At 39.6% G+C, this 72,089-nt stretch overlaps 1 long non-coding RNA gene across 1 annotated transcript; it reads right to left on the bottom strand.

Moving 5' to 3' along the window:
- Positions 1-25,785: 25,785 nt before the first annotated feature.
- LOC112947177 lies at positions 25,786-62,034 on the bottom strand. The gene is made up of 3 exons (XR_003249358.1): positions 61,989-62,034; positions 36,641-36,756; positions 25,786-26,675 (listed from the first exon to the last, which is right to left on the bottom strand). It is a non-coding gene; the product is annotated as an uncharacterized LOC112947177 (long non-coding RNA).
- Between the last annotated feature and the right edge of the window lie 10,055 nt (positions 62,035-72,089).

Below are 72,089 nucleotides of genomic sequence, written 5' to 3'. Positions count from 1 at the left end.
AGTCTAAGACCTAAGACACCTAAGATATAGTCCACACCTGAATGATATTTAAACCACGGAAGTGCACAGGTTTATATCCTTTTACTAAACTCCTGTTCAAACTCACATGCTCAGTTGCTACTAGGTCTTAACAATGTGACTCTCGGTTAGAGTTGTGGATTTTCTCTTACTGCATCAGCAATGTTCTGCTTGAGGTAGCAGTGGACTTGATATACTGAGTACACAGTCAAATGTATTTTTTTCAGGATAATGATCAGTCTCTCTTTAATATCTGTCCCTTGTCCTCTGGTTACTGTATGGTATTAGAAGTATGTGCCAGTGCAAGAATAAAATTGAAGTTATTCTAATATAGTTAAGACACACTAAAGCTACAATATTCTGAAGAACTGATTGCTACCAATTTTCCTTTGAAAGTGTATTTTTTACTATCTTGGGACATTTTGTCATCCATATCCTACTTCACATACACTTTCACTGACATCAGTGGGATTATTCTTAAGAAACTGAGTAAGGAAGACAAGAATTGGCCCTTGAGAGACCCACATATACTACCAAAGTAACATTTTATTGAAATAAGCAATTACTTTGTCTTCCATATGGGCAGCTGTATGTTTTAACGATGACTGTATGGGTTCTCCTGTTTTGTTATTTCTGTTTTCCTTTTTTTGTTGTTTTGCCTTTTTTCCCCCCATCATTATCTCTATTTGCTTTCATTCCTTTCTTCTGATTACGAGTGTTTTAAAGAAAACATTTTCTTTAAAGCAGCATTTTGAAAACCTGACCATTTTTAAGATATATTTTCCTTTATGTCTTCCTCCATATGGGCAATTTCTCTTTCCGCTTCTTCTAGAAACTACCTGTTTTCTGTTCTTTATCTCTTTCTGGTAATTTCTTCCCCCTCAGGGAATTAACTTTTCTCTTTTTCCTTGTGACAGACCCTCAAATTATTCAGACACTAATTTTATACTTCTTTCTCAGATATTACACTGTGTAATGTCCCTGCAGTCACTCTGCACGTGCGCTTTGCCAAATAACGACCATTCCCAGGGGATTTTTACCATTTCTGTTAGTGAATGAGCACTCAAACAGCATTTTAATTGCTATCTGCTTCAGCTGCCATACTGTCTTGAGCTGCTGCTTTGTCTACATTTACCAGGCTATACCTTATGCGAAACTTCAGAGTTAGGATACTAGCTTACACATAAATTGAATATATGCTCTATCCCACTAGAAGGTCACAAGGACAAGGAGATCACCTTTGCTCTTCTGCATTTCACATCCCTCACATATTTCTCTGGTGCAGCTCTGAGTTTGGTGGGTGCATACTGGGCTGAAGCTGCTTTCAGAGATGTGGTCCCCTGGTGTCCCCTGCTGCTGTGGGGCTGAGGGCGTCCTTGGAGAGCAACTGAGCACAGCACAGGCAGTGATAGGAACACATAATCACCAACACCCCTCTAAAACAAAAGCAGCAACAGTAGGATTGAAAACAGAATCAAAAAATTGTGTCCAGGAAAGACTAATATGTATGGTAAATCTAACCATTTCAGCCCAACATTAAATACTCTGTAGTTTGCTTGAGTGCCTGTTTCACAGAAAACTTTCCAAGTACTGGCCACAGTCATGGCAATATTTTCAAAGAGAAGACTTAATGTTGGGGCTGAGTGGCTCTCACCTCCCTGTAGGAACCAGCTGGTGAATCTCATCCATCAGCGCAGGCACGACGGCAATGCTTCCTTCCTCCCATGCCTAATTCCCTCTGGGATAGACCTGCATTTTCTCAGTGATTTGAGGAGACGAGCAGACTGACATATAATTTCCTCTTCTTTTTAAAGCTTCTCTCTGCCTTAATCAGAGATTATATATCTGAGCTTTTTAATTTTAAATTAATTTTAAAGTTTCACATGGAAAAGTTAGGCTCAAAAGACTAGAACATATTCTTTCTCCCACAGCTCTGAGCAATACTCAGTAATTTGCAGCAATGCAAGATGGATTAATTCCCAGTGCTTACTCTTCAGAGGAACTGAACCCTTCCAAAAAAGTTGTTGGCCTTAAAAAGAAAATCAAAGAATGAGCAAAATCAAGAACTAGCAATGATTGTAAGGTTAATATTAGATCTGTTTAGGAACAGATCCTCAGCATAGCTGTCCACGAGAGAGAGACGTTCCCAGCAGCTTAGTCATATGTTTGTAGAGGGTCCATGGCAAAGGACCTGCCCAGGCCGAGGCACTAGTTTGAAGTCTCTGCTATTAGTGACTTTTCCTGGTGCTAATTCTGCATTTCTCACCTTGTGCCTCCTCAGTTCAGGCAATCACTAAGTACAAACTATTCTGCTCAAATCCTCACATCCCTACTAAAATTCCTATCCTCAAGAAGGATTCGATCCAGACTTTATTTCTAATGTGGCTGGCTGAGACTCAGAATATAATTAGCTCTATTTTTCACTCACAGTGGCAGTTACCAGATCTTTCATGCTGCAGAAGCTGTTAAAGAACCAGCTTAGGAGGGACTAGTAAGTTGAAATGTTTCATTCAAAATGCCTCTCTGGTCAAAATCTTCCCAAACCACTCATAAGGACTTCAGATTCTAAAATGATACGTCCATTAAACAGAAGAATAAGCTAATAATTATATTCAGCAGATGACCAGCTCTTTCCTCTCATTCCAATGATACAGATAACTGGGAAAGTGATAAAGGCATATTTGCAGCAGACAAGTATTTATTGTCTGCATTTTAGTCTCTGCTTTTTAAATATTGCTACTTCATCCAGATAGTTTTATGTGCGTTGGAATTTAGGCATGGTAACAAAAACTGAATAAGTCCACATGATGAACAATTTTACGCTTATTTTCCAAGACGTTCATTATGGTGTACTCTTGGTGAGAACGCAGCATGCAAACAAATACATTCTGTCATTTAGGTTGACTTTCTTTTCTATCCAAACAGCAGAATTATTCTGAAGACTGCTTTCATGGCTCCTATAAGGAATTATCATGCAAAACAAATTTTCAGGAAAAAACCTCTATTTCTATGGAGATAGCCCCTGTGAAAATTCAGTGTTTTGTTGTATGAATTTAACAGCAAGGAAAGAAAAAAGGAAACAAAAACAAAGAGAAAGACAGGGCTATTTCCTATAAATATCAAGATGAATTGTACTAATAATCTTAGGGTCATATTCAAATTTTTCTTAGATATTTTGTGTCATTTTATGTATTTTACCAATTTTTGATAAGCAGGGAAGCTAGGATGGCAGAGAGATAGGTAAGTTACCTCTACAAATTACCACATGGCATGTCCCTGCATGGCACAAGATCTTGCTTATAGTCAATGGAAGTAAAGAGAGGAATTCAGGAAAGCTCGCTGCCTGGGTCAAAACTATGGTTGGGAGAAAAAAACACATGATTATCTGAAAGAAATCAATGTTTCAAAGACAGATTGTAACCGCTGTAGTTTTGATTTGGGCTGTGGAGAACATCCATTCTCTCAACAGGATATTGAGAAACAAGTTGTTCCTTTCTTCTCATTTCTATTCACACTAAACAGGGTCCCATGCTGTGGACCAGGACTTGCCGTGAATGGGGAACGACTCCTTTTGTTCTCCTCTGGCACCAGGGTTCCTTTCATGTGCTGGTGTAAAATAACTACGGAGTTACTTCCTCCTGGTATCTTCCCTGCCACTTTCTCAAATATGTCCCGTGAGAGCCTATCTGGAGGAGAAGTATGTGACCTCTCACGTACAGGCACTGTGACTGTTCTGACATGCAGAGTGAAGCTGAATGGAAAGAAATGTCTTTTCCCCCTTGGTTTCTCTTTCATTACTTCATTCATTATTATCAATGGTGAACTTTGGGTATATTTTAGCTCATGGAGAACTAAAGATAAAATATACTTGCTGGCATCCTAAAGGCAGCATCCCTTTCCAAAACCTTAGTTTTTATTTACAGCTCCTCCTGACAGAACTTGACTATTTTTGTGGTATTCTGACTTCTAACCTCCACTGTTTTTCTACTGGCATTGGTTATGAACAACAACAGAAATTTAATCAAAGGCTAGACGAGATGAAAGCACACGTAATCCTAAATTATCAGATAACAGGACAAAATTGCCAGCATCCTTACAGCAGCTCAATCTGGCAGAGCAAAAGGAAGCTTTTGAGAAGCAGACAGCTTGGACACAGGAGACTAATAATCAAATCTTCTGTAAAAATATTCCCAGAAGGTTTCAAAAATAACTCCACACTAAAAGTGAGAAAAAATAAAGACAAACTAGACAACTTCTAGATAAATAAAGACAACTTCCAGGTTCAGATCCCAGACTCCTGCAAGTCAGTGTAGCTGCACAACAAAAGAATTCAAGGCTTTTTTCCAGATCCTGTATTTCTCTTTAGGAAAAGTGATTAATATAAATAGCGATAACACATCTTAGTTCTCAGGCAGGTGACAGAAAACCTCCTCAAAACATTATGAAAGCTATAGCATTTTATGAAATCAACTGAAAAGCACGCTGCAAACTCAGTCTCTCCTGCAGGAAAGGGATGTTTCACCATGGCAGAGCTACAGGTCGCTTTCTCCACTGCAGAGCGTCCTGATCCTCTGGCAGATCTCCTCACTTCAGCTGCAGAATGCCATGACCGGAGAAGAACGTTGGCTATTCTCGAAATACTTGCTCTGAATTACAGATTTTGCTTTACTGAATCTCAGACAAGATGACTAGTAATCCATATCCCCAATTCCAAGCAGGAGACTGTGTCATTTCAAAAAAGGAAACACGTAAAGAATTTCAAAATAAGATCTTGATTAAAATAATCATTTTGAAAGGGAAGTTATTCCCTTATCTAGGTCTTCTGATATAAACATTTAGAACACTTAAGAGGCCAGTCCCATCCTCCTCTTATCAGTGGTGGTCAGTGATAGGACTGGAGGAAACGGCCACAAACTGAAGCACTGGAAGTTCCACAGGAACTTAAGGAAACGCTTCTTCCCTGTGAGGGTGACAGAGCCCTGGCACAGGCTGCCCAGAGAGGTTGTGGAGTCTCCTTCTCCGGAGATCTTTAAAACCCGCTTGGACGCAGCCTTGTGCCACGTGCTCTGGGTGACCCTGTGTGAGCAGGGGGGTTGGACTAGATGATCTCTGGAGGTCCCTTCCAACCTTAAGGATCTATGATTCTAGGAAATCTTTCCTCAGTATGTAGCTTGTGGTAGGCCATAATGATCCCACATTGCTAAATACACCTAAAATGATGTCATTTTGCACACTGGCCAAAGCTTAGCATAGTTTGAATACATGGTTGTATTCCCTGCTTAGGGCTTTAAAAATGAATTTAGATACTGAATTTAGATACTCCTTGAAGGCCTAATTACTCTAAAGCACAGTTCATTCTCCATCCAGCACCATCCCATTTCTCCATACACAGGCACTAATATGTTCCTCAAAGACAGACATTCTCTGTTCCACCTGCACCCACGCCTGTGTCTGACAAGCAAGTTGTCAGGAAGGTCACCCTCATGGGAGGCCACTATGCTTGAGGTGTATTCTAGATAGATCACATACACCCAGGACAAGAGAAAATGTGCTTGCTTTTTGAAACATGGACAGATTCCAGGTCTTTCATAGTATACAACAGAGTAACTTCAGGCAGAAAGGACTGTAGGTGCAAAACGTATGAATTACAGGTAACAGGTACTGCTGATAGTGATAAATGACACAGTGGAAGCAAAACACAGCAGGGTAGCCAAGTAACCCAGAGAGGACTTCCCTTCTTTAAGGAGTCTTCCTGTTTAACCTGGTGAACTCAATTTTGAGTGAATCCCTTGTAGTTTGCCAAGTTTGGTAAACAGCACAGGATATTTAAGCTGCATGTGCAGAGCCTTCATCCCAGTGAGCATCTTACAGCACACAGGGCAATTTCACTCAGCCCTGCAGTGAACACATCTTGCTTGAGCTCAAATCTAGAGGTCGTAGTTTTATCCCTTGCCATTTTCTAGGAGCTTTTTTTTTTCTACTTATATGTGACTGCCTTACTTGTCAGGTAGGAGAAAGGCTGTGTTTGTTCTAAAACCCATCTTTCTTTACCCTCCTGCCTTCCAAAAAAGTCAATAATAGCAACAAAATAGCAAAACACTCCAAAGCTTCTGATACACAGAGCAGAACATTTGTACTTGAAACTTGATCTACAAGACATCAACAGAACTCGTTCAGACAACTTCTACTTTCAGGGAAAGTAACCTGAGAATCCATTTTCTCTCTATTTTTGAGCTAGTAGGCTATTTTAGGATTATCCAATCTATGGCTTAACGCAGGCTACGAGATAAACACAGGCCAAAACTGGAACCCCACTTCAAACATTAGCTAATGCAGGGAGCTGAAGAACAAATTTAAGATTTTTACATTAGATAAACATACCTACATACATTATGACTTCACGGTGCACATGACTAAATTCATATATATAAAAGGCACCAGGCACACTTGACAAATACAGGAATAGGGTTTTCATCACTAACATAATCTTTACTTGAGGGTATAAGGGTTTAGCTATGCTGCAGTGGCAGGCAGTCATATCCACAATAGCTTACATAGAGACCAGCAGCAGAGACTTTAGCATAGGCTGAAGAATAGGAAATACAAATATATTGTGGTTCATTACCAAATAAAAATCTTGGAAACAGACCTGAGCTTACAATGGTGATCATTCTCTTCACATGCAGTAGAATGTGTATGGTAAGATTTTCCTATACCGTGTGTAATGAGACATGACTACATAAAAGGAAGGCCATCTCCAGCCCATACAGCAGAACGGTTCCATGAGCAGATAGCTGACTGAGGCCAGAGGAAAACAAAACCACATTAGTATTTTATATATGGGCTACACACACTAAATCATTAACACTGCCACACATATACGGGTTTTGTTTCTTCATACTGATTCCTTAACTCACAGACCTGTTCACTATAATGTAATTGCTCAGTATTTTAGAGACAAAACATAAATAAAAAAGGCATACAAACCGTAATACAGGAATGATTTGGCAGCAAATAATACTAAGTTGATACTTGATTCTTCTAATAAGGTTTGTTTTAAAATAAACACTCCTTAAAATAAGGACTGCTTAAACTAATGAATCTAAAATACTAAATTAGACTGCACCCTTTCCCTAGGCAATTTTCCTGGATCTAGGAAACTTTTGCAGCAATTGCCAGCTTTATGCTAGCACGTTGTGTTGGCAATGCTAACACAAATTAACTGTTGTCCCTTGTGTGACAGGATTGAACTTGCTTTCCTTGCATCAATTTATTGATTTACGTTACCAAAGACGAATATGCAGCATTTCAGGAACTCGCATTTTACTGGTAACAGAAGAGTATGTGAGACCAAGGAAAAAAGTAACTTATTTGAAACTCTAAAACCAATTCAGTTAAAATTTCTGGTTAAATGACAGGTAGCATTTTGACCTAACTGCCAGTTACTGGGCAAAATACATAGTATACTGCACAAATCAAATTCTGCTACTTTTTTTGTGCATTCAGAGATTGCCACGGAGAGCACTGATGTGATTCTGCATCCCGAGCACCTGGGAAGGTCAAGCCCTTCTATTACAAACAAGTTAATACCAACTGCTTGCGTTCAGGTGGGCAAGTAGGAGGAGGAGGCTGCTTTACTAAACGTTACAGATTTTTCTCCTGGTTGAAAAATTCTTTTTATACAGCCCATTTCTAAAGAAAAATACAATACAGTGAGTTGGTCTATTAGTTGCACAGTGTAAGGATGGATTTCACACTGTTCCTACTAACACAATGATAGTTAAGGCTATAGTAACTTCCTTGAGAAACAGTTGCTTCTTGCAGGCTTTTTACAACTATGCTAGAAACATCTTGAATAGATTTGTTATTTTCACTGCTGTTAGAAAAACACTGCTTACTATTCTTGTTTTTTAAAAATGATTATCAATATTCTACCTATTGTAGTAGCAACAATATCCTCTGATTTACTGATATAATAATAGTGATTATACTGTAAATTACAGCAACTGTGAGTGCAGTAGGAAAATGAACTTCAGTGTTTGTTTTAACAGATTTTCAATTCTGTTGAAATAAAAACACATCTTTTGAAGTCAAGTAAAAAAAAATGTTACATGTTAAGAATCAAGCTGCTTTAGAATAATGCATATTATTATAAATATGTATAGAAGTTTATGAAACTGTTTTAGGTTGAGAACAGTTATTTCTTCAGAGATGATAACAGCCATCTACCTGGTAAGACTATATTTAGAATAACTGAAAGAAGTAGAAACAAAAATCTAATTCCCAAAACTGCTCTCATATTTCATATTTATACAGTAACTTTAAAAGAAGTCCGCTATCTGAACATGACTTCATTTTTCCCTACTCGGTCCCTATATGAAAATAAATGGAGAAAAACCATGGATTTGCAAACAACAAAGGATTAGAGAAATCAATTGTGGATTTTTTTTTTCCAAGAATTGTACAATGTCATCTTGTATTTCATCTATGTCTAAAAATACGTATATTTTTATCCAATGCTGAACCAATGCTGCAAGTTTCTTAAAAAAAAGAAGTTTTATATATATTGTCAAAAACTCCAAATAAGAAGAAGAAGAGAGAAAAGAGAAGAGAAGAGAAGAGAAGAGAAGAGAAGAGAAGAGAAGAGAAGAGAAGAGAAGAGAAGAGAAGAGAAGAGAAGAGAAGAGAAGANGAGAAGAGAAGAGAAGAGAAGAGAAGAGAAGAGAAGAGAAGAGAAGAGAAGAGAAGAGAAGAGAAGAGAAGAGAAGAGAAGAGAAGAGAAGAGAAAGTAAATCTTGGCCTGTAATTATTGACAAGTATCCTTCTTTCCTCTAAAATTCAAGTGTTTTTGAATTTATCTTTCACAAATATGACTACTTTTGTTATCTGCTGCTATTACAGATGGATTTCTTAATTGTATGAGTTACAATGCTTGAGAATGTTGGCATAAACTCTGCAAAAATTCTCTTTTCTTTTTTGATTGAAAGAAACTAACTGAGCTAATAAAATTTGGCACAAGGGAAAAATAACACCAAGCTAAGTAAGAAGCATTTTCCAAAGTGGATCTCCCACATAGTCGCCTATTTTACTCCTCCTGCTGTAGCAAAAAGTAATTTTAGTTACACAATTTATACTCAGTCACTCAATTTATGGATTGCTATAAATTTATACAGGGTTACTGCAGTGTAAAACACATACAAAAGGTATTCAGCAATTTCTAAATTATCTCCCTAATGTCACTAAGAAGCCATATTTTCCATCAATGAGAAAAAGAGAAAAATACATAAAGCAGCAGGATTTTGCTAACTGTAAATATTCTAAAAACTCTAAGTTAAAAAATTCAAAAATCGGAATCCAGTTTGTGTCAGTCATCTCTCCAAACTTCCAAATGGGCTCAATGACATCACTAGTCATCAGAAAGAAGAAAAAAAATGATGATGCGGCCGTTTGTAACAGCATGTTATATTAAATACAATAGATTTGGAACTGCATCCATTGTAAATCAAATTGCTTGCCGTAAGTTTCTGTGAATAATGTTTTTCTCTTCTGATATAATTCAAAAGTAGGAGATAGAATTAATAGTAAGTTGAAAAGCTGCATCTCATTTGTGGAGCCTGAACTGTTCACACCAGTTGCAGATCTCTAAAGACTGACAGAGCTAATCCGCTTGCTAAAAGGTGATGAGTAAAATAAAGATAAAAATAAAACATTAATGGCTGCTGCTACTAACTCAAGGCAAAGATGTTTCAGGTGCAGCACTCCCAACACAAAACAGTGCCTTTATTCCCATATTTGGCCAAAATACAATACGTCGCTTAAGCTACACCTGCAGGAAGGACCACAGGATAAAATGCACACAAGACAGCACCAAAAAACTGGGGGTGAAGCTGAAGACGAAGCTGCTTCTCAGAAGCAACTGGGAATGGAGAGGGAGGCCGGATGCCACGTGCAGGCTGAACACCAGAGACTTCCGACACAGCCGCCAGTCCCTGGGGTCACAGCCAGGGGCTGTGAGGACTAAAAATCTCCAACAGCTGAAATCAAGGGCAGCAGATGAGAAGTCACTTGAAAGAGAAGATGACATAAGAGAAAACACTAAGAGAAAGGACAGGCTGAACAAGCCTGAGGCAGGCAGATGTTTTACCCAGTAAATTACTGCATGTCCCACCAGACAAGGCCAAAATGCAATAAGTTAAATGACTCTTTTATTACACTGAGTTAGCACTGGCAAACAACTGCCTTACCAGATTTTTGTGAAAAATATGAAACCACGCATTTCAAGAACAAAAAAAAATGCAAAAAAAAAAAGACCATGTGAAACTGGAATATAGCTGTCTAAAAGCACTTATATTTAGAAAGGATGGAATTAAGATTAAAGTCGATGGGGTCGTACCGCACACCAATTAGAAGAAATCAACACAACATTCCCATTAGGGAAGCACACACTTCACAGAACAACTGCATGGGGATGGATTTGCACCTCTCCAGAGGCAGTGCTGCATACGGTTAGATATCAGATGCAAAAAGCACCATTACTTATTCTCCAATAGGGGATAATTAAGAATTTTGATAATATTTTTTTTTTCCAATTCATCACTCAACATGGGCGTTGCATCTTAGGACTAATATATAACAAGGGTAGTATTAAATCTTGAAATTAAAAGTATGTATGGAAGAAAAAACAAAAAGGAAACCAAAACAGCTAAGCAAGCCCCTTAGTTCGACTGATATTCAGAAACAACTCAGAGAAGATTTTGAAAGAAAAAGTAAATTGGCCATGGTGGGAAGTAGAATAAATTCAACATGATTTTATCAAGCATTAGAGTGCATCTCTGTTATCTTATCAAACCTCTCTGACAAATGCAATGCATCTATGCTCATTCAGCTAAATTTAAGCAAAGCTTTTGATCCAACTGCCCCATGGGAAATTATTATTTAAGGCAGAGAAGACCAGACTTTATACAAGGATTGTAAAATGCATAAGAACTAGCTAATAGCATAAGAAAAAAAGGAGAAACAACAAAAAAAGGAGTCATACTGAAAGGTATGTCACCGGGAAAGATAAAGATTGCAACAAAAATGTTCTTCAGTAAGTCTTCTTGCCATGGATCACGTTTCATCGGAGACTTTAGTACAAGAAATTGTAGCAATAACAAATTTCAGAGGCGGTATCAGGACTGAAGACGACATTACTAGGCTTTGGGAATAATCTTATGACTTTGCAGATTAAAAAAGAAGAAACGTACCCAGGCAAACTGTAATTTCAAGCACTTAAGATACAAACAGCGAGAACTCTTGTTCGAGGATTGGAGAAACGGTACCGGCTCATCCCATGATTGCGGGCGATTATTGTGACAGCAGCGAAGAGGACGAAAGTGTTTCTGCCATGTGGGATGTGATCAGTTTTCAGCAGAGACAGGGAACAAAGTGCCACCACTACGCAGCACTGAGAAAGCCTCGTGGAGAATTATTTATAGACGTCTGGGATGCCCATGCAAAAACACATCGCTTACTTAGAACAGACTGATGTGGAGGAGAGCTTGTAGGCTAGAGGAAAGGATAGCACTAGAACAGTATGCTTTGTTTATGCCAGGTAAATGGTAGTGTTAAGTTTTTCTGTCTAAATACACCAGGAAATGACATCGGTTTAGGCTAAGATCGGCAATTTCAGCTTCCACTGGTAGCTGTGATAGCAACAGCTCTATGAACGGTGCTCAGAAATCCCCCGGCGAGGTCCTTTCAGAGCAGCAGCAGCAGCATGCCAAGGTGGGCAGTCAGGCACAGGAGCTGCCGTGGGCCTGGATGCTCTGCAGGGAGGAGAGGGGCGCCCGGCTCTCTCTGCACCCGCCTCAGGGCGCACGGGGCGGGAAGCGGCCCCGGGAACCGATGACTGTAGCTCTGCGAGACACGGAGGCCGGTTCTAGATTCCGTATCAGTGCAATGATACCGCTTTCCTGACACCAGACAGAAAATCCGTATCAAACTCAGAACATGCTGCTTTCCAAAAAGATTATCTATAAAAAGCAGCTAGTAAAATAGTCCCAATCTACCACCGCGTTCTTTATTCCCCGTCTACTGTACATTTCCATTTATCACTTCCATAAAATAAAGATATATGTATAAATTACTTCATGTCAGCACCAGGGAAAGAGAAAAGAAAGTCTGAATTCTTCTCTTATGGTTGCTACAAGTTAGAGATTGACTTCAAATCTGATCACACCAGCACAAAACTATCGACTCTATAATTTTAGGATGACTCTTCATCTTTTTCCTAGAAATCCAGGTCCTGGGATCTAAGAGGGATAGACCTTTACTAACTTTCTGTATCTATCAGTTATCAATTGTGCAGGCTGCTCGCTATCATCAGCAACCATACAACCATACAAAATATACTGATCCACTCTAAATAACAAGCTGAAAAACTGTAACAAAATAGCAAAAGACTATTCAGTTTATCCTTAATAAGCTTTTAGACTCGCCTATTAAACAGGCTGATACAAAGCAAAGAAAAATGGGTTATGATATTTCCAGGCCTCTTAAAAACAGTGAAACACACAGTTAACCTTTATTCTACCCCAGCTGGTCACCCACAGCTGCTACCCAACAGTGGTCTAAACAAGAGTCTCAGCTTCTTTATCTGGGAGAGTCTATTATGCACCAGACTTAGCAAGGATAGGCTACAGCATGCATATAATTTATGTCTTTGAAGCTCAAATTATAGCCCAAGAAATCATAGGTTGCTGTCATTGTTACACGCTCACCAATGGCTGAATACATGCTGGACTTTAATTCCACTACCATCACTTACAGTATTGAGAAATATGGAATTATTTGCTATGCTGAAAGGTAGTTCTGTATTGCTTATTCTCTAATTTGCCATTTTACAAAGGCAGGAGGCGAAAAGTTTCAAAATAATTTTAATCAGCTAACGACATAGCTTTCCTTCACTCAGTCTAATCAGAATTGCCTGAGTCAAAAGGGAATTAGATTGAACATTGCATGCAGATCCCAAAGGAGAAGATCCACACTTTGATTCGGCACTGATTTTTAAATGGTTAAGGAAGAAAGAGTTACAACAGTCTGCCCAGAGAGGTAGAGAAGCATCCAAAACTGTTACCATCATTTTATCCCCTTCAATCATGATGGGAAGGCACAGACCACAGAGCATCAAATCACCGCCCGTTTCGAGCTGCGGCGGGAGGCTGAACTGACTTCTCCCAAGTGCCGGCACAGCCAAACAGGGGTTTGTGACACACACAGGGCCCCAGGGTGCGATGCTGGGGACAGGGCAAGGACTGCAAGCTCCACGGCAGCCAGCCTGCTCGCCCAGGGACAGCTCTTACCTACAGAGCCCAGTGCAGGGAAGTCCTGCTTCATTCAGAGCTCCTTCACTCTGATGCCACGTGTATCTATTCTCCTTCAACAAGGCGGTCACTGGACACCGCAGTGTTTCTGTCCATGTTTTTTTCTGGGCTTTTCTTCCTTCCCTCCTCCAGGTGATGCACACTGAGACTGCTTGATGCCTGACAGCAACAGGGATGATGAAAATCTCATGCCTGAGACTAATTTCCTACCTGTTGTTTATTAAAGTTCTAGCCTCCTTCCTCCCCGCTACTTCTATAACCCTTGGAATTTATGATTTAATTTAGAAAAGAGAGAAAATACACCCATAGTTCAATGGTCATCACCAAGATGACTGAAAAGTGACTAAAGCGCTCGTGTCCTATATAATTCCAAGCACATGTACAATAATACAACATCAATAAATATCAAGCAGTTTGCCTGATTTAAACCTATGATCAATGTTTTATTTTCTCAATTACCATTAGAAATAAGACAAAATTTCACAAGGTATCAATATTTATATTTGAAAAGAGTTAACATCTGTGTTCCTGACCAAGCTGTCTCAAATAATTTGTGATCCCAGAGTCTGTGACTCAAATCAGATTGCCAGACTTTCTCTCACCCTCCCTCCCCGCAAGTACAGAGCAGAGTTTGCAGGAACTCGTATTTTGAAGAAGTCTATTGAAACATTTCTTGTGTGTGTGTCTGTTTTTAATTGATGCCAGAATGCAATATTAGCTTTGGACTTCTCGATATTTCTAAAATTCTAGATATTCATTTGGGTGTTTATTAATATATTAGATTGCAAGTTCAAATTTACAAACTCACTCTGCAAATGCTAGTCTTTCCAAGCAGAAAAGAGCCTTCCTTTTGCATGTGACATGACAATGACAAGAGCTCAATAATGAACAGATATATTTTCGCTGTTTACTTATTCATGTAAAGATTTAAAAACTTTTAACTTTTGATTAATTCTATACAATGAGATATAAGTTGAGAATCAATTTCTGGTAATTCCTCAAATCACCTTCTAGCTATTTTTTTCAGGTACTAGATTTCCATTTTCTTTCAGCCCTTTACCTACCCTGTGTACCTTTCCCTATTTGTTCAAATTATGATATGCACGCATATGCCATTTTTCAAAAACTGTGCATCTCCACATTTCCTATTCCTAGTCCTATAGGAATATAAATGATGATTTAAAAATGGCTTTAAGTAACTCAAGACTGTTTCTATCAAGGGGTCTATGCACAGGGTTGAGTCGTTTCTCTGCAAGATAAAGATTTTCTTTTAAAGACAGTGGGCTTCAATCATCTTGGGAGTCAAATCTATTCACAGGGTAGTTACACTTTTTTCTTATTTCACAAATAACAGAGATGGAAAAACGTCCAAGCAAAAGCAAGAATTAGAAACACAATAAACACTTTGTTCACAGTCTAAATAGGAAGGAAATAAAGCAAATAATTTTATCTATTAGTACACTCATTAGCTAACAGAACTGGTAGGAAACCAGAGTGCTCATTTAAAGGGATACATTAACTAAGAACAGTTAAATAAACATAACATGACAGTGTATCAACATACTGAATATCTTCCCTAAATATTTTGAAATGCTGTAAATAATACCCACATAAAATACAGCATATTCCAGAATTAAAAGATTCACTGGTAAATTTTTGTTTTTTAATATTAAACATGAAATCCTGGACACCATTTCTCATATTTTTCTACCTATTCTAATACATACATGCATGCACCTAAATGTAATTTTTAGCTGTAAATGATTGATAGCAGGGAAGCTTACATATGCAGTTTAAAATACACTACCTCATGCTTTCTACTGGAGATAAAATGACACAATCTCATTTTTCAGTGTGTGTGAAAAGTAAATGGAAGGAAAAAAGTCAAAAGAAAAAATTAGATAAAAGAAAGAATGGGTAAGACAATTCAAGAATATTCTTTTTGTCATCAAAGCATCCTTTGTGGATAGAGCATATAGCAGCAAAGGTCAAAAACGAAAGCTCAGGAAAATACTCAGAATTCAGAAAACAATCCTTTTTTTATTATTATTATTCTTTTCTAAAGTAAGAAAAATCCAGTAATATACCTCTGCCTGAGAAAAAGCTTTCACAGCAGTATAGCTGCAAGAAAACCTCCCATACTAAAGGGGATAACGCAAGATGGGTAAGTTAAGAGCCGGCTGTCGTTTCCTAGATGATTCCCCTCCTGCATAACAACACAACCTTGAACTAATGCCCTAAGTTCTTCATATGCTTAAAAGGCTGTAAACTAGAGAACACTCTAAGCCCACTCAGGATTATTTGCAGCTATTTGCTTGCGCTGGAGTACGTTACACTGAAAGCTACCTGAAGTTCGTACAGCTCATTTGAAAAGCACGAAAGGTCTAATTAGGCTTGATAATTTACATTCTTAAGAAATGAAATCCATAAAGTGCATAGCTCTGGCAGCAATCATATCATGTACAAAGCTGAAGTGAGCACAACACAAACTTAAGGATGAGAGCAATTTGGGGTACGCTATAATTTGTCACCCCCCTGATCGGAATGAACTGGATTCTCAGAGAGATAACAATAACTTGAGACTAATTTGGGGAGTACGTAAACTAGATGGATAACTAAACAAAATACTTCAACCATTTGAGCAGTTGGAAGCCATTAATGCACTTCGTAATTATTTTATCTAATCAGGTAATTGAAAGCAAAAGTATTCTCACGCTCAGGTATTGAATAATGGCCCAGCAGACACGGGAGATACTCTCACTGGTAATCTAGTTTCCTGGCATATTTGAAACATGGACAATAACGTCTTCAGCTGCTTTCCAAGACTGGCCAATTACTGATTATTTCAAAATATCCTGAAGTTAGTGTCTCTCAAGATGTATGAAGTGTAATTTAGTTGCTTAGAGATGATTTTAGTCTCTTGGGTTATGGATTCTCTCTGAAGTAATGCATTAAGAATTACACACACATAAACTGAGCAGTCACCTCAGGGGACTGAGGTATAGTCTTCCCTTCTGCATTTCGTCCTTATCTCTGCTTTCCCCCATCTCATCTGCAGGATAGTTTAAAGCGGATGTGCAGCAGGATAGGAAAATTGGCTTTCAACAACAAAAACAAGAGACTCAAGGTCTTGAGGTCTTGAAATCCTGCTTGACTAACCCGATCGCCTTCTATGAAGGAATATCTAGCTGGATAGATGAGGGCAGAGCGGTAGATGTGGTCTATCTGGACTTGAGCAAGGCTTTTGACACCATCCCTCACAGCATCCTCCTGGGCAAGCTCCAAAGGTGTGGGATAGATGTGTGGACGGGGAGGTGGATTAGGAATTGGCTCGATGGCAGGGTGCAGAGAGTGGTTGTCAATGGTGCGGAGTCCAGCTGGAGGCCTGTACTTAGTGGTGTCCCCCAGGGGTCAGTTCTCGGTCCGGTCCTGTTCAACTTATTCATTAACGACCTGGATGAAGGGCTGGAGTGCTCCCTCAGCAAGTTTGCCGACGATACCAAACTGGGAGGAATAGCTGATAGCCCTGAGGGCTGTGCTGCCATCCAGAGGGACCTGGACAGACTGGAGGACTGGGCGGTGAGAAACCTCATGAGGTTCAACAGGGGCAAGTGCAGGGTCCTGCACTTGGGGAGGAATAACCCTGGACACCAGTACAGATTAGGGGTGGACCTGCTGGAGAGCAGCCCCGCAGAGAGGGACCTGGGTGTCATGGTGGACGACAAGTTGACCATGAGGCAGCAGTGTGCCCTGGTGGCCAAGAAGGCCAACGGGATCCTGGGGTGCATTAAGAAAAGCGTCTCCAGCAGGTCGAGAGAGGTGATCGTCCCCCTCTACTCAGCCCTGGTGAGGCCACATCTGGAGTACTGCGTCCAGTTCTGGGCTCCCCAGGACAAGAGGGATGTGGAGCTGCTGGAGAGAGTCCAGCGCAGGGCTACCAGGATGATCAGAGGCCTGGAACATCTGCCCTATGAGCAAAGGCTGAGAGAGCTGGGTCTGTTCAGCCTGGAGAAGAGGAGGCTGAGGGGGGACCTGATCAGCGTGTATAAATACCTCAAGGGAGGCAGTGAGGAGGAGGGGGGCGGCCTCTTTTCAGTGGTGGACAGTGATAGGACTAGAGGAAACGGCCACAAACTGAAGCATCGGAAGTTCCACAGGAACTTAAGGAAGCATTTCTTCACTGTGAGGGCGACAGAGCACTGGAACAGGCTGCCCAGAGAGGTTGTGGAGTCTCCTTCTTTGGAGATCTTTAAAACCTGCCTGGATGCAGCCCTGTGCCACGTGCTCTAGGTGACCCTGCGTGAGCAGGGGGGTTGGACTCGATGACCTCTGAGGTCCCTTCCAACCTTGGGCATTCTATGATTCTAAGGTAATAGATCAGTTCAATAATTTCTGCAAGGTTATCTATCACCATTGAAAACTTGTTGTCAAGTAGAAAGAATGCAAGAAAAGTTTAAAAAAATAAGGAAAAAAAAAGAATATTTAAAAGCCAGGAAGAGTTGACAAGAATCTCTGCAGTACAGAACTGCTGTCTTAATCTCATCTCTAGCCAAAAGAAACACGCTTGTGATAGCTCAGTAATGCTCTGGAAACGTTTTTGGTTTTGTTTCACACAGGTTTTGTCTAATCAAGTCTTTAAGTCTTTTACATCACTCAAAAAATCATCCATAGGGACTCTCCTGAAGGCTACAGGAGCTAAGTGTAGGAATTAAAGTGAAACATCCAAGAAAAATTGTATTGAATCTTTGGAGGGAAAAAAAATCCTGAGAATTAAGTTTTTGCTTATGATGAAGAATTTAAAGTGTTGGAATTTTTCTAGTTTTGTTTACTTGCTCATGCACTAGGCAGACAAAACTAATAAATAAAATAATGCACTGCATAAGAGATTATTTTCAATGGTAATAAGAACTAAGGTTTAGGATTTGACAAACAGAGGCAGGGAAAGAAAAGGAATATAAAATGGGAAACCAAGAGCATTTGGATTTCAAATTGCAGAAGAAAAGGCAAGGACTCTGAAAAGTATATTCGCATGAGGTTATCACAGCAGATCTTAGACAGCAGAGTTCAGGTGCTCCTATTTAAGCTATTTCAGCACCTTTTACAAATACTTGTGCAGTTAGTCAGTTAAAGTGTGTTTATGGAGCTGGGCTGAGATGCCTGAGCAAAAATGCCACGTATGGGTGGTTTCAAGAAATCACACTATCCCAACACTGAGATGACCGAATTTGGCCTTGGCTGAAACTCATCTATACCGAAACACCTGCCATGAATCACAATTGCTTCTAAAGAGCAACCAAAAGCATTGAAAACTATAAACAGGATCAATGCAACCACAAAAATTAAAAACAAAACACGTATAAACCCCACATTTGTGCAGTGAATGAAATCAGGAAATATTCTAGGTGAAGCACGGCAGACGCCAGACTATTATGATGCAGCTCACTTTTTCCTTCAGCTAAGCGATTTCTTGACCATTATTTTCACAAACAGCAACATTTCCAAACACAACAAAAGAAAAGAGTGGAATATCTTAAGAAAATAGGTTCAATTCCAATAGGAGACATTAATTCAAAGCTTTAGAACACTTAAGAGCTGCCATCTTTATTTTCTCCTCCCAACTCTTTCTTTATTACCAAATTTGCCAAGGACACGCAGGCTTCTATCCCAGTTCAGGTGATGACACTTGATATATCCATACTCTGTGACCTGAGAATCTTGTTCAGCAAACTCCATCTATTTCATTCCATCTTGCAAATGAAAAAGACATTAGAAACATCTTATTAGGCAGAGGAATATCTAATACCTTCCTCAAATGAAAGCCAAGTAACGATGGTCTCAGCAAGCACATACTTGGCAGGAATTACTATATATACACACATATATATATGTATATGCACACATGTGTGAGTATAAATATATATGTGTTTTAATTAGTTTACAATTTCTTACAGTCATTGGTGTTCTTAATGCATCTCTGCTTGCAAACAATTCAGCAGCAGCTGAGAATGTTAAGCAACAGCTAATTATACTGCATTATGGTCCGCATCTTTGTTGTTTCCTTCAGTATTTCTAAGCCAGAATTTCCTGTAATGACTACACTGCAAAATTCCTAAGATGGAAATATTCAAATTAGCTACATCATTCTCTTAATTAAAATAAATAAATAAGCAAATAAACCAATCAATGTTTGATAACACTAATGGATTATCAGGAACTTGCCATGACAGGAAATACTTGGATTCATGTTCCATTTAGTGCAAAATATATCAAAAAATATTTTGTTCTCTTATGGGTAAATCTCAGTTTTCCTATCAACTGCACATTTCTTCCTTTACTCCTTAAGATTACATTCAAGACAGTTCTTTATCTTCATAACCTCACAGTGCTGAAACACGGTGCGGTCTTGAAAAACACCATAAGCAGAAATGTATGGCAAGCCAAGCAATTCCTGAGGAGCAAACACGAGACTGCCTGGACTGGCTCAGCTGCCTAGATATAGGGCACATCTGTTTTCACTCAGGAGGCCTTGGGACATCCACAAGGGCTCCGGACTCCGGGATTCCTTGTGCCCATCTGCTAGCGCCACGTAACTATCTCAGATACTGGGAGAGGCTCTAACTGAAGCGGACCGCTCTGTGCCAGAGCAAGCCCTGTGTGGGGCTCAGCACAGCCCGCTGTCCGTAATGCAGGAAGGAGAGGAAGATGGTTAAAGTGTAAGTCAAGACTGAAACAGGAACCAAGCCGGAACCAAGTCTGCCTGGCAAGCCCGTCAACCCACCCCTGGGACAGGGCAGGGGGAGGCAGCAGGGACGGCCCAACACCACAGACAATGATCTTATTATCACCAAAGTTTGGAGCCTCCTTCGGGAGCTGTGGTCATACCAAACTAAAGTATTTAGCTTAAACCATCAGCAACTAACATGCAAAGCAGGCAAAGCATTTCTAAGTTTAAAATTATGAATCAGGACTGTCATTTTTCAAGCCATGAATTTTACAACTTATTTGGATCAAGTGTTTGTACCTGTTTTCAGAGCGTGTAATTTTATTCAACTAATCAAGCATAATTTACTATTCCAAGTTCACAGCTGATCAGTGCACTGTTAAAAAGTATGTCAGGTCAAAATTTCTTTACTTTTTTTCTGTAACGCTGATTTGGACTCGGCAGATTTACATAAGGCAGGACAGCAGCACAAATCCTAATCTGATTTTTTTGACATGGAGAAAAATGAGGAGGAAACAGTAAAAAAAAAACCAAAAGAAAACAAACCCCACCAAACAACAACAAAATCCTGTCCAGGCTTCCCTGAGTTGACAAATACCACTTCTGCTGCATTCACTCATGCTGCAGCTAATTTTAATTTTCCCTAAAAACTGATGTTTTGTAAGTGGCTAATGCACCTGAATACGAGTCAAACCGGAGTATGATGAGTCACACAGCAACCCATGAGGCTACCACCACAAGCCGTTCCCTAGTATTTATTCAGTTTATAACTGTAACCCCTAGTTTCAGCGTCTTTACAGCTGTATGCACCTGTTGTGATATGTACGAGAGAAACAGTTAAGCTCTCCTAATTTATACGGAAAAGTCACGTGATTCCTTCCCATTATTATTAAAAGAGTAAACTGTAACTTAAGCATCCCCTCACACATTTGAGAACTGCGGTACTGCGCTGCCCAGGTATAATCCACCTTATCTACTAGAAGGTAAATACAGGGTGATGGCACAGTGCCTGCCAAACGTGCTGTTTTATACACAGTATATTTTACATACGCTACATCCATACAGGCAAAGGAGCATATGGGATCAACAGTATTTTAAACAGGCTTCCTATGCAGGTGGTCTGTGAGAAGGAGAAATCATTCTGATTAATGCTAATCCCAAAACAGTCCACTTGAATATTACCCTTCCTTGCACGAATTCCTTTTTGTGAACTCTGAGCTATAAAGTACACCGTGCTACTCCCAACATTTTAGAAAAGGGTGTCACCATCTTCTTGACACTGCTTGGGTAAACTCTGCTTGTCTTTGGAAAATGAGAGCTAGAATGAGGGCCTCCTCGGTGGTTCAGGGCTAACTGAAATACATTCCTGCCTCATCTTTCAGCCTTAAGCGAAAAAGCTGAAAGATGAGACCAGGAATCTCACGGCCAGGAATGAAACCATGTAATAGGAACGTTTCTGAGTCTTTCTGTGGCTCAACAAATATCAAATCCTGTAATCAAGTATCAAGTAGCTTTCAGTTGTCATGCTTTAGGCATACATCAAGGAAGAGACAGGATTTTTTAATCATACCATCATTCTAACTCCACTGAGTTAAGCATTAAACACTTCCAAGAGCAAACGAAGCTCTTAGTCACTTCTGCGCTGCACACGGGAGCACAGATTAAATGTTATGCTAAAACCAATGCAAGCTGGTGACACACCTCACGGCAGAGCGCACGGAGGAAATACCACCTCCAATCCCTAAAGCCAAGGAAAGCTGCTTTGGCATTTCTTGGAGCTTGCTGGACCTGCCACTCATGGCTAATTAACTAAAAAGCAGCATAATATTGTTATTAACATCCAGTTACAGAGGCAGCTCGGGTCCAATGATCACAGCTCAGGGTCTCTATACGGCCTTGTGTAATACAGTATTGGTGAAGCACAAACGTGCTCTGTTACAGCAGGAGAAAATCACAGTAATGCAAAAAGACATAAAGAACAGCCACTCTATAAGTATATACAGAGAGACTGAATAATATGTATGAAGAACCATACATGGTTCAACCCCAAGATGGCACAACCCCAAGAAATAATCAGAGGAAATAAACTAAATTTACTACTAAAATAAATAGCTTCCTTACAAATCAAATGAAAACTGAAATGACTTTTTAAACATCTTGGAATAGCAGGAAAAAAACTGTACAAACAAGAATGATTTTCACAAACTTGAATGTTTTAAAGATTAGGTCTTCACTCTCTTTTTAGAAATACCTTTTTTTTTTTTTTTTTTTGAAAATAACTATGGCTCCACTACAAGTTTTCAATTGAAAAAAACTTTTTTTTTTTTTTTATGTTTAACCAATTTTAATATTGTTTTTTAATCCATTCCCTTTAATTAAACTGCACATTGCAGAAGAAAAATACAGAAGGTTTTCTGAGTATTAATTATATTTCCCTCGAAGTCTCCTAGGTCATTAAAATACGATTAGCGCCAAAGGCACTTCTTAGATGAAATGAATAATATACATCAAATATACATATCCATTTAAAAAAAGTCTATACCTATTATCGTATTGGAATGCAGCTAATGAGCAAAACCCACCTCCGTTGGTTCAGTGACATGGACAAATAATTCCATTCCCAAAGCGGAGGAGCACAATGAGCAACACCCAGACTAGTAAGTGGCGAGTCTAGAGGGTCTGCAGGCTGGGCAGAAGCTCACTAGCATTCCAGCTGAGTATATTACCTCGAGTCTCTTTTTCCTTATTTATTTTTATCAGATTACTTTAAATTAGCTCTGTGTTGCAGCTTATTAAAAAAATTAATCTTGTTTCCATGGCAATAAATTTGTTTTACCTGCTTGCAATAACTGGATGCACTGAAACATCTGCAAAAACGGATTTCCATTTCAGTCGGGATGTGGGCAAGCACCAGATAAACCCGACCAGGAAGAAATGAAACGTGCAGCACGCTGCAGTACATGTTCAGTGCTGCTGAGCTCTCCCTCGGGGGGCTTTGCAGAGCGGATCGTGACCATTCTCCGTGCTCTGCTGGGGGAACAGGCGCACACACCAAGCCACGCACGCGCTGGTGTACAGAGACACCCGAGCACCGCTGCAGTCTGCAGTCCTGCCCGGTGGCTTAGCCAGGTCACGTGCAGTTCACATAAAGAGTAAGGACAAGTCCACCCGGCGATAGGTTCTGTCCAGTGTCCCGCGGCCAAGCACACTGCAGAGACTAAGCTGCGACTCGTAAAACACCCTGAATTCAATATGCACTTCATAGATGGGCAGCTTGGAGAAATGGAGGCTCAGGGCAATTTTATTGCTGTGTATAAATATCTGAAGGGAGGGTGTAAAAGAAAATGGAGCCAGGCGCTTCTTAGTGGAGTCCAGTGATGAGAAACAATGGGCACGACTGAAATTCAGAAATTCCACTTAATCATAAAAACACAGACACCACTATAAAAAAAAAAATCCAAAAAGCAAATAGCAAAACCCCCACAAAAAAAAACGCCAAAAAACTCCTCCATTTCTTTACAGTGAGGTATCCAACAGGGGTGGATACCAGTTGTGGTGTCTCCATCCTCAGAATCAAAATCTGACTGGACACAGATCTGAGGAATCTGAATGGACCTTCAGATCCTTAGATCTGGAAGGATCCTTAGAGGTCCTTCCAATTTCACCAACTCTGACAAAATTAATCTATCCATTTCACAGACACACAACTACTACTGCAAGCCATCAAATACTTCATTCTTTTTCCATCCGATTATGGCACAATTCTGGCTTGATATTTGTGTTCTGTCACAAAAAAAGGTATTAGAATAGGCATACAATTGAAGAGCTATTATTAAGCAATTCTGTGAGTGTTTTCTGTGGAAAATCAAGCAATTCACTCTGTTGAAGCACTTTTTTTAAAAAAGCAGTATTTTTAAGGATGCAGTCAAATAACATATACAAAGCAGAAATTAACAGTCAACACTATAATTCATCTCACACCTCTGCCATAGCTGTTTTGAGCAGCTACTGAGCTCAATGAAGATCATACCCACTCGCCAACCACTGTGTCACCCTGGGTTGAACCCCGCACACACATGCACAGCACCCACACACTGCAACACGACTTAAGTTTCCAGCAATTACAGCCCGCAACGGTGTGAGCAACAGCAACTACATACAGGTAATTAAGTCTTCAACAGAGGATCATTATAAGTTATTAGCTGCCTGCCTGCAAAGCACAGGTGGTTAGTGCAGGTGTCCTGCACTGCAGAAACCAAAACGCAAACAGATCAACTGATAAAGTGGATTCAGGCATATAAACAACCACACATATATATGCACGCAAAGGAATACATATATGCAGAAATATATACATTTTTTTTCAGGTTTAAAACATGACTATGAAATCCATCTGTGCAAAAGGCCTTTCAGAACTAGCAGGTTACAAATTATGAAAATGTATCTTAATAAAATTGAAATCATTCTAGCAGCTGCAGAGAGCATCCAGTTAAGGCGTGTGGTGTTAGTTATCCTTGGCACTGATAAAAAGAAGGAATGGTAAATGATAATAGTAATACAGGAGCTACAAGAACTATAAGAACTTGGAGTATAAAGTGTGGCTTTTTGTTGTTTTTTTTTTGGTCTGAGTAGTGTATTTTATTCCAAGAGCTAAACTCGACTGCTACACAAAAAAAGCCCATAATATCAAAACAAGGATGGCAATTAGTAATGAAAGATATTTTGATTATTTTGTTTTGTTTTGTTTCCCCTCCTGAGGGGAGGGAGATAGGGGAAAGGGTGATGGAATCATCCCCTACAACTTACTATAGAAATATGCAGTCTTATAATGCAAAAGTAGGAAAAAATCCTGCTTCTTCAAGCTTCAAGACCACTTGACAACAACATGGCACATCTTTTGGGGGCTTATGAAGCACACAAAGAAGATGAAAAAAAATCCAAATGCTCTAAGACAGTTATTTTGAGCCATGATCAGATACTAGTTTTGCCCTTCTCAATTCCATTTCAAATACCAAGTGTGAGAATGGTGCAAATGCAATATACTTGCACAGGGACTTGATGTCAGAGTAAGACAGAATGCAATGAGCCAGTGAAAGCTTTCTCAGTTGAACTTGGCTGGACCCTATAGGCTTTTGTACTGATGTTTCTAAATGTCATTAAAGCCTTGGCTAACGTAACAGCCAATCACTCCTGCTGGCTTCTCTTTCTGAGAAGGCCTGTAATTTGTCTTGACGTCAGCAGCATGAGAGAAGTCGATCCAATGTCTAGACCAGACTTCGTACAGTCATAGAGCAAAGAGAAAATAAGCGCCCCACTCTAAATAATTGGCAGGAAGCATTGGGAGTCAAATAAAAGGACTGTAGCATTACAAACTGGTACGAAGAAATTCTGTGTTTTGTAGAACTGATGTACCTGGCCACCTATTTCCCCTTGGTCCAGATTTCATTCTTGGACAGGAAACTCTAAAATGAAATGGCACAATGACTTAAGACAGTGCTAGAAGGAATAATAAAAAGATCTCCCATCAGGAGGTGCGAAAAGAATATGCAGAATTGACAAAGAAGTTTAAAATATAAACAATTGTGGCCAAAGCAGAACACATCACGAATCTGAAAAGGCAGAGACTACTGTTTGTGATTTTTAGAGGTATATTCAAAGTCTCATCTTACAGGTCAAGGCAGTAGGAGAATGAAAACATAGAAGATAATTTATTAGTGTTGAAAAATAACACTGAATTTGACTTTCTTTAATATGAATGTTACATAACAAACGATATTGCTTAAACAAGAAAAAAATGTCAAAAAGATAAATATAACATAGAATAGGATTTTTTAAAGAAATGCCTCAGAGTGGTGATCATCTCTAACAATGTCCATGGAAATAGCAGTTAGTTCAATAGTAAGTTAATGTATATATATTTATATATACACTTGAATTTTACATGTAACCTGTATTCTTTTAGCTTATGTTTAAACATCTTCAAAATATACATTTAAAATAAATACAAATAAAAACACTATAAGAACAGTTCAAAAGATGCATAATGGTGTTATTTGAGCACCGTGCTACTTAATAAGGAAGGGCTCTTGCAATAGATGGAGAAGAGAGCCGTCTGACAACCAGAATTTCCTCAAATGAAAATTAGAGTTATTCACATCATCAGAGTACACAAGTAAGTACACAATAATGTTTGCAAAAGAACTAATGAGAGTGCCCGCAGACTCTGATAGAGAGAGGAAGCCAATAACTACCCAAAAGTGTCACATACGTATTATTAAGCACAGCACAAAATCACTTTGACAGAACTTAAGAGGTTGAACGATACACTAAGAGCAGTGAGTTGCTGGTAACGACAGTGCTGCTCGCAGCAGACAATCGTCGTTAAGATGTGACTGCCAATGCACCTGCAAATGTTAAGTACTGCTCTCTCACAGAGACTGCTATAATGTCTTCTTTAAATAATCTTTAGCAGTCTGCACAGCAGGTCCTTCATTTAGTTCCCAGTCTCTGCTTCATCTTAACTTTCTATTGGTGCTTCCTCTGCGTGTTCTTCTACTTAAATGTGACTTCTTCTGGAAGCAGATATTAAAAAAAAGATTTTAATTAAATAAATAAATGTACAGTCTAAAGAGAGATGCAGTTCCTGTCGGCTTGCTCACGCAATAACCAAATCAGCTACCTGGCTCCCTCAGCTTTATTAAGCGGGCTGAAAGGAGTGAGCAAGGTGCGGATGGAGGGGAGCTGCTTCAAAGGACACTGCGCGACCCCCCCATGCGGGGCTCCGCTGCAGAGCACCCCTCCAATCCAGACCTCTGCTTCTGCATCTAAATTTTGCAAAGAAACTTTAGGGGAGACACGTATTGAGATACCTAATTTGCAGTTTTTCTGCAATGCACATATAAGCCCTACTGTCTACTGGGAGTTAGTAAGATTCATATTGGTAGCAAACACACACACACATACAGATTTAGCAGTCTGCCTGTGTGCATTACGCAGCACAATTAATGCCTTGCATACCTGTATGGCCTACACCTCTAAACCTAAAAGGGAAAAGGAAGTCCATTATTTTAGAAAATTTGATCCTGAAAGTCAACATCTAAAGCAGCAACCCTACAGAATTTTCACATATCTGCAGAACATTATATTATTAAAAATGTATTTCTATGTGCATTATAATTATTATGCATTTATACAACCTATTAACTTTGTATGATCCTTAAAAGAGATTGTAAAAGGAAAACGTCCTTCCCTTGAAGATTTTAAAATCTAAATTATGCAAAGATGACTTAGAATATGAATAAAACAGACAAAGAGAGGGATGCAGAAAAGAAGATTAATACAAACTGTGAATATATTATAGACAAAATCTTATTTTTATATTTCACTGCACAGAGCAATTTAATGTTAGACAGAAGAGACAACTCGTGAGTGGAAAATCACAAAGGTAACCAAGCAGAAAGGAGTGGCTGGTAACCAAGAAAAAGGAGTCTTATATAGCATCAGTTCAATAGGAAGCAGCACAAATGCTTACAGGAAAAGATATATTCTAAAGACAGAAGTTCTATCAGAGCAACAAAAAAGCAAGTCAGATTGAAACATTCAAACAAAAAATTAAAAGGAGTTAAAGGACTCAATTTCTGATTCTTTCAGTAAGACATTAATGGTAAGAAACGCGTTTTTCCTGCTATGAAAAACTGTGGTTGGACAACTGATTTTTTTCATAGGTCTTACCACAAACCTATTCTCTCCGAAACGAGCAAATGATGCCACAAGGCTGAAAAGACCCTTCCTTGCTTCGGTGATCCCGTGCTGGGGCAGCACCTGCACTCGGATTGCTAGAGGCTGATTCAGGTTTCTGCAGAAACTCTTACGATCCCCCCCAGGCACCTGACTGCAGCCGGCCGCCTCCAGAACAACACTGGGCAAGAGAAACCTTCACCCGGGCTCTACACAGCTGTCCTTAAGCCCAGCCTGGGAAAGAAAAATGGAAGCAGCCACCCAGTATAATCAATGAAAGGAGATTTTTGAACAGGAATATTTGCTGTGGCTTCTTCGCTCCTCAGGAAAATAGAGAAGACATGAGGATTTACTTCTCTAGCATGACATCTATGAGGTGAAGATTACTCCAAAATTATCAGTCACTACTGATGCCAGGACTCAAGCATTTATTGCAGAGGCCTTAAGAGATTTCTTGATTCCTGGTGAAGTGAATTGGAGAAGCTCTGTCTGGTTTAGCATGGTTCACCATCACGCCTTGCCTACCAGGCTGCTGCTGCTCACAATGAGGATGAGGTCTCAGGTCTCAGCACAATCTCACAGCTCTGTTCCAACAAACTGCACTTTACTCCACTGCACAGGGGTGCCATAATATATCAGATGGACTCCTAGAGAGACCACGAGCAGCTGAATGACTCTCAGGCTGGCACTAACGCTTTCTAGTAGTATGACAGCCATTTCAGTTTCCTTACAATTCAGCATCTTTTAGGTGAAGATTTTTTTTTAATGTTTTTGCAAGTCCAACCAGCATGAGACACAAACATTTAACGTGTGGAAAAGAACTCAAGTGGGTGTGCATTGCCACATGCAGAGGAGCTACAGAGTATATTCCTGCAGAAGATGTGACCATGCAGAGCACTTGTAGAAGAGGCAGAGCAGGTGAGGGCTGCAAAAGACAACAGTAAAGTCGTTGTGTTGGTTCTTCTGTTTTGGTGCCAGTGAGATGGTTTGTCCCAGGCAACAATTGGCAAAATAAGACAAGAAAAATTCTACTTTCTCAAGAAAGGTTGAAGCCAAAAGTTTGGCATTTATTCATTTATATGCCAATATATTGGCATATATTTATTCATCCCTCCTCCTTGCCTTTCTCCTCCCTCATCTCATCATGTCTGTTCAGCCTGGAGAAGAGAAGGCTGAGGGGGGACCTGATCAGTGTCTATAAATACCTCAAGGGAGGCAGTGAGGAGGAGGGGGTGGCCTCTTTTCAGTGGTGGCCAGCTATAGGACTAGAGGAAACGTCCACAAACTGAAGTACCAGAAGTTTTGCAGGAACTTAAGGAAACATTTCTTGACAGTGAGGGTGACAGAGCCCTGGCACAGGCTGCCCAGAGAGGTTGTGGAGTCTCCTTTGGAGATCTTTAAAACCCGCTTGGATGCAGCCCTGGCCACGTGCTCTGGGTGACCCTGCGTGAGCAGGGGGGTTGGACCAGATGACCTCTGGGGTCCCTTCCAACCTTAAGGGTTCTATGATTCTATAACAAGAACCCAGAGCATCCTGTCCAAATCATGCGGGCAGTTCCCTTCTGAGGGGAACGGAGGGCCCAGTTTGCTGACCAGACCCTTCCCCCACGGAGATCTGTTGCCTCCCTGGGGCGTAGCTAAGGGACACCACAAAATGGCTCCCAGGTCTTGTACGGCCCCCTGAGCATTACCCGCTATTGCTCTTCCAGGCTGGCAGCAATGAAGTTGCCAAGTGAAGCCTAGGGTCCATCAAAAGGGACTTCAGGACATTGTGGAGACTGGCTGAGGAAGCAGGAGTTCAGGAGTTCAGGGAATTGGTGTTCTTGCCTTTCCCCTCAGTCAAGGAAGGACGCCGAGAGGAGGAAAACCCACCTCCTCAGTGAACTGCTAAGAAGCGGGTGGCAGTGGTCCAATTTTGTGTTTTTTGACCATGAGGCAAATTTTACAGCACCGGACCTCCAGGGGAGAGACCGCGCTCGCCTGTCTTTCGGGAGGGAAAGAATCCTTGCCCAGGAGCTGATGGTATCATCGAGAGGACTTCACACTAGGCATGAAGGGGAAGGGGTGTAGAACCAGGATCACTAGAGATGAGCCTGGGGCTGCGCGCCAGGGTTGGGGAGGCTCAGTACCAGCTGCAGTGCATCTACATCAACGCACAGAGCGTGGGCAACAAGCAGGGGGAGGCAGAGGCCACGGCGCAGCAGGCCTGCGTTGTAACAGGCACCGTGTTGAAGAGCTTACAGCTGGACTCCATGACCTTCAAGGTCTTTTCCATAGTGATTCCGTGCATCCCCATGAAGGGCCCTGGACCCATCTGTCTCATCTTTCAGCTTTCTAAACCTGACAGGTGCTAGGCAAGGTGAGCCAGGGGCATTCCCATAGCTCTGCTTTCACAACCATGGAGAAAGCCATCAACGGAAAGTGCTAAAATCATTTTGAATTCAACTTGGTACACAAAGGTCAGGGGAAAAGAAACCAACCAAATAAAAAAATCCCAAACAAATCACACACCTGTACTCAAGCGCTATCTAGTAATCTAATCAACAACTGATAAACAAGTTTTTCTGATATATCATAAAGCATGTGATTATAAGTTGGTTGCTGTTCAGGTCCAAAGGAGTAACTGGTTCATGTGAGGTGTTAGAAAAGATTACAATAAAGGCGATTAAGCCTCCACTTAGAAGATCAACTACCTTTTAACAAAGAAATTTACCATTTCAAATCATATGGAAGCTTGGTTATTCCTACTTTCCTCTAAGACATCCTCCTCCAAATTTGAACTGTGAACAATTTTTCCCCTATAAATTCATAAATACTTAAACACACAAAAATATGAAGAATTCTAAACACAGAAGACCTTTGCACTTTGAAACGCTTTACTTTCTTCTGTATTTACACGTACCTAACATATTGAACTCAAATACCACAGTGGACAGATTTCTAGTGCACTTTAATGACTATGTACTTGCCCCTATCCCTGGCTATAATCAAACACATCCTGTCACTCGTGTCTCTTCTTAAATATGCTTGGCATTTCAGGGCATTGAACATCAAAAAGTTGGCAAGTCTGAGTATAGAACAAAGTTCAACAGGTCTTGCACAATAACAAATATGCAAACAATTAATTTCCAGGGAAGCTGGACAAAATGGATTTTTCTCCTACCAGTGACTCCTAGATCATAGTGCATTCATTTCTCCCTCTAAATATATATTTATTAGCATCTCGTGAAGGTGGAATATTATGCCAAGAAGTTTATAGCTGCAAAATATAAAAAGAGGTATAATAAATTCTTACAAGCAAATGTGTTTTCAGTATATTTTTGGTGTGCTACATACTCTTACGTAGTCTTAATTACACAGAAAAACTTTTTTATAGGCAGTCCAAACCTCAAAGTTACAAAATCCAGAAACTAGGCAGAGTTGGTGGCACTACTGAAGGGAGAACCATAATGAAGAATTAAGGCAAAGAGTTTAGACACTTGATTATTGTCATTATTTAAACTGTTTGCATTAAATAGTAATAGAAAGTGGTTATTTTCTCTTTTGAATGATAAAAGTAATGTATGGCAAATGCAGATAAAAGAGAAGGCAACTTGGTTATCCGATAACGGACAACTCTCAAAGTCCAGAACAATGCAGGCACCTAACAAAGTCCCAAAATATTAACCACATTAGGTTCTGATTAATCCTGAGTAGTCTTCTGCATAGGATTAAAGAACCTGTCTCCCAAACCTCTGCAAATAGCATGTCTTTCAGCTTGCGACCTGCTTTTGTGCAGGACCTCTTCATAAACTGTGATTTTTCTCCTTTCAAATACTCTTCTGTGGTGTTATTCAGCTGATAAGTTTTGCTAATTTTTATATATATATATATATATATACACACATATATAAACTATGTATACATGATATACCTCTATACACACACAGAAATCCGCACGTCACAGTCCTGAATTGAGCCTTCCATTCACCTGAACTATGCAGTATGTCATTTGGAAAAAGGGGGTCTTTTCCTTTTTGCACACTAATGAATTATCAGAACAAGAACATCCCATATCAGTCCTAAAGGAGAATCAATAGATGATTTAGTAAATTTATTTTGAAATACATCTAACATATGAAACCAAATGAAAAATAAATCTGAGCTTTTACATTCTGCCACTGCACAGATCCTTGCTGGATGCTTAACTCCAAGATCATCCTGAACTGCACAAGTGCAGAGCAGAAACAACTGGGAAAAGGATGGGCCTTTCCACAACAGGTAGGAAAGCAAGGCGAAACAGAAAGGACCAAGTGGCAAGTCTAAAACACCGTTTTGCATGTGTTGCATTGCATTTGAGAAGCATTTCTATTAAAAAGAAAGAAGAAGTTTTAAACACGCAGTTCAAACGCCTGTCTAATTATGTCTGGGATAAAAGGTCACCCCAATCTTTGGCTTTATGGTACAAAGGCTAGAGAAAGAAGAGCAAGGCATTTAGAAGGTGCAGCTCTTGCTTTAGCATATTGATTTACAGTAGAGTAGGAGACCCCTTAGGTATTTAAGAAAGTCTCGTACGATGACAGTCTGTGCACTTCTCTCAATGTGCATTACAGCCCTTTCCCTGCCATAACACTAGGTTGTAACAGTCACCAACGTAGGAGTGTATGGCACATTATTACTTGAATTAAACTTAGTCTAGTAATTAGTTATATATCAATATTGCATGTCCTTCTAATATGAACAAACTACATTTTCTTACACAATGGTAAAGCAAAAAAGCCATTACCAAGTAGAAATGTTTAATATATTCACAGCACATTCAGAAAAAAGCATTGTCATTCACAGGTTAAGAAGATGCAGTGCTTTACATTCACTCTCTTCTCTCCAGCAAAGCAGCAAGAATTGGAAAGCATGAGGAAAAGACATCTGACAACTGACAATTTCCTCCTAGATTTGTTTCATGACACCCAGACTTAGTGGGTCTGGCTCTGGCAACATTCAAATATGTTTATTTATATACCTATTTACGTGGAAAACTACTGAAGACCACACTATCTAAAAGAAGTGTCATACAAGATGTAGGCAAAATATACATTGTCTGACGACACAAGGTTAAGAGAAACCATAATATAAAAGGCCACAGTATCATGCAGAAACACTACAATTTTGTGGCCTGGAATAACAACCATCAGTCTGAATTTAATAACTCATGTAAGAGCCGAGAAAGATTTTTTTTTTTTTTTTTTAACTATCTATGACCTACAGGATAAAGACCTGTGCATACTTGTTCACCACAAGGCAATTCAACTCAATGTTTCTAGGCAATGAAGGCAAACCTAAATTTTACTGTTTTAAGGATGAGAAGTGAGAACCAGCCCTGTGCAGGTTAATCACTTTGGTTAATCAATGCTAGTCATTAGTGTGGTTAATCCTTGCTGCCTCAAATTGTCTTCAGCAGTAGCTAAACTCTATACACATCTTGATCTCTCCTAAAGTGCAGCCTGGCTCTCCTTGGTAAAGAAGGGCAGAGAAAACAGTACAGCTGTGCCTGTTTGTTGCCCCTGTCCCAGTAAAGCACTTGCCTGCTTTGCTCATAACACAAACCAGAACCAAAATCAGTGCATCAGAGTTATGAAAAAGATGAACAATCTTACTGCGTATCTACTAAAAATTTTTTGCACAGACCTCTATCTGCTAGAAATTTATGAATGTTAGACTAAAAATCTCATCTAGAGTGCTGGGTACACTTCCGGTCACTCATGTTAATCTTTCCTAAATTTACTGACACAAAGTTGGATGAGGGCAACTAGAACAATGGAAAACTGAAAGAACTTAGCTTGATTAACCACTCAAAAGGCCAAAAAGGAAACAAAATTCTTCCCTGCAAATAAATCACAATACAAATACAAGAGAGAGTAAGAAGAAATAATTCAGCTAAGAAAACTGAGGCTGGCAAAAGAACAAGTTCTGAGTAAGTTGAGTGAACGACTGAAATAGAGCTCCTCATCACTGGTGGTGGTAAGTCCTGGAAGAGCTTCTTCGTAGGTGCTGTGAGACGCAGACCAAGCAGCACTGAGAAACCAGCTCACTGATCAAATGCATGGGAAATGGCTCCCTATTTAACCTATTTATGGAATCATCAAGTCAGGATCATTACATTCATGTAGGAAACAATAACTCAATAACTCTTACATTGTATTTTTTTTTTTTTCTCTTCTTGACTGGTCAGTGACCAAATCTTCCATATTGTTAAGTCCTGTATTATAAGGCTGACTTGGGAAAGAACGGGGACAAAATGCTAAAACTTAATTTTATCTAGTTTTATCATTTCATCCCCCTTTTTGAGAAGATTTTTTAATACAACAGTATTTCGATCTGGTCGCCACTGCACGTGCTCCCATTCCCTCAATTGATCCTCTTTTTGGCACGCAGAATGACGCCCCAGACTGAGCCCATTAGCCCTAGGACTCACTAGCAGGACCTGGTTCAAGGCAAACTTCCAAGGAGCACCAAGGAACTTCATGAATAGCAGCTTCTCCACTGGGGACCACATAAAGGAAAAAGCATAGGGAAAAGAGAGGTGTTCTTCCTTATCACAGCTATTTTAGCTAAATGGATTTTCCTGTTGTGATTATTTTGCAATGAAAAAACACCTCTCAGGAGCCTGAAATAAATGCAATCTACATAGACTTTTTCCATCCTCACTGTTATCTCTTCCTATCAGCTATGGTCCATGTAATATAATAAAACAGGTGTTTACCTCAGGAGACCAGAAGAAAGCAGAAACATAGCTTTCAATTCATATTACAAATGCTGAACAGAAAGTAACAGTGTTTTAGCCCATGTTTCCCCGTGCGCAACTTGAAAAATGGTTCTGTTTATTTTATCTTATCACATTAGCCTGCTATTACTTTTTGCTCATAACCATTCAGACATGTTTGGCATTTAACATATGCTATGTTGAAAAAGATTCTAATCTATTAAATAAGTTTTAGGCTTATCTGACAAGGCATTTTTCTTTCATACTGCTATCTGCAGATGGTGCACTGAAGGATAAAAAAAGGCTGCATCCCTCCTTTCTCTACGAGCAGCTCTTACTTCACTATCTTAGCAGTTACAAGCTAGAATATCAGAGATCTGGGATAAAGTATTTGGGCTCCAAATTGCCCATTTTCTTTTAAAGCTCTTAGATAATTTCTTTTTAGAGTTATGACAGAAGTCTATTGAGGTATCAGAAACTGAGCTGTAAATTACGGCTTTAATAACAACTTTAAAAGAGCAAGGGTTTTCCTTTAAGAATGAAGCAGAAGAGAAAAAGGGAAGGGCAAAAACCCTGGGGATACGGTGACCATCTCAGGCAGCAGGCGGCCCCACCACTTGCAGCAACTAGGCCCCTCAAAATCCCCTCTCGGCAGCCCCTGCTGCTCCAGCAACAGCCAGTGCCAGCAGGCAGCTGTGTGCCCAGAGACGGCCAACATAAACCCAGCAGAGGACAACTAGGCGGCTCTTTGTAGGAGATACGGGGAGCCAGACAGATGTACTCCTTAATAAACTTCCTCTGTGAACAGAGCGCTGCAGGGAGCCCTAGCCTTTATGTTTTTATTTGCATAATGGCCACCATACGTTCTCATTTTCCAAAAGGAAATGGACTTTCCCTGCCTGCAGCCCTCACAGTCTGCATCCATCACCCCATGAGCCATGTGGTCCAGCCTCCTTAAAAACATTTCCCTTCAAAAGACAAATGTCTTGTCAGGAGCTCAGGAGAACTCTGCAGTAGGGCAGACCAACTTGTTAGGGCTTAGCTAGGGACCTACTACTGAGGCAGGAATAAGTCTAGTGAGATTCTCCAGGAACTGGACATGAAAACATCAAAAAAACCCCTACCTAACTCCTGCCTAATAATCTAATACCTTGTTTAACTGTTACAACACATAATTATTTTGGGCAAACAGTTCCTGCCACATCAGGAACACGGGTGCAGGTGCATGGGTAGCTAGCAGCAAACTCAGACCATCAGCCGCTTCCCGGAGACTCTGAACTTGGCACAAGGGCAAGGCAGCAGATTCACTTTTTATTCACATCATGCATCTCTGTGCCCTCCAAGAAACAAGAATGCTCCCATGTAACTCAGTCCTGCATGTGCCCACGTGATGACACAGGCCCATTACTCCTTCCCATCCACACCTGAGCTTCCCTACACCATTCAGGGCACTGGGCAAAGCCATCCATGAGCTGCAGTAAAGAAACAGTTCGTGACATAAGTTTTTTCCCTCCCAAAAGTAGGCAGATCTGCAATGAAAGCAGTGACTATTTCAACATGGGTCAATGCTGGATAACAGAACATATTTTAACCTCACTATCAAATGCAAACTTATTTTATGATTTTTTTTTCCCTCAAAAGTGACTGCCAAATACATTTTCCATTTTGTTGTTTCTAACCTGCTACCTTAAGTTTTAGTAATAGTGAGCCCTCACAAGTACAATTAATTCACGTTAAGCACAGTTGTCCTTGCCAGACAAGGTACTTCAAGATACAGGGATCACACACAGCTCTGCTTAATGTTCAATCAGCAAACACAAACCAGAAAAAATTAAGCAGAATAGGCCACTTAAGTACAGTGAGGTATGAGTCTTGACAACATACTCTGAATGCAGATTTAAAGAAAAATAAGATTCTTTTTCCTCTTATGCAAAGTGCAAGTAATTAATCAGAGACACTTTCCATCCTGATGGAACTAAGGGTAGATGTACTAAAATTCACACTAACGCGAATCCAACCTCCTACAAAACCTTCCAGAATATTCATAAGGTAGGTCTGCACCTCTCCTTTGATTTCAGGATCTCTTTTTTCCAGACTGATGCCACATGATGAAGTTTGCATGCATGTCCTCCAAAGGAATGAAGAACATCATTCTTCTGAAACTAAAAGACATTCCTCTGGAAAAAAAAAAAAAAAAAAAAAGATATAGTTACTTGATGAGTCTTGCCCTTAAATGGAGAGAAAATGTATTAGCTGTGAGGAAATAAATTCACGACATTTCTATTCATGCTCCACTGAAACTTTTGAACAGAACAGGATCGACACAGAATCATGCTGAGAGCCACTACCATCATACAGCTGTAGAGCGCAACAGCGTTGTCCAGTGGAAGCATCCATCAAAGTATCTTTAATGATCACCTAAATACCTCTATGGAGCAAAGAAACCCTAGGAAGGTTTCTTGCCTGACACAGTCACATCAATACCTGCATCATTCAAAAACTAAAAGGAGATGAGTTCTGACAGGCAGAAGGGAGAAATGCTCCGTAATGAAAGTTTTTGCTCTACAGGTACCTGAGATTCCTTGTTTGTTTTTTTGCTTAGTGACCTGCGCGGTGGGACAGAGTATTCTTAAAGTGTTCTTAAAACACACTGGACAGAAAAATGCAAGCACATAGCATGCAAATGCAAAAATACTAGCCTTCTCTTTGAAGCACAGGCTTCCAATGCCTGTTTTGCACAGACATTCATAGTTAAGTCTTGTGAGTGCTGAAGTCAGTTTCCAGATGAAGACCTACAATGAAGACTTGGAAGACCATCTCAATTTGGTCTTTGGGTCTTAAATCACTTCGCAGAATTGTAATCAGGAAAGCAATGTGATCTTCCCATAAAATGATGAAAATTTTCTTAATTTAGCAGTTTTAACTTAAGTATTTTTGCCCAGGAAAATATTAGATTCTGAACAACCCACTTGATTCATCTGTTCAACTGTGACAAAGGGAATAAAGAAATTAGGATGATCACTACATTTTTTTTTCCCTTTTTACTGAAGATTATATTTGTGAAGTTAATGTCATACGCTGTTCAACATCATTATCCTATCCAGACCTCAGACCTCAACCAAGATTACATAACTGAAACAGTGCCTCTGGTACCATCTCTAATCCACTATATCACCAAAATTTAACATAAATAGACAACAAGTACATTAATTTGTGTGCTAAAAATACAGAATTTGTTTCTATATATATATATAGAAATGATTTGGAGGCTGCTCTTCTCTTTGAGGAAGGAGGAACTTTTCTGAGCAATACCCCTGAAACCGTGATTGACAGAGTCACAAGCCCAGTAAGTAGCCAGAGTTTGAAATACTTAAATCTGAATATAGTTCAAAGATTTGGGGCAGGGTAAGCACTTTTAAAGTTTTCTTGCAGAAATGCCTGCTTTCTTTTTGTTGTTTTTGATTTATTAATATACACAAATACTCACAATTGCCATTCATTACTCTGGTACGAACATAACTTACCAGGCAGGCACTAACCATGGAAGAGAGCTGCAACATGAAGAAATCTTCTCCGTTATGAACGGACCCTGACACCTACCCAAACGTACAAACCTACCCACGACAATCTACCCAAACTAATAATACACTTTTACTAGTCCCTCAGGTGCAAAATAATGAAAACATCTTCTGATTTCTTTCTCGCTTTCTTTCTGACTTTATTCTATACTTCCTGTTTTAGCTGGGTTTCTTCCAGAGAAAAATGAGAAGAAAACAATTCCAGGATTGTCAGGCACGTAACATGACCTTCCCTTTATTTCTTTTCAATAGTTCAAACACGCACCCACACGCACTAGGGAACTGGGCCAACTTAGCTCTCTTAAATCAGCATAAGTGAACTACATTGATTTAGCTTAATTTCCTAACAAGCTAAATTAAAGCACTCTAATTCAGCAGAATCAGGGTTGTACCAATTTAACAAAGTCAATTTAGAAAGAGATTTAGTAAAATAAATGCAATTTGTATATGTATGCAGAAAAAGCACATAGAAACAAGTGTGCTTACAGCATTAGGAAATGACATCAGCTATTTCCTTTCAAACACGGCACACAACACTTATTCTAGAAGTTCGAAACTTCAAAAAGGAGTATCTAGGAATTAATATGATTCTTTCCTCCTCCCATGTGAAGAATTAAAAGCATGCGGCTGTCAAATACTCCTCCCAAGATTCCAATACTACATGTCAAATATTAGGCTTTGTATGAATGAATACAGGAAAAAATAAGTGTAAATAATGAAATAACAAAAAGAACATGAAATCAGAGGCATTAAAAACTACATAAATCGGCTTCTGCAATTTGAGGGATTTTCTTTTCTTTTTTTTTTCTTTTAAATCTTAGAAGAAACCCAGGTTTGTTCTTACATATCCTAGTCACAACTGTGGTACTGATTAATGTACTTCTTTTCTTTCTCTCCTTATTTTCCATATATACAATCCTAAAAAGTAAAAAAAAAAACCAAAGAAACCAATCATAAAGAATCATAGAAACCACCTATATAACCAAAGATAAGAAAATAGTGCGTCTGATAACTGTATTCCTGCTAGTTAAATGCAGTCATTGATAAGCATTTATGCAAAGCATGATTAATAGGTACAGTGTCTGAGCTCAAGCTCTTAAGGCAGACTTAATCTTAGTCCTACACAAAAGTCTCCTACTCAATTTTAAGGAAGTTTTGTTGCATCTTAAGTATTTGTTAAAATTGCTTAAAAACCTACAAGTGTCTTTTTATTGTTTTCCACGGGTCACCCTTGAAGGGTTACGTGTTACTTTAATACTGGCAAGATCCACTCTAATTTCACTAAAGAGAAAATTCAGACGTGCATTTCTATTATTCTAAGACAGTGACTACTCATTACTTAATTTCTTCGAACATATAAAGTCAGAAATCCTCTGTAATTCTAGACCTTTCTGCTCCATAAAAATCCAAAGAAACCTCTTCCCACAGGAAAATGAACTACATGAATTCTGCTACTCCCCAGCTCAGCTGACAAGAAAGCAAATTTCAGTGTGATTCTACTCCAAATGCCCATTATATACTTTCTTTCAGAATTTTCTATTTTGGCAACAGAAATGATTGTCCAAAGCATTTTTCTCTGCAAGCTCTACAACTGTCATGAACTGTAACATGTATTGTCATGAACAGTAACAGTAACAGGTACATGTGCTAGATGATAGGCCTTCTGTTGCTCTAAGAGACAGTATTACCAGCACAATTATTATGAATCTGTGAAACAAACATAATCTTTCTTCTAGTTTTTAGCAAGTAATTTGACTTGAGAATATCTATTAAAATTAAATTTAAAATTAAATTAAAATTAATTAAAAATTAAACTACCAAAGTGACTTCTGTTCTTCAATAAAGAAGAACAGATTGCACCCTGAGCAAGTTTGCAGACGACACCAAGCTGGGTGGAGTGGCCAACACTCCGGAGGGCTGTGCTGCCATCCAGAGGGACCTGGACAAGCTGGAGAGTTGGGCAGGGAGGAACCTCGTGAGGTTCAACAAGGACAAGTGCAGGGTCCTGCACCTGGGGACGAATAACCCCAGGCATCAGTACAGATTAGGGCTCGACCTGCTGGAGAGCAGCTCCACGGAGAGGGACCTGGGAGTCCTGGTTGACACCAAGTTAACCATGAGTGAGCAGTGTGCCCTCATGGCCAAGAAGGCCAATGGGATCCTGGCCTGCATCAGGAGGAGTGTTGCCAGCAGGTCAAGGGAGGGGATCCTGCCCCTCTGGAGTACTCACGCTCTGGTGAGGCCGCACTTGGAGTACCGTGTGCAGTTCTGGGCTCCCTGGTATAAGAGGGACGTGGAGCTTCTAGAGAGGGTCCAGTGAAGAGCAACTAAGATGATTAAGGGAATGGAAAATCACTCGTATGAGGAGAGATTCGTATGTGTGAGCTGGGCCTGTTTTCTCTGGAAAAGGGAAGGCTGAGAGGGGATCTGATTAACATATATAAGCTCATGAAGGGAGAATGCAGGGAAGAAGGGGACAAGCTGTTTTTATTGCCGGCCAGTGATAGGACAAGGGATAATGAGCACAACCTGAAACACAGGCAGTTCCATGTCCAGGTGAGGAGGAACTTCTTCCCTGTGAGGGTGTTCTGGATGGGTTCAGGGCTCGGCAGTTGAAAGCACACACACTGAGAGCAAAATCCACCCCTTAGTTTATTTAGGACAATTCACACTAACATCACACTAAAGCAAGATGACTACTTAGCAACTACATGCGGAACGAGGCGCCTACGTAGCAATTACTTACGAGAGGATACTTGCCAGCAGGACAGCGAGACCGATCATTCCCCCGCCGTGGACCAGAGGTGGCTGACAGGCTCCAAGCTTGCGGGCGTCCCCATGGAGACAACGTTGGTCTCGGCTGGAAGTCTCTCTCCTCCTCTGATCCACGATTATTTTTTATATCTGGCGCATCCCGCCATGTAGGGCCACCACATGTCAGGAGGTGTACCAGAGGGCGGGCAAAGCTCCACCTTTTTCGTTATCCAATATTCCCGGGTGTGCGCATGCGCGCCCACCAGTGGGGGTCTCTGGTCTCGTTATGAGGGTCCCGCCTTCCTCATCTTCCTCTCCCTCGCCTCAGGTTTGACCTCCAAACTGGCTTAGAGGTCAGCTGTGTTTTGGTTGGCCCCATGCCTCCTGGCATGGCTGCCTCCAAATTCCTCAGTTGCTCCTCACCACCAGATAAGGCCCCTGTTTTCGCAGCTGCAGAGCCGCCTTCAAACTCCCTACAACCAGATAACGGGTTAGTTCTCAGCTTCACAGTAGTCTCAAGGCCTCTACAGATCATAAACAGGCTGTGAATCTTTCCTCCTCTTATACAGAGGGTGCCAGAGCCCTGGCACAGGCTGCCCAGGGAGGTTATGGAGTCTCCTTCTCTGGAGATCTTCCAAACCCACCTGGATGCCGCCCTGTGCCCCGTGCTCTGGGTGTCCCTGCTGGAGTGGGAAGGTTGCACTAGATGATCTCTAGAGGTCCCTTCCAACTTTGAATATTCTGTGAATATAAAAATGGTGACTTTAGCTTAAAAACTATTAAAAACTATAAACCTAGTTTAACTAAACAAACAACACCATGGCTTTTCAGACCATATATTTTTTTAAAACAGATGTAATGCATTGCTTTGATATTGTTTCACACCCAGAGGTTCTAGACTCTGAAGCACACGTATAATACCAAGCACTGCTATATATTCTGTATAGTACAGAATATTTTCTGTACTATATCGGACTTTATTTTACTTCAGAAAGTCAATTTTAAGCAATACATTGCTAGTGCCAGAAGACCGGCTTTGTATTGGTGATGTTTTTAATCAATTTCCACTTACACTGCTGGACAAACATATTTGAGCAGGCACTTATTAATCAATCTACAGATTGTCCACCTCTCAAGACATTTTCAGAAGTTTAGAGGAAAGACTTAAATAAAGTTGTTTAAATTCTTAACATTTAAAAATATCTACGTTCCCATGTTAACATCCATCTCCAAGTTATTCAGCTTCCTATCAAGACAAAGGATAACATTTTTCATCACAGAAAATCAAAACTGCATGACAGACCACATGCCCCAGATAGCTGTGAGATTTTTGTGAAATTACTGACTTGCTGAGTACTAAAAACACACGTAAGCATTTTGCTGGACTGGGATATGCAGCCAATCACACTAATCGCATTAAACTTGCATAAAGCCTCTAAAAGGGTTGGATTTATCATGACACTTCTGTGATTAAGAGTCTTAAAACGAAAGAAGAAATAACTCGGATGTGCTCTATATTCTGCCAAAATATTTCAGAGAAAGTATTCCCTTATAGTATTTATACAATGGTCTCTGAGTGTATTGTGAACTCTAGAGTTTTCATGTTCTCCTATGCTTAAAATATAAAATAATAAAAAAAACAAGTCTGTTTTCTAAAGTAAGACCCTTCAATTGAATATGCCTTGACATATAATTGACTTGCTACAACCAGACACTTCACTTTATGTTGCCATACACAATCCTGCTCCAAAGTACTCCCTGTTTGCTCTAATATTAACTCAATAAATGGGTTATCTGTATTGCAAAGGTGCCCCTGCACAGATGGAACCTTCTCCTGAGAGGAGGGAGACTTTTCCACAGCAATGATGTTATGCTTGAGGTTTTCTCTTGGAAAGTTAAAAACAAAAATCTTAAAATTTATGTTTATTGTACCATAACTGTGCTTTTACAACTCTGCAATTTCTTGTATGTGCTCAAATATCAGTGGATGAAAGGACATCAAATAAAGCTCAAATGCATTTTTTAATGCTTTCTGCTGCCCAACATGAATTGTTTAAAAGTCTTTGAAGATATTGTCTTTTTCTTCCTGTTTTTTTTCCTCTCTCTCTCTCTCCCCTGCTTTTTTTTCTTTTTAATGAAAACAACATTTTCCCTTCTTGAAAAATACAACTATGATTTGGAAAAAATTCTTTGTACGTCACATGTTTTGCTCAGCTTTAGCCATGTGCAAAGCAAAGTAACAAGATACATTGACAGCATCTTCCAGGTCACCCTGACCCTGTGCTCTGACACTCAGAAGCTGCACACCCTCCCACACCATACAGCAGAATGCAGAAATGCCAAGGAAAATTTGGCAGCTCTTTATATAAACTGCTAATTATACACACGATTATTTGATTTCTGTGCCCAAACACAGGGTCTTGCAGGCACGGAACCATTTTTTTCAAGCATAATAGTTTTATCACCAGCTGAAATAATGTCTGTTTCCTTAGTATGTTCTTTTCATTCACACAGAGCATGCCACTTAAAAAATGAGGTGGCCCAGTGAAGGAAAGCATTTATCATAAAATCAGTACATACGCTTTTCCATTCAGCATTTACTCAATAGTTTATTTTGAAAGAGTATGCAGGAACTTAAGAGCTTTTTAAAAGTCTTTATAAAATAACTTGCTTTCAGCATAAAAGTACTTTCTATTTCTATCTCAAAGAATATTATTTCTCTCATCTATAAAAAGAATTTTACAGATGAAAAATATTCTGTAGGAAGCAATCAGGTCAAGTTGTGACTTTGTGTTATGCTACATCAGTCCTTCCTTGGTGACCCTTACCAAGGTTTGCCAAATACAAGCCTTTATTAAAAGAATAGTAATTACCTTAGTTAGCTCTCTCACGGAAGGAGCTATAACACGCTCTGGATATGACCTCATACCATCTTGTTTTTGTCAGTTTACAAAGGGCACCCTGACAGGAGATACAAACTTGCCCCATCTCAGCAGATCGCCAGCTAACCTGGCAGCAGCTACTACCACCACAGTCATGTTGGGAAACACTGGCCACCAGCCCCCCTTCAGCTTTTCCTCTTATTTAAGAGCACAGTACAGAAATAACCATTTTTTTTTTTTCTTAGGAACAAATGCACCACTCCAAGCAACAGGAGCGGGTGGTCTGGTTCTGCAGAATTCCTCAGGAGACCATTCAGCTGCGTACAGGAGCTAAAAGACTACACACAGCTCAAGGGTTTGGCTTGGTATTTTTAATGGAAGCTGGCAGGCAAGTTTGAGAAACGGGAGTTTTTAGTATCTCTCCTGCATTGTTTCACTGCAGCAAATAAACAGCTCAAAAAATAACCGTATTAAAAGATGATGGTTTTAGTCAGAAGGCAGTAATGCAACAACATGAAAAAATAAAAGCTTGCCTTGCAAAATATCTCAAGGCTGACTATCACCTTATTCGCTATATTGCCTTTGATGCTAATATTTGATACTATTCTTAAGTATCAAAAAGAGGTTATTGCAAAGGGATCTTCAGGTATGGAAAAATATCTTTTGCCAAAATTCTATTGGTAAATCAAAGCAAGACGTAGCCAAGAGAACAACCGAAGGATAAAAGAATATGTCTTTAAGTATTTAAGGAGTCTAATCTATTCACTACGTCAGAGGCTAAAGGGTAATTTGCAAACGAGTGGGAAACATCCTCAAGGAACCCTGAGTCTTACAGCAGAGAATTAATACAGCAGAGTCATAATAAGACCCAACAGTTGAAAGGGAAAACTAGACAAGCCCCTTTAAACAAAAGAAAAAACAAACAAAAAACAACAACAACAACAACAACAACAAAAGCAGACAATTTTGATACTAAAAAATATGACAAGTACTCGAACCTCAGCTAATAGTTCCCACTCAGGAGGAGGACATATTCAAGCTCCTGAGAGTGCTCGCTGGGCAGCCCGCAGGTGCAGAACGACCAGGGCACGTGACGGGCACGTCTGCTGCGGTGATCTGCAGCTACGCCGCGCTCCAGCACTACCACACCTCTCCGCAGTGACATTTAGGCAACCATCCTGTTGCGCATTTAGGGACAGCATTGCTGTTAAAAAGCATAATGCATTTGGTTAAAGATAGGTTACCTGCCACTAGGTAGACACTATGACTCGGTCAGTAAAAGGAGAGGGAGGCCAGAAACATTACTTCCATAAAAAAATAAAAACAATAGGAATTCTCATATCACAACAGTATCTCTGTTTTTTTTTATTTGTTTGTTTTTAATGCAAATTTTAAAGGGAATTTAGGAAAGTAAAGCACTATGTCAAACTGAAAATGTCAAACAATATGCAGATGTATACATATATACAGTTACATATACGTGGGTCTGTAAGAGCACAGTAATTGTTAGAAGTCATTGAAAAGATTGTCTTCCCCCCTCCCCCCTTTCCTTCCCTCCGCTTTTAATTAAGGGAAAGACATTTCTTCTTGAAAAAATGATTGTGCTTTACAAAGGTACTGGCACATCACGTGCTTTGCTCCGCACCAGCAGTGCTGAGAGCAACGCAGCAGCACATAGTCTGACAGCGTCTTCTAGGTCACCCTGACCTAGAACTAGTAACTTCAAACCACAGAATTCCCAAAACTGGACTCTGAAACCTGGACCCACATAAAGGGCAGCTTCCAGATCAAGGTGTACAAAAACTAAGCACTGTCCCAGTCAAAAGTGTCCTCTAATTTTGGTAGACCAGAGCCCTGGCACAGGCTGCCCAGAGAGGGAGTGGAGTTGCCTTCCTTAGAGATCTTCCAAACCTGTCTGGATGCCGCCCTGTGCCACATGCTCTAGGTGCTCCTGCTGGAACAGGGGGTTGGACTAGGTGATCTCCAAAGGGCCCTTCCAAACTTAGTCAATCTGCTGTGGTTATTCAGATAGCCTCAGAAATGACTTGCAAATGGGTTTCACAGAAACAGTGCAATAAAATACTGTGTTACATACCACTGTGGAGAAAATTCAATTACTCACAGTGGATCTGGGAGCTCTGCATGAACAGATCATTCAAGATGTGCCAGAAGCACAAAATCCAAAAGCAGGTAGAGTCTTCTCTTCCAATCAAGGCAGGTTCAGCTCAGCTCCAACTGACCTCATCAAATTTTTGCTTTGAAGCAAAAAGCTTTCTGATTCAATAAGCCACGGCTAGCAGATACAGTTTTCAGTTTCAACTCTTCCAAATGCCTATTTTCATGCTGAAAGATGTCAGTGCTGGATGGGATTTGTACCCAGCTGGCTACATCCGTGCCAATGTCTGGCCACCTGCACGTAACTCTAATGTCTCCTTACAATGTTTTTCACCACTTCCCTGGCTATTAAATGAAAGCATTTAATGGGCTAAATTAAAACGTTATCTTCCCTGCGCTTCCCAAATAACATCCCATATAATCAAAAGAATAGCCCATAGAAGAAATTATCACCTACTCTTTCAAATGCCTTTGTGAGGACAGAGAATTTTAATCCCTCCATAATTAACATTTTATTTGGGTCATTTGAATCCAGGGATTTTGCTTTAGCTTTCATCCTTTACATGAAGCTATATGCCACAGTGTTTCTTCACAGTTATACTTTATATAGCAATGCAGTAATTATACCCACTCACCTTCAGATAATCTAGTTCAAATACAAAATACAGTGCAAATTTTGCAGTACATTTAGTCCTTGAAGTGGGCCAAAGTACTGGGATTAATAGTGATCTCAAGTTTCTCAAGTAGCTTGTTTCAGGAAATCAAATAAATTAACTGTTTGCTTCCAACTTTTTATGGGAAATTTTTGCTATGCGGATGCCACTAACATCAGTAAGCCCGGTTCAATGGCTAATGCTCCTGTTCTCACCAGACAGAAATCAACAGTTTTCCAAGATGGGAAGCAAAGTGTGCAATATCCATGAGCGAACAAGACACTACTGAGGAAGAGAAAACTGGTTTAAAAGACACCTTGAATACTCAGCAGGAATCGAAACAATTGTATGAAGTAAAATATTCTCTCCAAAAATCATGACAGTTCCCCCAAACCTGGCTGATTTACAACACAGGCCTAACTGAAAGAGTAAAAAACTGGAAATCAAAATAACCGTATAACTACAACACAAACCACAGGTACATTAGAAGCACAGAAGACTTCTGACACTCTTTTAAAAGCTCCAAGCTTCACTGTCAGTCTTCTGAAACTGAGTTCTTAAGAGTGAAAACAAAAAATCAACTCTGAAACTAGAGTAAATGGTGTAAAAGAGAAAAAACACTTTTAGATTTAGTAGAAAATATTTCCTACTTCTGCTTATGATGGGAAGATTACATCTTCAGTAAAAAATGAATCAACACATAGCTACACCCTGGAAAGTACTTAAGTTATAAACTGGAATGAGAAGTTCACATACAACCATAAACCTTTTAAGGACTTAAATATTTCAGGGGGAAAAAAAAATCAACCGCAAATAACTGGCTACAGCGTGTTCACGCTGTACTGGCACAGCGGTTTTCCCCGCACTGGGCCGAATGTGCCGCAGTGCCCGTGCGTGCAGGTCCGAGGCACGAAACCCGCAGCTCGGCGCAGCCCGACCAGGTCGGCTGCTACCACCTCCAGCGGAGCTTCCAGGAGCTGCCTCTGTCGTTCCCTGTTCCGCAGGCGCCGGGCAGGGTCGGGGCCGCGCGGCAGCCGCCCCAGGCCCTGCAGCTCCCTGAGGGCGGCCAGCGCTGCACGACGCTGCTCCCAGGTGATCACCGGCCCCGAGGAGCCGGGATGGACAAGACGGAGCTCGGACACCACGAGCTACTGGGAAGGCAGCCGAGTCAAGGGCTGCTTCAACAAGGTCTCAAAATACAGAGACAGAAACACTTACCCTCCACTAATAAAAATACATGTCTACGCATAAAATTAATGAAGCTGATGAAACAAATGAAATGGTTTCCATCTCTAACAACCTTTTGCTATAAACAAAGAGAAAGCTGGATATACGTACAGAAGACACAGAAGCTTCACAGTCAGGTATAATTTTCTCTATGCACTCAAAACCTTGCAGAAAACAAGAGAGAAATCTGGTTTGAACAATTACTTCGGATTTTTCACTGTTAAGATTTTAAGTATTTTAGCGCTAATAGCATAAGGTACAACTAATATCCTAGTTGCTATTACTTTTTCTCCCCCCAGACAATTTAATGCATTTTTTCCCCAGAAGTCAAATCTTTATTTGATCCGGAAAAATCATAGCCATGTAGGAGGATTAAGTCAAATTATTTATGAAGCAAAGAAAGTATGAAAACAAATGGATTTACAATACAGACCCAGAATAACGAATGTTGAAGGAGCTCCTCATCCCCAACAACGACAGAAAAAAAGATAAGTGATAATAATTTATCATTATGATCTCAGAAGCATATCCCCTTGATGTTGCCCATTCAAGTCTGTTAGTATAAATGTAACAGGTGAAGTTCTCCATTTTCTACTATTCATCATCTGGAGATAAATTTATTTTTAAAAATGTCTTTTCTGGAAGCAGAATTTGGCACAGTATGAACCCATATATCCCCCGGGGCTCACAACATCAAAAATACAATATTCTTTTGTGTGGTTTCAAGGATGAGCTCTGTTCAGCTCTTGAACACAGCCTTTACTTTACACTGAAAGATTTTTCCTATGTCTGCTCCATCATTCTCTCCTCTGTAAAAGGAGAGTGAAAGTAGACTATTTCTCAGCATCATTTTCTTCTTTGGGAGTGATAAGGGGAGAGAAAACAGTGAAGAGATGATGAGTAATCAGAGGAAGGATAAAATTAGTATTTAGGTAGAGGGAAGCCGCTAAAAGAAGAGCCATGATAAACTAGACATTAAAAAGAAAAGATAAATATTACCACAATGCAAGTATACATACATTCAGCATGCTTTCACACAGACTGTTAATAACCTTGCCATACTGGGGCTTCTAAAGAGAACCATACCAGCAGACACCTGAAGCACTCCCTGATGCTCCCCCTCCTGATAAAAAAGAGTCTTCCTCGATTTATATCTGGAAATTAAAAGTTTTTCCTGCATGAGAATATCACAGAAGCCTATTTATCTAAGCCTAATGGAGAAAACCAGCCGGTCACAAAGAGTGGTTTAAAGAATCACGTAACACTAATTGGTACAGGCTATTTAATAACCATAAAATCCATAATATCTTCTGACTGATTGCCCCTTTTTCTTTCTTTTTAATTAAGAGAACTTTTTATCCCTTCATGACACTACTACATTATTTAGCAACATAAAACAAAGCTCTTTGACTTGGTCAAGCACCATCACTACAAAAAAGTGAGAAGAAATAGTTTTGCCTTTTTAATGTTAAATTATATACTTTTTAATGTACTGAGATCTTCTCAAGAGATTTCAGTATAAATAAAAAATACAACTTATGTGGCTCTACAGAAATATGAACTACTGAACATTTGTCTATTAGAGCCTGAAATGGACATGCAAGCATCACTCTAGATTCTATTCCCTAAAGCATTTTTTTTACACTTTATTTACATAACATTATGTAAAAATCAGAATTAAGTTAGAGAAGTTGGTGCTTCCTAAACAACCGCAGATGATCATCTATACTGATATACTGATACTTTGAACATGAAAAGGATACAGGGAATCACCCTTAAAGGCTTTTTTTCTTTAAGATGGGTCTCTTCTTCTCTATAATTACCCTTCTCTAAATTACTTTCATCATTCTCCATCATCAGTCACTTTGACACAATACAAGGATATACAAATACAAACAAGTCAATACAGTACTGTAGAATTCAATGACAATAAAAACAGACACACTTCCTGGGCTGAGACATGTTTCAGATGAAAATGCTACAAGTTGCAACTTCAGCCAAGTTCAAGACAGTATAAAAATTGGTATAGAACCATTTTACAGAACAAAAATTATCTATTTATATATGAAGAAAACCCATCAGTATGACAAAAGAGAAATGCATTTGAGCAAACAGGTTTGATGTTTATCATTCAGCTATAAAGTCCCCCACCTTGTTCATTTCCACCTCTCTACACCCCTTCCCCCCCAAAAAAAAGGAAACAGAAATCTTGTTTATATAGTAACAACTTTATAACCTAATACGTCACATAGTAGCTTACAAGTATTCCAGTCCAAGGAAAAAAATAGAATTAAGGTATAACATGCTCAGTTTTCCTTCCAGGCAACGGTCTTCATTTCTGTAATTGAGGCTGAGATGACAGAGGGATTGCCCCAGGAAGTGACACTCTCAGATGGTCTGAGGCATGTAGCAAGGTCAAGTGTTTTCATTTTTCTAATGTCAATATAAATTTGTTTGATGATTTTTAGCCCTGTTTTTGTCCCAAGTCAACAATGTGAATTCGTATACACCTGCTATTAACCACTAACTCTAAATTAATCTACCATGTGTCATTGCCTCCCTGAAGTGTTTGGAGTTTGTTGCCCTAAAGCCCTGTTTTCCTTCAAAATAATTTAAATTGTAGAAAATGTTTGTAGAAAATGTTAATAAATGTTAAAGTTGTTGTTTTGTCCGAGTTGGCTACTTAATTTTAGAATAAATGTCAGAAGTTTTGATCATTGCATCTGCAACCACAAGCAAATGACAGCTGCCAAGTTTATATTTAATATCAATTCCAGCTTACACTGTATACAGCATCAGATCCACATATGAGAAATTATTTTACATATACAGTCAAGTATAAATAGAAACATTTAACAATTGACTTTCTTTAGACTTTATTCACATTGCTCTCAGGCCAAAATGAAGGCTAAGCCATTTGAAAACTTGATTGCAACACACAAACATGTTCAGAATTTTCCCCATTTTATTTAATCTACCAATATCCCAAGGACATGGTGCACATAAAGAACACTGCTGCCAGTGTAAAGACCAGAGTGACACCCACACTGAGAGCCCTCCCGCCTGGACACGCGGCGCAGGGCTGGCAACACCAACACGGGCCTAGGGCCCGTCCCTCCAGCAGGAGCGGCTCCACGTTTCCAGCTCAGAGCCCCCTCCGTCCTTTCTGTCACCAGACATTTGCCAGCTCTGACTGGGGTCACAAGTCCCTCGCGGATGCTGGGAATGCCCAGGGCCCGCACGGCTTCAGCGGCGCTTCGCGAGGACGGTGCAGGAACCACACAGTCTCTTTCTCCTCCTCCTGCCTCTCGCTTTTATGGCAACCAGTTAGAAATAAAAGCTCTTGCCCGAGGCATTAAAATTACTGCACTGCCACTCTCCCCACCACCTCACCATCGCTCATTTTCAGCAGTATTTTCTCATAGGATAATAACTAGCAGCCCTGGTCTGGTATTTCTTTTCACGACAGCAAATCTTATTTTCCTTTTACTATCAGGAGGCCTTTCTGGCAACTTTTACCAATGTCATTTCCCATAACACATGTACTCTTTCTTCCCTCCTCCTCTGTGTTTTTGGCTCATGCTTGTACAGACGGGCAGCAGCTTATGCTGACACATGCTACAGCTGATCTAGGCTCCAGACAAACGGGAAGTCTTTTTTTTTTTTTTCCTGTATTTTCTATTCTATGATATCCTGCACTATCACAAAAGAAACATTTAATTGTCCGATTGCTGGCCTCCATTTTCACTTCTGGGAGACAGAGCTCATATCTTATCCTTTTCAGCTGGTATGCCCTACTGTCCCCAGTGACTAGCTGAGAATTACACCACTCTCATTACGATATATCATTTCACAACTATATTTCATGCAGAGATGTAAGATCAGTGAACTACTCTTAGCTTACAAGGCTTTAGTACTATAAAGGCTTAGTAATCACAAGTGATTAGAATAAGCTAATAGCTTAACAAGAAGACTCCCCAGTTACTGAATTAGCCTATTGCAGTATTATCCTGAACTTTCCTCACTAATCACTGATTTTAAAAATATAAGCAGTAGTGATAGTACTCACTAGACTCTTCACAACCTGTAGTTACACATGATAATAAAAGATGCCTAGTTACATATTTACCTGAATTTTCTTAGTGTACAAGAGGACTATTTGGTCATATTTCTGACTGCTGTACTTGGTTCTGATAAACGGTTAAGAGACCAAGTTGCAAAGTAGGTAACAGAGCCCTGGCACAGGCTGCCCAGTGAGGCTGTGGAGTCTCCTTCTCTGGAGATCTTCCAAACCCGCCTGGATGTGACCTTGTGCCCTGTGCTCTGGGTGCCCCTGCTTTGGCACAGGGGTTGGACTAGATGATCTCTAGAGGTCCCTTCCAACCTCAGCCATTCTGTGATTCTATAATCACATATATTTATCCACTATGGACTTGGATTTTACTTTACATTTTTCACCAGCCCCTGTTCTTATCCATTAACAGCCCTCTCAGTATGCTTATTTGACCCCACACCCACCAGCTATTGATATGGACTGATGTCTGTTCTGTCCTTCAGCTGAGCCCAAAGCCTGGCTTTAGGCACAAGGCAGATCAGATAAATGCTTCTGCCTGCTGGCATTCAGCAACTCTCTCCAAAGGGAAGAGCCTCTCTCACAGTAAGGAGAAGCTGAGGAGTAGACTCAGCTGGGCAGGAGGAAATTCCCGAGAGCTGTAGCACAAAGCAGCTGGGCACTGCTCCCCCATGCACGCAGGCACTGCAGTTTAGAGGCAGGAATACACAGAAGGCCTTGCTGTGGAAGTACTTAAACTCAGGTTACTCTCTGTGGAACACTAATCCCAGTATAAATTGGCTCAAGTAAGTCTACAGGAGGGATACTCCCTACAGCCACCCACATCACCAAATCCTTCCTATATACTTAAGCTTCCTCTCTGAGACACTAGTGGGTATTGGAAAGCTGATGGCCGCAGAGCTAGTTCTGATTGCTAAGCAGCAGATATTACAGAACAAATATATGAAAAGCATTAGAGAAAAGAGATTGAATAACCAAAAAAGAAACCAAGTATTAGCTTTTAACCTCGAGCTGCCACAGAGGACAGAAGAACAGAAGGGAACAGGGAAACAGGTCCAGGACAATCAAAGATGACATCTTGAATTTAGAGGCATATTGCTGCTAGCATGGGCTTGTACATAAAAATTGCTTTTCTGTCCTAACGTATGACAAGAATATTCGAGTGAAGTTGCTACTACAAAATGCCTGTTATTTATAAGGCCTTTTATGATTGAAATCACCTTCATGCCCTTTGAACTATGTTCAATGATCAAGAGTGTAAAGCAGAAGCGCTGCAGTCACCAATGGGTCTTGCATCAGTAGAGTTCCTTTTTAACATAAAAGTGAAAAATTAGCAAGTGGGACAGTCCATCGGGGCGGGGGTGAGTGTCAATATGGCCAGTGCCATTCTTTGGGAGGCATGCTACTTTCTTCAGTTCTGGTCTCCATCTATCAAAGCCGGAGGCCTGCAGAGCCCCGCGCTGCACCCAGCCTCATCAAGCAGCTCTGTAGCACAGTGCCATTCTCTTTGATGCCAGCACAGACTGTCCTGAGGATACTCTGCAAACCCTGCAGTAAGGACAGAAAGCAGGTGTTGTGATAAGACATCAATCTCTGGGCCACTCTAGGCCTTCTCCTTAGGGACAACACAACACTTCTCTTTATAGAAAACACAAGCAAAGTTCACTATGGGGATCAAAATACTTGCCATGTCAGGTAAGCCTGCCTCAACACACAGTGCAGTGGCAATGTTTGAACTTCTTTCTGCTCTACTTCACAGGGCAGCTGGATTTTCCCATTTTAGTCATGAATATGCTCAACTCCTGCCCCAGTCTTTGCTAACTAGCTCTAGGGCTGCAGCTGAACTAATCACAGCTTGCCCTTCTATACATCAGTGCCTTGAATTTTACAAGCAATTGCAGATGAGACTGGAACTTCAAAATGTTGAAGTGACTCTTGCCTTTAGACATGCAGTTTTGCGGATGCATCCTTACACTCACAACAGCATCAGGGGAGGGCAGTCCACTGGGAACATAGTCTCCTCTAGCCATCTAACTGGCTAGAACTGCTTTTGAACAGACTCACAGCTCAACAAGGAACACGCTCAGGCACTGCATCCTTCAAGGCTAAGTTTCAGATGTAAACAACAAACAAGGTCTCCAACAAATCCCATTGTAAAGAAAAGCTGCTGCGAAAAACAACCTTGCTTACGCTGGCCAAGCACACATAAGCAAAAATCTGGAATGGTCTGTCACCATTTGTTTGGTTGGCAGCTTACGCTGAGCTTTACCAATCTTTTTTCATCTTCATCTGAAAACACACACTTCACCACTTTTCCTTTCAAGCTTAGAGAAGTGATGCTGCTGCATTTTCCATTCACATATCACTTGTAGGTCCCTTGTCAAAAATATTTTTGAAGCATGTCATATTCCACTTCCAGTGCTGTTTGTTCCCTGCCTGCTTACGTTTCTGCTGTAATATCCCTGCAGATACCACAGCACTATGCTTTAGAGTTGCATAACGATGTTTGCTATGTCTTTACTGGAATCTCTTTTCTGTGATCCTCCCATTACCACCCTATGACTCCAAATTCATGCTTCATTTTTTTTTTTCCTATTGGATTGAGTCTTCGCTGTTTAGATGAAAGAGATAGGATCCTAGTATTAAAAACGTAGGTGTATTTCAACACTCCAATATTGCAGCTTTGGACCACAGGCTCCATAGCTTTTATACTAATAAGAAACCTTGACAATTTCAGTCCAGTGACATATTTACAAATTTTGTTTTAGAAAGATAATAGAAAACAGTGCTGCAACTCTACTATTACAAAACACATGAAACAATGATGTACATTCTGCTTACAGGCATGAAAGTATTTGCCTTAGTTTGTCTCATTCATTTGCTTGCAATAAATCTTCAAATGACTTTTCTTCCTACTTCTCATTTGTTTTTCCCTTTTCTTGCATTTTTGCAAGATCGTATTTCACATACCATCTGTACCAACACAGTATACCTATTAAAAAAATACTTGAAGTAACACCAGCTCTGTTCAGACTAATATCCACTTGCAAACCACCTACTAATTTTAGCTGATGGCACTCACAAGCACATCAGCTGCTGAACTCTCAATAATAATGATTCTCAACTTACACCACTGCTATGAGAAGCTGCAGAAAGCTTAATTTATTAGTGAAAATTTACTTAAGTTATAAAGTACAACCGTATCTATTAAATAGTTGGCTTTATTCTCATTAGAAACATTTATAAAGTAGCCCCCTCCTTCTCCCTGCCAAAAAGTCATAGGGTTATTGGTAGTTCATCAGATACAAATAGTATCTTTCTTTTAAGTTGTCTCTGCACAGACTCGCTGAGATTTTCAGCTTAAATGTGACAAATCATAGCAACTTTACATTGTGCTGTCAGTCAACAAAACGTTAATCTGCCCAGAGAGGGTGCTGTGAGAATGAGAAGGAAAGCACAGGTAAGACTCCACAGCAATCAGAAATGCCTACTTACATCTCAAAAACTGGAACCAGCTACAACAGTGCAACATGAAAAAGGGTATTTGGTCAATGCTGTGAAAGGTCTGCAGGATGACTCAGTAGATGGCTTTTTTTATCCCCACAGAAATTGCACTGAACCACTATGATGGCATCAGAAAGCTCCAAGTTTCTGGAAATGTAATCCCCCAGATAATGTTGACAGCCAAAGATTTATCTGCTCCAACCTAAGCTTGCCTGCTGCCTTCAGTATTCTCTTTGATCTGAATGGGATCATTCAATATAGTTGTTTGGGCACATTATCAGACTGAGTCGCAGCTCCCATTTCTGATCCTTCGTCATCATTACAGATTTACCATTTTAAAGAAACATGTTAACAAACATGTTTATAATTTTTTGCATGCCTTTATATCTTATAAAGTAATGCTCTTACTATTTGAATATATCTCATATTTATTGTATTCACAGTTCCATTCAAAATAAAAATCTTAAAGTGACATAATCACATGGGTATATTGTTCTGCTCCAAAATGATGTTTTCATTCCTCTCCATCCCAAATGACACACAAATTTCAGTCTGCTGAAATAGTTCATTAAGTTTAAAATATCTTCAAGATTGGTCACTGTAAGGTAATATTATATGCAATCTGTGTGGATGCCTGCAGAAATTTTGCAGCACGACCATCTTGTTGTATTACAGAGCCCTATGCTGGAATGGGTAATATACTCCAGTGCAAACAAAAAAAATAAACTATGAAGATGCAAATCCAAAACACAGATCCAGGGTTAGATTCCTTCTGTGTTAATTTGCTCCTCTGAGCTAATTATTGCATTTTTAAATGCATTTTGTACGAACTATTGTAGGAGCAATACTGAAGCAGGGGAGGAAGGGGAAACAAAAACAAAAACCAGTTGTTTATTTCAAAAATCTGAACACCTGCTTTCAAATTAGTCTCACAATCCCCTCTCACCTGGAATAGCATTGCCTTCAATTAGTGCATATAGTCAAGAGTGAGTCACTTTAAGAATCACTAGAAGCACTTTAGGAGCTAACAGAAATGATTCTCTAATTCTCCATTTTGAAGGATGAATTAGACTTCCATAGCACTCAGGTGCACAGCCAGACTGTTATTTGATAAACAAAGTTATATTGGTTAGGAGTGAGAACACATCCTGAATATAGGAAAAAGCACTGCTGGGATTTCACACCATAACCACATGTCTTTGAAATAATTATTTGGTGACTCTGAGCCCTGAACAACAGTTACATGATGCCACTGAAGAATGGGACTGCTGTGATGAACAAATACCTATTATTGTACTCCTTTAATAGGCACAGCAATTGGATAACACTTTTCAGCACACAGAACAGTCAAGGAGTCCAGCAGCTTCTCCTCCTTCCTGAATATTATTAGCTGGTTACATCATGCAACCTAATCTTGACAGCCCCTGACCAAATTTATGGAAGGCTTTACCACCACTACCAATGGCAACAGCAACTCCTCCAGAAAACTTCTGCATTCCCGAATTATTTTGTGTCCACAGGACTTATGTCAATAGGACTTTGCCGTCAGAATTAAAGCCGAAATACAAAAGGTCTTATTCCAAGAACAGTGGTTAAAAGGAATATTCATGATATACTTTATATCAGAACATCAGTGATGCTGTTCAAATTTTATTTAGAGACTTCCCCAAAACTTTTCTGTTCATAGATGTTTTTTAAAAAGCTCTAATAATTTTTGATAAAAAATGCACCCGTTTTGCATTTCTAATTTGTCTTTTCCTTAAACTATCAATCATCACATGCATCCAGCTGGGAAATGTGCTCAGAAAGCAAGTGAGGCAGGGAAGAGAAATGCATTGAGCAGTCTGATCTGCTGCAGAGCTTCAATATACCTTTTAGAGAAAGAAATGTAAAAAAGGGAAATATGAAGTGCAAGAAATAAACTGCAGGCACATTCTTAACCCTTTTGTTTATTAAAGGACAGATGCTGTTTGGAACCTACACATATAGGGAAAAGGGAAATGTATCCACCCCCGGGGCAGTAGTGGTCAGGACGCTGCCTTCCCCCTGTCCTGCCTGCAAAGAGCAGGATGGGCACAGGAGGAACCCCCACGCCCAGTCCTTACACAGAAGGGAATTCAGAAATTTCAGAGCCTGAAATATGAGATTTCTCCCAAGATCCCTCAGAGGGCAACACAGCCCCTTCCCCCTAACTTCAATCCAGCTGGCTACATCCAGTGGTTGCTGTAAGGGGCAAGCACCGCAGACCTGTGAACACATCTCTGTTGCATCACTCCCTCTGCTGAGAATTCCTCCAAGGAAAAAAAGTGAGGCATTAAAGACAGCTTTAATAGTAGACAACTCTTCAAAACCCAGAGAATGTTACAAATGGACATTATCAGCAGCTGAACTATTCTATGAACCTCCACACTTGCATAAAAAAATGCCAGGGAGAGTGGACAATGGGATGCTCAATTCTGGAGAGCAGCATCACTGCAGACATATTCAAGAAGATTTTCTTAAAGATTAACTCAAGGAAACTCCATCAAAAAAGCTACTTAAAGCTTTTCTTAAGTAGCTATCCTTAAGAAGGAAAGTCTTCACTTCACTAGAGGAGTTGAGGTCAAAGACAGTCATGGAAATTAGAGAGACATTTTGCCACTTTTTTTTTTTTTCCTATGAAGACCCTTTAAGTCTTTATCAGTAGTAGACGAGCATTTAAAGGCATCTGTCTCACGCTGAAGTCTACAGGAAACCTAATATCTATAGTCCACATTCTAAGCCCAACAGCTAAACTCTAAACCTTTGTCCAAAGGCAAATTCAAGACTGTTGAAAAATGCCAAAAAGTAAAAGCAGACTCCTGGGTACACCAGGCTGTTGCAGTCCTGCAGTGTCAAGTTTGCCCCAGGGTGAACAAATCCTGCTAAGTGTTCTCTGCTCAGTGGCCACAAGCACAGAGTGCAGGAGAAGGAGATGCCATGCGCAGGGGCTGTTTTCATCTTCTACCCTGGCTGGTAGCTCTTAACTCATTCCTTCTTTCCACAAAGTGTTCACCCTTCAAAACAAAATAAAGACATCTCTGGCTATATACGTGCACAGAGGACAAGAGCACTATTAAAAGCATTAGATTATTTCATTTAGAGAAAATCTTATTATCTTATGCTTGATGGAATACAGTAGGGAGTTGGCAAATTGTTTAATGTGTAAAATGTACATAATCGCATGTCCCTGCATTATGCATAATTTCCACTCTCCAAACTTGAAGACAACATTAAGAAATAAAGTTCAACTCCTAATAAGCCATATTAGTAATAACGACATTTGCTATTATTTTGCTTCTATTACAACAGAGTAACCCTGATGTAAGCTTTGGCTCTTTGCTGTTTTGCAGCATCACATCTATAATCAGAATAGTTTGGGTATGCAAATATACACTGCAGATCACGGCAGTAGCAAGTTTTGTGCAGAACAAACTGTCTATGCCTAGAGAATAAAAACACAGCAGAGGGGACGAGAGGCACGGGGTGACAGCAGGGGCCTTGAGCATGCGGACACAGGGAGCCAGGGCTCCAAGCAACCCAGCAATGGGCAGCAGCACCTGCACCCTGGCCACATTCACACTGCTCTCGAGCAAAGCACTCCTCAGCCAGCCACCCTGCCAAAAAGGGCCTTCGGCTCAGCTACACGAGGAGAGCAGTGTGGTACTAAACTTATATTACTGAATCCTTGGTCACTTAGTAATGGGTCATAATTAACTGAGAGGAAAAACAGATTTCTTGAACGCCATGGTCTGTGCCAAAGCATCGCTAATTAATCAGATAGAAATCAAAGTAGAAATACTGCCCATGAACACTCATGTGCGTTCACTTTTAAGTTCAAGGTATATTTCAAATACCTTGCAGCCCCCATCCTGTGACTCACACCCCATGCAAGACACAGTGCTTAAAAATATAAATGCATAAAGGTCTGAAAAACATGGCCTTTTGGGATCGGATTTACCTCTCTAATTTGTGCTTCATCCCTTCTACCTTTTTTCTTTCTTCCCCTTCCCTCTCCCCCTCAAAAAAGGCTAGTAAACTTTTCTTTCCTATTCAATTTTCATCATTCCTTCTTAAAACTGCTAATATCAATACATCTGAAGCACCCTTCTGAGCTGTTTCTCAAAACACGAGTTCTTGAGGGCTACATCCTCCCTTGACCCTATCAGTTGCCTCTGGAGCAAGAGGCCGCGTCCACCCGTCCTCCCTCTGCTTGCCCGGCTCCTCCTGCGAAGCAGGACGTGGTTGTTGCTGAGGGGGTCACGCACCCCCTCTCCCTGCTCTCCACACCTGCCTCCTCTCCAAGCGAACATCTGCCTCTGAATATTCACCAGGCAGGTTCAGCCACCGTAAGCAGTTACTGCAGCACTGATGTTCTGCATAATGCTCCTCTGCTATCTTTTTCCCCTCAGACATTGCAGATACTCTCATCACACTGCCTGCTCTGTCACCCCATAATCTGATTAATCCTTCAGTTGGAGGCTCAGTTCAAATGCCTGGCTTCAGACTGATCCCAAACCTGTTAATTCTTTCTGCAACATGGATAAAATTTGACATTTAAAAACATCTATAGCATTCATCCAGACTTTTATCTCATTTGATTTCAGTTAACATTCTCTTTTCTCTGGCTTTACTAGGCGGTATTTAGCCTTCCTAAAAATCAACCAAAACTTTTTATCCTATGTGGTCCTCCACCGATTCTCCATTGTCTATTGTATTAGTCCATCATAGCTCATCTCAAGTTTCTTCATTTTTTCTTCCCACTAACATACCATTTCCTATTGCCAGCCAGCACAGAAACCCAATGCTTGCTGTTAGGTTTTCAGACTCCTTCCCATTTTGCCCAGTGCTGCCCTACGGTTTTGTCAGGCATTTCCTTTAAATATCTGCAACGCTTCTACATGCAGCTTACTACATCGCTGCACACCAGCCCTGCCAGGGCAGCCCCACTACCTTTTCTCTGTATAATCAATTGTTTTAGAGAAGTTGCAAATAGTTTGGCAGGCAGGGACTTTTCAACTGAACTTATTTTGCCCATAAAAACAGGTCAGAAAAGGAGAACCAAGGCTAGAAATGCAAATAAGAATTACCAGCAAAGAGCCCAAAAGACAGCAAGCTAGCTCAAGGCAGCATGGATGGCGGACAATTTCACATGGGCAGGGCAGATTCCAGCGGCACAGAGGACTGGGGAACGCAAGGGTAGTTTGGAAGGGGATGTGGATACTTGTGTGTCTGTTGGCACCTCTTCCCACCTCTTTCCCTGACCTCCCTCTCATCCGGAATGACCCAGGGAGAACAGGATCTTCCTATGATGATGCTTTTTTCAAACCAGCATGGACATACAGCAGAAAAATCCTTCAATAGCTCTACCCTGACTTAACAGACTGCTGTATTGTCTGAGGTGTCTAGTGGGTCACCCCAATGGCTCAAGGTCTACAGAAGCCTTGGCTGTGAAGGTAAAAAACATCCCAAATTATTCTAATTCAGAAAGTCCAGACTTCTGCAACCTGACTTTCTGCTCAAAGACACATGTTCAACACCTCTTTGACATGAAGGAGAATTTTTCAGAACTGAAAAGAAAAACAATTCAAATCTCAGCAGTTTTAACAACTTAATTATAATGCCGCTCGGTTACTCTACTGGGCCCATTAAGAGATCACATGCTGCTCAAGGCACTTGCTCAAGAAGTTTTGTAGGCTTTTTCTTTTTTTTTTTTTCTTAATTACATTCTCATATACATACATATATATATATACACACACACACACACACACACACACATATATATATATCTCGGGCCAATGTATCACAAATGCAGGTTCCAGAAAGCTTTTCTTTAGCTCCTTAGAAGTCCCATCTATCTGGCAAGAACAAAGCTTTTCTGAAAGGAGCAGAAAACAAATCCTATGTCTCATATATTAGACTGAACCTCTGACTTACAAGCTATAGAAGGAAAGTTTCTTGTCTTTGTGATTTTTCTTGAAGAGGAAGTATTTCTTTTCTTTGTATTTTTTCATTAAAATACTAGAAAATTCTCCCATTTTTTTCCCCAGTGTGGACTGGGCTTCCGTGTGTGTGCACGCAATCCTACAGAAAACCATTCCCAGCAGAATGCCTCCTTAGCAAACCTCTGCAGGCATAATATGGCCATGAGCTTTGAGGTAAAAAGCATTCTTTTTTGCCTAAAGCGACATTGCATCCCAAAACTGTTAAGCACGTGGTAAGAGGCAAATATGATGGAAACAACCAGCTCATGGCCGCAGTGACTCTGTGAGCTCTTAAGGCCCCCAACAACACAGTCATATATGGAGCTGGTCCAATAATCTTAAGATGGGAATTAACACACTTGTTCCAAAATGACCCTAACATTCAGAACATTTGGCAAGTCTGGGCACATGACTTTTTCAGTAAACTAGTCACAGTTGAAAAGGTCATCTAATAAAATCTATTTTAAGAACAGCAAATAGTTGAAGAAGAGTTTCTGAATTTAATTGTTATTATTATTGGCTTTTCTAACTTTTCTCATTTATACTGTTTAATTGTGTAATGAAAAATGCAACAAATCTTGGTCAGAAAACATATGCCACAAGTTATTCCCCATCTTACCTTGTATTGCCAGTCTTATCTTGTTCCAGTTATCCAAAGTTATCCATTTAATCATCTGCAATAAGATCATGGAGTATAGATTATGCCTGTTTAACAGTTTTAAAGATGCTCTGAGATTTATGGATCTTATTACAGTTGACTTTTGTTCCCAAATAAATAAACGATGCTGAGCATTTCATTATTTTTTGTTGTTGGTAAGTGAAATCATTTTGGCTCTATTGAGCGTCTAAGATTTTTATTGTCTTGCTCTACCCATCTATCAGACAAAAGCATGAATTAAGGATTAAATTATCACAGCTACATACCTCCTGTGAATAACCATTACAGAGAAGAAAAAAGGGTTCCCCCTTTTCCTTTTTATTTCCCTACTTGAAGCAAGCCCCTATCAATCATCCCATTTTCCTCCAGATACTTCTGAGAATCATGCTGGGTAGACTTGTGTCATTTTTTCCATTAAAGCACACCAATCTATATTTTGAATTTGTTCCTCTACAGGAACACATTTCTTCTTGGGGACATTTTGAAACTATCTGGTCAGCTGTTACTTAACAGTTTCATATTTTGGCAGCAGCCATATAAACAACTGGCACAAGTGAAGGTACTGCCACTAAAACAGAATACCTTTACCACTGGTTTTCAATTTGTTGTACAGTCAAGTCAATAATCTTGCATTTCCTTCAGTTGTTGCGAGAGCAAAGACAGAAAACTTACAATCTCATAAACAAGTCGAACAAAGTCCCCTGGAGACAACAAGAAATATCCATCCCTAGAATTAGGTTTGCAAACTTCTCTATTCAATTGACTTAGAATTAAAAAATAGCATTCTTATGTTGTTTATAATTTTCTGTTCACGCTTGAGACTAGTCCCCAGAATCCAACTGCAAGTGATCAAGTTACCATGACAGTTATTTGCTATACAAAAAATAATAATTTCCATGTAAATTGTAATTATGCATTTCTATAAATTATACATATGAACTAGAGGCCTGCATTGAATCATCTATTAGCAACCACATGGTTAGCTATCATATCAGTACTGCCCAGTTGTTTCTGAAGCTATGGCATCTTGATGGCTTGCAGTCATACAAGTGTACCCCAAATCAAACTGGCAGACAAATGAAAGAAATTTCCTTATACGAGATGCAGAGACATGTCCTTTTCTTGCTGCTATCTGTTTTAAAGAGCATGAGCTCCTTGGTGACTAGAATGGCATCTTACCAGTTAAGAATTCCTATTTTCTGCCTTGGCTTTCTGGCGAAACAATCTATGAATAATTACGTGATGTTTTGGGAGTTACCTATAAAAATCTCATTCAGAAGGAACAGAAGCCTCATGATGAAAATCCCATCAAGGTTAATGCTTGGTAGGATTTTCTAATAAGAGTACTGTTACAAGCAACACTCAATTTAAATTGCAGACTTAAAGAGGAGTCCACTGCTCAGCAATAACAGAATACAGACATTTTGCCAGTGACCTAGCAAGTCCAATTCAGTGCAGTTTAGAAAGTGATTCAGAACTAGCTCTCCGGTACTATGAATAATGATTGATGAACACTAGCTTCCATCTAAAAATGTGGAAATCTCAAATTAAAGTTGATGTTCAGCTTTATCAATCCCTACACACAAAATTTCTGGGTTACTTGGACGATGCTAAGAAACTAGGCTTGTTTCAGAAACATGCTATGAAAATTATCTTAGATCTGAATTAGCTAACCTTTAGTGAGACAATAAAGAAAGTTTGTTTAGTTTTGAACAATTTGATCACATTCCAAATCCATACAAGATGACTTAAGAGACCATGTAACAGAGCAGATGAAGACACAATTAGATACAGTGACTGAAAGCTGGGGAAAGACCATTACACAACCTTTCTTTGGTCTTTATAGGCTGTAATTAAATCCTTGAAGCTACTTACCTGGAGTTGTGGATTCTCTCTCACTGTAAGACTAAGGAAGGGCACAATGTCACTTTGAAAGGTAGTATAGTTATACCTTCCGGCTGGCTCAGACTTAACACAATCCAGAAAATTCCTCTATGTGCTCTATCAGCTACAAAAATGGTTACTCATTCTGCTTCCTTACAAAATTTAAATAACAAGTAATTTAGGTGGGACGGTAATTCTTTCGAGGACATCCTTATTTCCAACTTTCCTCTCATTTCATACTTCAAAATAATGGTATAAAATCATATTGTTCCTAAACAGCATCTGAGCATTTACTTCACATTTATTTCTTTTTAAAACACACTACTGATTTCTAAAGTCTCTGTCTCTGTAATATCCCAAACTGATTTTTTTTTTCCCCCCCAAGACAGGTTGAACATCAAAATGTGTTCAGAATCTAAGACAGAACTTTCTTAATAGGCAGATTCAATTAAGACAGATTTTTTTCCCCTCCTCTTCTTCAACACTGTTTAAGAGCATTTTTTTCCCCCCTTGCTGGTATTTATCATAAATGCATCTTATTAATCCTGCCCTCCCTGCTCAATAACCTCAAAGGTGTCCAAAGCAGCTAAATCCTAGTATTGTTATGGCAAAATCCATGTCAGTCCACCTCAATTTGAAAAGATTAACAAAATCAGACATCCTAATCTCTAAGAATTAGTTAATTTATTCAATGACTTAGATAAAATTTTCAATGTTTAATAACAAGGTGTGCAAGTTTAAAAGCCTGCCCTTAGTTAGGAGTGGCAGATGCTGTTGCTTACTAAACACAAGTTTTTATAGCAGAGTTCAGTAACTCAACCAAGGTAGTTCTGATGCAATCAATGTAATTTCACAAATTACTTTCCCTTAGCTGTAAGAAATGAGGATCTCTAAGATGAGCATCACACTTCTCAGTTGTTTGGTTATGCCAAGGAAGACAGAAGTCTTTATTACATTTACACACAAATTCATTTCTGACTAGGAATGTGGGCACATACCCAAAGTCAGAATTTCCACAGAAGGAGATATTTTCTTGTAAAGAACTATTGCTACTTGTGATACTAGTTAGCTACAACAGGCATTAAACTATGGTTGATACTCTCTCATCACCAAATGACTACATTGCCCTTTTAGTCTGCTCCAGAAGTAGAAAATATCTGAAATGACTTGTAAGACATATTACGAGTCCTCTCTGGAACAGAGTATTGTTTAAATAAATATTAGCTGGAATATTCAGAATATACTTATAATAATATTGGGGGTTAATTTTCTTCTGCCCTCATTTAGGGGTTATATTGGAGGTGAATGGATGCTCCCTCATCTCACCAGGATGGTAGGTCTCATCTGTGGAGCCAACCTTGCCATCTTCATATCCCAACTGGGCAAACTTGTGTTGATTAAAGAGTTTTCTGCCCAGGCAATTGGCAGATAAGAAGTCGCAGTGCTCCTGCAGTGCAAAAGCGCACGCAAGAGATGCTCACACGCAAGAGAAGCTGTGGCAACTTCTCTTCAACATTCACAGGTATATGGATTATTGAAGAGAATGAGTGAAGCTAAGGAGAAGCAGCAGTGGAAACTTTGGGGATCATCTCGTATCTGGAATTTCCTTAAGAGAAGGAGAGCCACCAGGGCACTCTGTAAGGCCTTTCATGCTGGAGTTAGCCTACACCTACCTCAGCCATGTAATTCAACTTTTCTGCTTTCTTTAAGACATTTTCACATTCTTTTGTATCTAAAATACAAGTGAGGCAAAATTACAGTAATTCATCAAGCTGGGTGCCCTACAGCATTCACATATAATCAACCAAGGTGTTCTTTTATATCATAGATAAATCCTACCTCCCTGGTCATAGGCTACTTATCTGCACGCTACAATATCATACTTTTATGATATTGTACTTAGGTACCCAGAAGTACCTAAAGGCAGATACAAGCAAGTAAATCACAGTACTAAACAGGACTGTATTAGTAAGTTTTGTTCAAAATACAAATCAAAAATCAACGTAAATATTGGAAATGAAGAAAAACAGTGTAGCGCATATGACCAGTACTTGTGTTATTTTCAGATGCAGCCATCAGGAGTCCAGGTATTTACAGCAAATAAGCATCTCAGATTTAGGAAGCGAGCAAGAAGTAGTAGGTTGATATATTTATGTTACTTGGCATTTATACTCAATATCTTTATGACACAATTCTTTTGACTTTATTTAGTTGTAGAGACTATTATTTCTTACAGAAGCATCACAAATCAAAATATAAACCTACATTTTAAAAAGTTTCCACTCGAATATTCAACACTCCAAACTGCAGCTGAAAAAAAAATATGATATCTATTCATTTAATTATCTTCTGACCCCATACTACTATCAAATGTTTCTATTATGGGTCCTAAAACATGTTTTTCTCATTTCCATTTACAATGCAGCGAAACAATATTGCCACGGAAAAACTGTCCAAAGGTGGGGCAGTAGGAGGCCAAGTATCCATCTCTACATCATCAGCCCTTAATTTGTGCTTTCAGTAGAAGCACTGCCCAGTTCATGCAGTCTTCCCTGAAAGTCTCCATTAACAATGGAGATGCATCCACTGACATGGATGACAATGAACTGTGCACAACAGAAAAACATTTGATGGGAAATACCGTACTAACAGATTTTTTTAAGCAGTAGTTTGAGACCTTGATTTCAACTGGAACGTTTAGAAGAACACATACATATAAAGGAAATAAGTTCTATCAGTATCAAGATGACAAGAAGACTTGAAAAAGAAAAAACCTTGAGGAATTAATACAAATAAGGAACAAGTGTAATATTATAAATTATGCTCTTAGAGGCTAACACCAAAATATCTCTCATGATACAAACTTAAAATACAGTGAGTGTGCCATTTAACACAGATAAGGAAGCACCGGGTCAGGAAATTATTAATACGGACTTAAGAACTGAACAAGGTCCTGAATAACATTTTCAATTCTGTTAATCCATTACTCAAGAATGATGAATTCAGACTGGGAAACACACCGGGATGAACTAGCAAGATGATTAGGGGCACAGCAGGATTTATCACAAGAGAAAAAGCTAAGCCTCTTCTCTTGATTAGCTTAGCAAAGCGTGGGTGTGCAATAGCTCATTTACAGAGAAATATGAAAGGAAATAAAGTGTACAGATCTACATAATAAGAAAAAAAGACATAAAAACTCTCCACCGATACCTCTACCTGGAAAAAGGAAAATTTTTCTTGTCACTAGCAGAATTCAGGAATTCTGTGATATTCTGACAGTAGAAGTGGAAAAGAAGAATAAGAACACAATTTCCAAGTGAGAATTGGTGTTATACACACCTTGAAGTGATGATCCAGGAATGTGTGCAATACCAAAAAAACCTTAAGTAAGCCTCACAATAGCCCTGAATTTAAGTTTTTGTCCCATGCCCAATTGCTATTAGAGTGCCCTTCTGTAAGGCCTGCACTCATCAAAGCCATTTCCCTACTTTGGAGTGTCCTACAAAGAACTATTCCCAACAGGACAATATTCATTAGTTCGCAGCCTTCTTCAGTCTTGCGCCTCCCACAGGAGCGAGGACAACATCCCTATCTGCCTAGCAGCTGATTAAGCAGGCACGTCTTGACCACCTACAGGAGATGGACATTTTTTAGGAAGGGAACAGCAGCCACTCCAGAAAGTGGCCACCAGCTGCACTGAGGGCTTGCAGGCCCAAATAAAACACACGCCAAGTGCCTGCTTCACTAGAAGGAAACACACGTAACAAGAGCCAGAAAAGGTTGTTAAGCTATAAAGCTGTCACCCTCTTAATAAGCAAAGGCTACATATATTTATCTATACTATCTACTATCTATACTATCTATACTATCTATAGATGTGCGTGTGCGCATATACGCACACTAGAATCACACCTTTCTAACCTCGCCTTTACAGAATTCATGTTATTTGCTTAGTTATGAGTCATTATAAAGACTTCCGTATATATCTCAGACATACGAAATTGCTTATCAGCAGCAAATATCAAAAAGCTGTTTTCCATAAAAACAGAAACAAGTAAAATCCTTGCACATTCTTCCTCAAACACAGAATTTTCTGAAGTAACTAGTTACCTACACATCGTATAGCATACAGCTTAGGGTTTTCCAAACACTTAAGCTAACCTGTCTACATACTAAGTTAATTAAAGATGGTTTCAGAAATGAAATAGGTTTAATTTTTTTTTTCTTTTTTTGTTTTCCAATTCCAGTATTCTTGAAAAAATAAAAATTCTTCTCGCTAGAGGGCATAGATTATAAATGACTTTTCCATCTGTCTCTACCGAAGGCCAGTCAGAACATAATACCAAACAACAGGGATGTTTCATTTTTTCTTCATAAAAGTTACAAGAAGGGAGAAAAACATTCTTCACAATTACAGCATCCTTTTAACATTAACTACAAAGGTCTCAGTAGGCCTTCAGAAGAAAGCACTGCAAAAACAGCACATCTTCCAAGGACAGAAATACAGTGTCTGCAAGAGTATAAACACTGCAGGTGTGCAATTATGTGATAATTGGATTAATGGCTGGGAATAAAAGGAAGTATAGACATCTGGCAGAACTCCTGTAATCAGGAAAATGTAGCTGCTTGGGTGTAAACTGGGTGGTCGTAATGACATGGTGGACTTAGCGTACAGATAAGGAGGACAGGAGTCCAGCTAAATTTTTTCACATCTCATTCTAGGTTATTTGAATTTAGAGCGGGATATTTTCAACACGCGAAAAAACAAACAAATCTTCTAGAGAGAATGAAGACAAATAGGTTTGGTTGACATAGCTGACTGAGGTAAAACTACTCAGATCTTCAAGTACATTACTTGAAAAATACTGTCGTATTTGCAGGCACTATAATTAGCTTTCAAAACCCTTCTTTCCATTCACATACACAACCCCAAATTTAAACACCACTGTAACAGATGTACTACTGCTTGGGAACTTAAAATGGCCTAAATTCATATGCATCAGTGAGTGGAATTGAGGAGATGAAATTCAATCTGGAAATATGTTCAACCAGCATGTCCTTGGATTACATAGTGTAAAATAAATAAAAACCTAATTTATACAAACATGGTAACATGAAATATCTCAAATGAGTAAATGACCAAGCAAATAAAACTCTTACAAGTGCTTGCAAAACACCCTTCTGGAAAGCAATACAATTAGAGAAATAGCACCACAAGGTCAAAACCTCAAGGCATGCACGTATCCAGACGTACCAGAAATGTGCAACTATTAAAACTGAAGATACTTTCTTACTGCCACAGCACTTCTTAGCAAAGTACCCAGCAAAATACCCAGTGAAACATCTGAAGGATCTCAAGCAAGCACCACCAAGAATCAATTCAAAGACGAAAGATTTTATCCTGCCAGATTTTCTCCGAGATAATAAAAGACGATCACGACAGGCAACTTAAGAGGGCACTTCTACTGATACATATAGAAAGCTCTCAGCAACTTTGGGGAGCAAAAGTGATTACCTTTCTAAGAAAATTAAATAGTGTGATGTCAACTAATAAGAAATCAATGATCAGGTATATGGGTTTCAAAATAAATCACAGATAGACGTGATGTTTTAGGTACTGCTCTCAGCAACAAGGATCAGATCACTGGTCTTTGAAATCCTGGATCTTCAGTACCCAAGTAGTCTTCATTTTGTCTGGATGACTGCATGTTTTGATGCAGACACCAAGCTCCCAGACAATCATTTAATTCCTTCTGGGTACTGATTTCTCCTTGTCTGTCCTCTTCACAACAGGTGAAGATTGTTTTAATCTCTCACCTTAGCCATGCAGCACTTTGGGAGGCTTTGCGGTGGCCAACGGCCCTTGTAGCCCTTGGATTGCTTTGTGGGGCCTCCACCTGTCCTTTCTTTCCAGCACAACAGCTTCTTGCTCTCCATCTCTGAGCTCAGAAATCACCCGCGAAGCACTTCAGAGCACTGCAGCATTCAACCTACCGGCACAACAGGGAAACAGCAGCAGCAGCAAACAGCCCTTGCCTGACAGAGCTCCTGTCCTAACTTGATTCCTCCTCGTGGTGCACAGAACAGGATGGTGTCATCTATCATGTCCAACTCTGACATTTTACTGTTTCATTTGGCTCACCCAGAAAGCCACCAAGAGCAAAGAGGTTTTTTTTCTCTTTATTAATACTGTGTCCCTTATGGAACAGGCTGCCAAAACACTATCACAGTCTCACCTCACTGTGAGCTCAGACAAAAATTTGTTTTCAGACAAGAATATTATTTTCACCACCATCTCCCCATCCTTTGAGTTTAGAGGAAAAGGTTGTCTGTATATTATCTTCTCATTAAGAAATTGTCTTGTTTCTCATTTTCACTAGGTGGAAGCCAAGCTTTACTATAATCTTTCCCAAACAGGAAAGCAAGTATCAATTAGTAATGCTACGGCTACTGCATAGTTGATTTATAGTAACATCACAACAAAAGCTGTAAAAAACCCCACACATACACACACACCTTTTTATATTCCTTTCTGTATTTACTAACCTTAAAAAGAGGAATCAAACATTAACATAATCAAACATAACATTAATAAAAGTATTTGCTCCCAAAGCTTGCTCCAAGAATTCCCTATGGTAGTGTCCTGTCCCAGAATCTTTTTGGACAATACCCATCTTTTAACTATTCTCCTTCATTCAGTTATGATTCTCATAGGTAGGGCTTTCACTTCAACCATGTCAAGGTTTTAAATAACAACAGGTAAACATGGGCTTTTAACACTGCTGTCTTGGGCACACTGTCTAAACCCCATTTAAAGATTTGGGGTCTGCAAATGCATAAACACAGAGGGGCGCCCAAAAGACCTGAGTATTTGCCACAGCTACATCTCATTACAGTTAACTCTCATGTTACTGTAGCTTAACACTGATCCAGTTGAAGTGAAAAATGTTTATAGAGTACTAGAAAGGTTCTCAGAGGGAAATCCCTCATGCATTATTAAAAGCAAATTCCAGAAAGACAAAAAAAAGTCTGTGCTGACAAATGTTAACAGGTAAGGAAATGGACAGAAAATAATGAAATTATTTCTCATGAAGCAGCTAGGTTCTCACAATACTTCAACTGATTAAGTTAAAAACATAAGAATACGAAAACTATAAGCCTGTGTCACTACCAGTATTAAAGTTTACTTGCTAAGAGATGGACTCACAGGGATTAAAGTTCTACAAAAACGTAAGCCAAAAAATAAGGATATTTCTATATCTTCTTCTATCTTTGCAGAATTCCTACAATAATTGTATCAGTATTCTGACAGTCAAATTACTACTTGTAATTTCTTAACGGATCATTAAATATTAAAGTATGAAGCAATACTGCTATGTACTGATCTGGAATAAGTTCAAAGAAAGTTACTTGCTTATTTGTTTCCCTATTTATCAATGTGCAAATAACTGAATAAATTTTTATCAACTTACAATTTCCTTTAATTTCTTCTTATAAGAAAATCCTTTTTTATTAGCTTCTTTTTGCACTCCAATGTTGTGTCACTCATGTGAATGACTAGAGTAATGGAACTCTCCAAAAAAGAAAACCAATGTTTTTTGTTCATTCTCATTTAAAAAATTAAGCAAATTTATTGCTCTTTCAGAAATAAGAGGATCTCATTTTATCATCAGTTGATATTTAACTCTTAAACTCAATAAATCTTGATTTTCAAAGTCAATACTGTCTCAAAGGATTTTTGTAATTCTGAATCTTTTCCTTTCTTCCTTTTTCCCCCTCTCCTGCTCCAGAAAATGCCTTGCCCTTGATGCATATACTTTGTACCTAACCAAAGCACAAATTCAATATTAGATACACCTATAACATTAAGCACTTTGTTATGTAAACTCAAATATACGCAAAGACATTCAACTGACTCACGGCTTTAGTATTATTTGGAAGATGTATTAATTTGAAACTTGATCCTTGATAGTAAAATAAATACCAAAGGCAGTAGTAGTAATAAAACAGCTATTTAAAACATTTGAAAAAAAGGGCTGCGCAAATCATCTTCAAATTTATTACTGTGTTACTGATGAATCTCACAACCAGTCTACTTAAAAGATGTGAGCTAAAGTCACAGATCCTGTACAAAATTCACTGTAAAAATCTGTAGACTGTGGAATCAAATAGCAATAA

The sequence above is a fragment of the Nothoprocta perdicaria genome, unplaced genomic scaffold (genome assembly GCF_003342845.1).
Source record: "Nothoprocta perdicaria isolate Ctin4 unplaced genomic scaffold, notPer1 scaffold_222, whole genome shotgun sequence".
Taxonomy (NCBI): domain Eukaryota; kingdom Metazoa; phylum Chordata; class Aves; order Tinamiformes; family Tinamidae; genus Nothoprocta; species Nothoprocta perdicaria.
This window is presented reverse-complemented; position numbering and strand designations above follow the sequence as displayed.